Source organism: Leucoraja erinacea, unplaced genomic scaffold (genome assembly GCF_028641065.1).
Source record: "Leucoraja erinacea ecotype New England unplaced genomic scaffold, Leri_hhj_1 Leri_65S, whole genome shotgun sequence".
NCBI classification, from domain to species: Eukaryota; Metazoa; Chordata; class Chondrichthyes; order Rajiformes; family Rajidae; genus Leucoraja; species Leucoraja erinaceus.
This window is the reverse complement of record NW_026576575.1, coordinates 91454-155000: the sequence shown is the minus strand read 5'-3', so window position 1 is coordinate 155000 and position 63547 is coordinate 91454. Positions and strand designations below refer to the sequence as shown.

Here is a 63547-nt window from a genome sequence, read left to right as displayed (position 1 = left end):
CCCTTGGCGATGGTGTCGATATTTTGCAGGTTTTGAAGTCTATGGTCACCATTGCAACTGCACACCACATCTATGCAGGTCCAGAGGATATTCATCCCAGGTATCATCATATATATCAGGTCAGGCAGCACACAGATGTTTCAGCTCATGATGTCGATGTCTAGGCGCTGGTCCCATTTACAGGCAGCTTGGTCAGCTTGCACCCTAGCGGTGTGGAAACTCACAGTGAGGGCCCAGCGTAGATTGGGGGACCAGCTGCTAATATTTAGCTTGGTCAGCTTGCACCCCAGCGGTATGAAATCCTCCAACCTCACTTGCTGTATTCGCTGTTCCCGTTTGTTCACCAATTGTAACTCCCCTTCCCATTCCCACACTGACCTTTCTGTCCTGGGCCTCCTCCATTGTGAGTGAGGCCACACGCAAGGTTCAGGAACATCACCTCATATTCTGCTTGGGTAGCTGACAAGCCAACGGTATGAACATTGAATTCTCCAATTTTAGATCCCCTCCTCTTTAGCCCCTCTCTGGGGTAGGAGATTGCAACCTTCATGTGGTCCGCCCTGTTTCGACGAATGCAATCAACCTGGCGTGCACAATCAAATAAGATCAAATAGAACAAGTTGGCAGCACCATCAGCTCAAAAAGGCTGGCAGTATCATCAAAGACCCACACCATCCTGGCCACACACTCATCTCACTGCTACCTTCAGGTAGAAGGTACAGGAGCCTGAAGACTGCAACAACCAGGTTCAAGAATAGCTACTTCCCCACAGCCATCAGGTTATTAAACTCGGCTCGGACAAAACTCTGATTATCAATAACCCATTTTCTGTTATTTGCACTTTATCAGTTTATTTATTCATGTGTGTATATATTTATATTATGTTATATGGACACACTGATCTGTTTTGTAGTAAATGCCTACTATGTTCTGTGTGCTGAAGCAAAGCAAGAATTTAATTGTCCTATACAGGGACACATGACAATAAACTCTCTTGAACTTGAACTTCTACAACTTTAGGCTGTGCACGCCACACAAGTCCCTCTCTCTTCCCTGTCCCCATCCACCTATAACCCTTCCTCTGACTTTACACTTATCCCCTTATCTGACACCACTCTTTTCTCTCGCCTTTGCCCACTCATCGGTCAAAAACCCCATCACCTGTATCCACCTATCACTTGCCAGCTTTGTCCCACCCCCACGTTTTCCCAGCTTCATTTCCCCTACGACAATCCGTCTGAAGGAGGACCCCGACCCGAATCCCCATCTGTCCATTCCCTCCACAGGTGTTGCCTGACCCGCTGATGTTCCTCCAGCACTTTGTGTTCATTCCCCCAATATAAACGAATTAGCCCAATAACTTGCCCTTGCAGGTACACAAAAAAGCTGGAGAAACTCGGCGGGTGCAGCAGCATCTATGGAGCGAAGGAAATAGGCAACGTTTCGGGCCGAAACCCTTCTTCAGACTGATCGTGGTGGAGGGGGACAAGAAAGGAAAAAGGAGGAGGAGCCCGAGGGCTGGGTGACGGGAGGAGACAGCCCGAGGGCTGAGGAAGGGGAGGAGACAGCAAGGGCTAACAAAATTGGGAGAATTCAATGTTCATGCCCACAGGATGCAGACTCGTCAAGCAGAATATGAGGTGCTGTTCCTCCAATTTCCGGTGTTGCACACTCTGGCCGTGGAGGAGGCCCAGGACAGAGAGGTCGGAGACGAAGTGGGAGGGGGAGTTGAAGTGCTGAGGCACCGGGAGATCAGTTTGGTTATTGCGGACCAAGCGGAGGTGTTCGGAGAAACGATCGCCCGGCCTCCGCTTGGTCTCACCAATATAGATCTGCTGACATCTAGAGCAGCGGATGCAATAGATGAGGTTGGAGGAGATGCAGGTGAACCTCTGTCGCACCTGGAACGACTGCTTGGGTCCTTGAACGGAGTCGAGGGGGGAGGTAAAGCGACAAGTGTAGCATCTCTTGCGGTTGCAAAGGAAAGTGCCCGGGGAGGGGGTGGTATGAGAGGGAAGGGAAGAATTGACAAGGGAGTTGCGGGGGGTGCGGTCTTTGCGGAAGGCAGATATGGGGGGAGATGGGAAGATGTGGCGAGTGGTGGGGTCACGTTGGAGGTGGCGAAACTGACGGAGGATTACTTTTTGTATGTGACGGCTGGTGGGGTGAAAGGTGAGGACTAGGGGGACTCGGCCCTTGTTGCGAGTGGGGGGGTGGGGAGAGAGAACAGTGTTGCGGGGTATGGAAGAGACCCTGGTGCGAGCCTCATCTATGGTGGAGGAGGGGAACCCCCGTTGCGAGTGGGGGGATGGGGAGAGAGAGTGCGAGTGGGGGGATAGGGAGAGAGAGAGACTTGTCCTTGCTGTGCCGTTTTCCACCTGCAGGTGGAGGTGGCATGCAGGAAGGAACTACAGATGCTGGTCTCTACACCGAGAATGGACACAAAATGCTGGAGTAACTCAGCGGGACGGGCAGCATCTCTGGAGAGAAGGGATGGGTGACGTTTCGGGTCGAAACCCTTCTTCAGACTGAGTCAGAGGAGAGGGGAACGAGAGATATAGACTGGATACAGAGAGATATAGAACAGACATGAAAGATATGCAATTGAATATGCAATATTATACACTTTCTGTATAACTCGTTTTCACGTCGCCCACAGTTCGGAGTTACTCCAGCACTTTAAGGAGGTCTCGACATGAAACGTTGCCCATTCCTTCTCTCCAGGGATGCTGCCTGTCCCACTGAGTTACTCCAAATGTTTGTGTCTATAATCGCGGATTAAACCAGCATCTGCAGTTCCTTCCCATACAATTGTTAGCTGTGTGTTGGGTAAAAACGAGAAGCTGGTGCAACTTGGGTGGGGGAGGGATGGAGAGAGAGGGGGGGATGCCGGGGTTACTTGAAGTTGGAGAAGTCAAGATTCACACCACTGTAAGCTGCTCGAGCGAAATATGAGTTGTTGTTCCTCCAATTTACGTTTAGCCTCATGCTAGCAATGGAGGAGGCTCAGGACAAAGAGGTCTATGTGGGAATGGGATGGAGAATTAAAGTGTTTAACAACCGGGAGATCAGGTAGGTCCAGGCGGACTGAGAGAAGGTGTCCAGTGAAACGATTCTCCGTGTTCTCCAGAGATGGTGCCTGACCCGCTGAGTTACTCCAGCACGTTATGTCTTTTTTTTTGGTAAAGCAGCATCTTCGGTTCCTTGTGCCTCAATTTTCAGTAACCAGTGAAGAATTCCAGCGGATAAATGACATTTTCAGAGCTCCAATAACATTTCAAAAGCTTCTACCACCCACAAATCCCTTATGTTTTCGTTCACTTTAGAGATACAGCGCGGAAACAGGCCCTTCGGCCCACCGAGCCCGCACTGGCCAGCGATCCCCGCACACTAGCACTATCCTACACAAACCAGGGACAATTCACAATTTTACCAAAGCCAATTAACCTGCAAACCTGTAGGCCTTTGGAGTGTGGGAGGAAACCGAAGCACCCGGAGAAAACCCACACAGGTCGCGGGGAAAACGTGCAAACTCCGCACAGACAGCACCTGTGGCCAGGATCGAACCCGGGTCCCTGGCGCTGTGAGGCAGCAACGGTAATGTTCAAGATTTGTATGTTTGTGTATGTTAGGATGGGTACATTGGTTTAAGAAATGCATACGTCAACTATTGACCATAATCCTACATTATTCACTTTTCTTGTTTCCCCTCGCAATCCTTTCAGCTTTTGCCCCAAACTTTACCACTCGCTGCAATTTTACAACGGCCAATTAACCTACAAACCCGCACGTCTATGGGGTTTAGTGTAGAAATACAGCACGGAAACAGGCCCTTCGACCCACCGAGTCGGCGCCGACCAGCGATCCTGGCACACACTGGTGACAATATCCTACACTCCAGGGATCATTCACAATCTTTCTTTACCGAAGCCAATCAACATATTTGGATTGTGGGCGGAAACCGGACCACCCGGGGAAAACCCACACCGGTCACACGGAGAATGTACAAACTCTGTACAGACAGCAGCCGAGGTCTATCGCTGCGCCACAGTGCCGCTTGAATTCAAGTAAATACGGTGTTTTGTTTTAAAAGGTGCAAAGCAAGTGCTTTTTACAATAAATAATGTGTAAGATAATCTATTGAAATGAACACACACACAGATATCCTGATTGTTTTTCTATGTATTATGAATGAAATATACTATTGGGGAGAAAAATCACATCAATTTACGAGTGGATTAGAGGTGTTTACATTATGTCAGGAACCAGTCAAATTCTCCATTCAAAAGGGTCAGGCAACAAGGTCATTTTACAAAATTACACAACGTACAAGAAGGTTTTTGTTGACAAACAAACGAGGCAAGTGCTGTGTCCGACTTTAGCAGTTGTAACATCTCTCCAATGAGCATCTGATGGCTTGTTTGTAACAGGGTCTCTGGCAGAGTCATCGCGATGGTGATCGGGAAGGAACCTAAAGTCTACAGCGGGCGACATTGGACAAGTGGTAAGCACATTTGAAATGGGACCAGCTCAAATGTGAAACTTGGCAGTCAGTTCCAGGTAGAAATCACAAACGCTCAGAAAAGAGGCACTTTGAAACATAGACTAGCACGGGTTGTTTATGTGAAGGACGAGAGGGGGCGTGGGTTGAAGGTGAGAGCGACATGTTTGAGGGGGATGAGTGGGCCATGGTTTATTTTTTACCAAGGGTGTGGTGGGCAGCACGCGTTGAAAGGCAAGTTCTGTAACACTTTGGTTGGGGTTGCAATTGGAGTATTGCCGACAGCTCTGGGTCGCCCCCATTACAGGGTGTGGAGGCTTTGGAACAGGGTTACCAGAACGCTGCCTGCCTTAGGTGGTATTAGCCACATGCTAATACCACATTACAGAAATGTGCATTGGAATCCCGGAGATTGAGGGGAGAATTGATAGAGGTATATAAAATTATGAGAGGCATGGATAGGGTGGGCAGTCAGAGCTATTTTCCCCCAGAGTGGAAATGTCAAAGACTAGAGGGCATGTCTTTAAGGTGAGAGGGGTAACGTTTGAAGGAGATGTGTGGGGTAAGTTGTTTTTTACTGGGAGAGTGGTTGGTGCCTGGAACACGCTGCCAGGAGTGGTGGTGGATACAGATGTATTATTTTGTAGACACATCAATATGCAGGGATTGGAGGGATATGCATTACATGCAGGCAGAGGGCGTTTAGTTTAATTTAGAGATACAGCGTGGAAATAGGCACTTCAGCCCATCGAGTCTGCACCGACCAGCGATCACTACTAGCACTATCCGACACACTAAGAACAATCTTTTTTTTTTTAACCGGTCAATTAGCCTACAAACCCGCTGAACAGGTCTGGCAGAGATGTTTCAACTTGATAGCTCTCTGGAGGGTGATAATACTCTTAGAAAATATTTTTTTCCCCTTTTACATAGGTCATGGTGAGGCCGCATTTATGGTAGACAAAAATGTTGGAGAATCTCAGCGTGTAAGGCAGCATCTATGGAGCGAAGGAAATAGTCAACGTTTCGTGCCGAAACCCTTCTCCAGAGTGTTCAGGGTGTTGTGTTCAGTTCTGGGCATCTTGTTAGAGGAAAGATATTGTTAAGTTGGACCAGAATGCAGAGAAGAATTACAAGGATGTTACCAGGACTCGAGGGCCTGTGCTAGAGGGGGAGGTTGAGCAGGCTAGGACTCTATTCCCTGGAGCGCAGGAGGATGAGGGGTGATCTTATAGAGGTGTACAAAATCATGAGAGGAATAGACCGTGAAGACACACAGTCTCTTGCCCAGAGTAGGGGAACCGAGGACCAGAGGGCATGGGTGAAGGGGGAATGATTTAATAGGAATATCAGGGGTAACTTTTTCACAGAAAGGGTGATGGGTGTATGGGATGAGCTGCCGGAGGAGGTGGTCGAGGCAGGGACTATTGCAACGTTTCTGAAGCAATTAGACAGGTACATGGATGAGACAGGTTTAGAGGGATATGGGTCAAACGCAGGCAAGTTGGACTCGCGTAGACGGGACATGTTGGTCGGCGTGGGCAAGTTAAGCCTAAGGGTCTGTAACCAACAAATAAACACTGTTCTCTTGCCTCCACCTGATTTTGAACTTGGCAAAAGTTGCTTACTTAAGCTTGGAACACAAGTCCTAACACCTATGGGGTGATTCCAGTTATGATCCCTAGGAACATGCAACAACACTGAATGGAACTCACATTATGAACTCAGATTGAAGGTACCGGACCTGCAGAACAGGAGATGGGATGGAGTTTAATACTGGGGAAGGTCTTGGTACAACTAATGGTTGAGACCACAGCTGATACTGCGTCCACCTTTGGTCTCCTTGGCTACGAGGGATGTATCGGTATTTAGGCACTTCGGAGAAGGTTGCCAGGCTGAATCCTGGGGTGAAGAGGATGTCCTATGAGGAAAGATTCCCGGGATGATTGGGTTGACGGCACTGGGCTTGTACTCGCTGGAGTTGAGAAGAACGAGGGGGGGGGGTGAGCGGGACCTCATTGAAACTTACCGAAGAGTGAGAGGCCTGGATGGAGTGGATGCGGAGAGGATGTTTCCATTAGTGGGAGAGTCTAGGACCAGAGGGCACAGCCTCAGAATAAAATTACCTACCTTTAGAAAGGAGACAAGGAACAATTTCTTTCATCAGAGGGTGGTGAATCTGTGGAATTCATTGCTACAGACGGCGGTGGAGGTAAAGTCATTGGGTATTTTTAAAGCACAGATTAATAGATTTTTGGTTGGTAAGGATGTCAAGGGTTACGGCGAGGAGGCAGCAGAATCGGTTAGGGTTGAAAGGGCAAGGTAGATGTGCCACGATTGAATGGCAGAGATGGGCCGAATGGCCCAATTCTGCCCCGATGACTCACGAACTTATGAAAGATTCAGAGGACGGGTGTTTAGAAAAACGAGGTGCTCTCGGTGAAATGTGTCAACTTCAAAAGATGTCTCAACATGGGTAGATGCTTTTTGAAGAATTCACCTGCCAAGGGAATCAAGAACCTGGGGAATTGTAGAGTTGTGTCAGTTCCTGCTGATTCCTCTGCTGACCACTTGAGGGCGAGATAGTCGGCGTTTTCCATTTGTTCATGATATTTAAATATTTTCATCAGTGTATCATAGTGTTACTGATTGAGTTCCCCATTTAATTCTCAATCTCAATCCCCATCTCAATCTCAATCTGGCGCAGCAGTAGAGTTGCTGCCTCACAGCACCAGAGACCCAGGTTCCATCCTGACCACGGGTGCTGTCTGTACGGGCTTTGTACCTTCTCCCTGTGACCCGTGTGGGTTTTCTCCAGGTGCTCCGGTTTCCTGCCACACTCCAAAGGGCGTGCCGGTTTGTAGGTTAATTGGCTTTGGTAATTTGGCCTGGGGGCAGTTATCGTGACCATGATTCTAGTAAAACCCTTTGGAGATTTAAATTACTCCTGATTTCTGTGTCCTCTCCGCACTTGGCTCCACTCTGCTGTTGATACTGTTACAGCATTTTAAACACAATGAACGCAAGGGTGTCAGGGGTTATGGGGAGAACGCAGGAGAATGGAGTTAGGAGGGAAAGATAGATCAGCCAGGATTGAATGCGGAGTGGACTTGATGGGCCAAATGGCCTAATTCTGCTCCTATCACTTAGGAATTTATGAAAACACTGATAATGCTGCCCTCAAATGGTCAGCTGAGGAACTGGCAGGCACCGAGACAAGATGTGTTCTGTTTAAGGCACAGACAAGGAGGAATATCTCCTTGGAGAGATGGGAATCTTTAGAATTCCCCAACACAAAACGCTGCAAACACTCAACAGGTCAAGCAGCATCTGTGGAGAGAGAAACATGGTTTATGTGTTGGAAGAAACTGTGGATGCTGGATTAAACCGAAGATAGACACAAAGAACTGGAGAAACTCAGCCAGTTAAGTTGCATCTCTGGAGAAAAGGAATAGGTGAGTCACCGATTCCTTTTCCCCAGAGAAGCCGCCTGACCCGCTGAGTTACCCCAGCTTCTTGTGTCTAACATCGTTAATGTATCAGGTGGGTGGGAGATTGCAACCTTCACGTGGTCCACCCTGTATCGACAAATGCAATTAACCTGGCATGCACAAACAGAAGATCAAACAAGTTGTCTTACAACTTTAGGCTGTGCACGCCATACTCAAGAAGAAGAATGTTTCTGTTCAAAGGTCCTTTGTTTACATAGAAAAACATAGAACATAGGTGCAGGAGTAGGCCGTTCGGACCTTCGAGTCTACACCGCCATTCAATACGATCATGGCTGAATGGTGTATAACTCATGACTATGATTGTTAGAACGGGAAAATAGAAAAACAAGTTAAATGTTTACCCGATCTCTCAATCTTGATTCTCTACAGATGCTGACTGACCTGTTAGTCTCATTATTTCCGATTTCCAGCATGCACTCTTGGCTTCTTCTCGATTCTCATTGGCATTCTCTACCCTGCAAGGCTGAATGGTTACGCAAACCTCCGGTGGAGGCAGAGTTTTGGAGTCAAGAGGTGACTGGGATACTTGCAGTCGCTGTACCTCGGTACACGTGACAATAAAATGAACTGGAGTTGGAACAGGATTTCAAGGGGTGAGTTCGGCTCAAATGGAGTTAGCTGGAAAGGTCGACTCTGATTCCTATATCTTAAGTGGGACTACTCTACAGGTAGGTTTCTTTCCTTCAAAGTGTTGACTAAGTGATTACAGGGTTACAGTGCCACATGGGAAGACATGCAGACTAAACAGTGGCACAAGGGGGTTTATACGCGTGGATGGGAGCCGCTGGTAATCGCACGCACAGCCGCTGCGCTCACGTTCCCGTTAGTTCCATCCTCGCCGCCGTCTCCATCTTACGACATCCGGCCCGGTCTCATGGATCCCTGTGCATGGAAAAAGAGCGGGGTGGGAGAACGGGAGGAATTTCAATGGCAGCATTTTACCACAGAGACGCAGCGGGAAGGGGTAGTGTGTGGCACATTGATACGTCCAATCCCAGAGGGTAAGGGATAGTGTGTGGCACATTGACGCGTCCAATCCCAGAGGGTAAGGGATAGTGTGTGGCACATTGACACGTCCAATCCCAGAGGGTAAGGGATAGTGTGTGGCACATTGACACGTCCAATCCCAGAGGGGGAAGGGATAGTGTGTGGCACATTGACGCGTCCAATCCCAGAGGGGGAAGGGATAGTGTGTGGCACATTGACACGTCCAATCCCAGAGGGGGAAGGGATAGTGTGTGGCACATTGACACGTCCAATCCCAGAGGGGTAAGGGGTAGTGTGTGACACAGACTCACCCAGTCACAGAGGGGGAAGGGATAGTGTGTGACACATTGACGCGTCCAATCCCAGAGGGGGAAGGGATAGTGTGTGACACATTGACGCGTCCAATCCCAGAGGGGGAAGTGATAGTGTGTGACACAGACTCACCCAATCCCAGAGGGGGAAAGGACAGTATGTGACACACTGACTCACCCATTCACCGAGGGAGACCCGACGTGGGGGAGACCAGAGAACTACAATGGAATGTGCTAGAAACGGATTGTGTTAAAATGGGATACTTGTAACTCTGTCAGCGGGCGCCCTTCATGTGGAGACTCTTTGCATACCTTGTGTATGAAAACAAAGCATCTCACTGCGACTTGTGAGCTATGACAATAAAGGATCATTCATAGTCATCATGAGGCAGCGTGGAGAGGCCATTTGGCCCAACATGTCCCATCTACACTAGTCCCACCTGCCCGCGTTTGGTCCATATCCCATCCAAACCTGTCCTATCCGGTGGGCGGCGCGACTCTTGTCAGCAGCGGCCTCTGCAGCCCGTCCGCGTTTTATTATTTTCTGTCTATGTTTTTATGTAGTTTTTGTTATTTTTTGTTGGGGTGTGTGCGTGGGGGGGGGTTGGGGTGGGGTGGGAGGGGGAGGGGGAAACCCAGTGGAGAACCCGCCCCCAAAGGGGTGTTAAATCTCCCCTGCACGGGAGACCCGACCTTTTCTCGTCGGGTCTACGTTATCGTTGGGGCTGCAATGAGGAGCGGCCTCCAACAGGAAGAGACCGGGGACTCTGGTGCCGACGACTCACCGTCGCGGAGCTGGCCGAGTCCGGAGCGCGTGGAGCGGTGGAGGAGCGCTGCTGCTGCTGCTGCTGCGGCCCGACCGGAGAGTCGGAGGCTTCAACTGCAGGTCTGCGGACGGCGGCACCGGGAGCCCGCGGGTCCCTGGAAGGAGACCGCTTTTCAGGGCTCTCGCAACGGCGACTTCTCCCACCCGAGTTGCGGGGTCGAAGAGCTCCTGGAGCGGGGCCTGACATCACCGCCCCGCGCGGCTTGGAATGGCCGCGGGACTCTGCGAGCGCACGCCGGGGGCTCTAACACCAAGACCCGGTGTGCGACCTCGCACCACCCGGCGTGGCTTTAATGGCCGCGGGACAATTGCCATCGCCAGCCCGGGGGGGGTAAGTATGTGACATGGTGCTGGGTGGGGTGAAGGTGAGGGCTCAGGGGGGAGGTATGCGGTTGCTTCGTTGGATGCGGGAAGGGACTTTGACTTTGACTCTGGGGGGTGACCGTCCATATGGAGAGTGCAGTGGAGAGATAAGTTTTTTTGCCTTCCATCACACTGATGTGATGGATGTTTATGTAAATTATGTTGTGTCTTGGGTCTATTTGTTTGTAATGTATGGCTGCAGAAACGGCATTTCGTTTGGACCTCAAGGGGTCCAAATGACAATTAAATGTATCTTGTATCTATCCATAGAAACATAGAAAATAGGCGCAGAAGTAGGCCATTCGGCCCTTTGAGCCTGCACCGCCATTCAATATGATCATGGCTGATAATCTAACTCTTTTTTTGTGTTGTTTTTTTCGTTTTGTGTAGTTATGTTTTTGGTTTTTAGGCTGTGTTTATGTGGGGAGGGGGGTGGGGGGTGAAACGGGGGCTGCTGTCACTCCCTTCGGGGGAATACGACCTTTTGTCGTGTCCCCCTTCTTTGCCTCCGTCTACGCTGAGGCCTAGCGGAGCCGGCGACCTCGGGACTCTGGAGGCAGCTGACAGGACTCGTTCTGGGCTCGCTCCCGGCCCAGCCCGGGATGGAACAGTGCTCCCGTGAGAGCGGCATGGTGAGGGGCTGGGGTGGCCCAGCCCGAGGGAGGAATGGCACTCCCGCTGGAGTGGCCCAGCCCGAGGGAGGAACGGCACTCCCGTCGGAGTGGCCCAGCCCGAGGGAGGAACGGCACTCCCGCTGGAGTGGCCCAGCCCAAGGGAGGAACGGCACTCCCGCTGGAGTGGCCCAGCCCGAGGGAGGAATGGCACTCCCGTCGGAGTGGCCCAGCCTGAGGGTGGAACGGTACTCACGTGAGGGCGATCTGGTCCGGGGGCTGGGACGGTGCTCCGGTGGCTGGGACGAGTCCTGGGTTCAGCCGCGGGCCGGCGGCTGCGTGTGCTGGACTGGAGGTGCGGCGGCTTCGACCACCCCGGCCGCAGTGTTTGAACCGGCCCGTTCGCGGGGTTCGGTGAGCTGCGGGACTGTTTATACCATCGCCCGGTGGGGGAATTGCCTCAGCGCAGAGGGAGAAGAGGGAGAGACTGCAACCCTAAGATTTTTGCCTCCACCACAGTGAGGAGGTGTTTGGAGGACTCACTGTGGTGGAAGTTAATTTGTGTTTATTGTTGTTATTATTGTATCATTGTATGTATGACTGCAGGCACAAAAATTTCGTTCAGACCGTAAGGTCTGAATGACAATAAAGGAAATTCAATTCAATTCAATTCAATTCAGTATCCTGTACCTGCCTTCTCTCCATGCCCCCTGATCCCTTTAGCCACAAGGTCCACATCTAACTCCCTCTTAAATATAGCCAATGAACTGGCCTCAACTACCTTCTGTGGCAGAGAGTTCCAGAGACTCACCACTCTCTGTGTGAAAAATGTTTTTCTCATTTCGGCCCTAAATGTTGCCTGGGTTTCAGCAACTAAGTTACAGAGAAAGGTTGAACAAGTTAGGGCTTTATTCTTTGGAGCGCAGAAGGTTAAGGGGGGACTTGATAGAGGTCTTTAAAATGATGAGAGGGATAGACAGAGTTGACGTGGATAAGCTTTTCCCACTGAGAGTAGGGAAGATTCAAACAAGAGGACATGACTTGAGAATTATGGGACAGAAGTTTAGGGGTAACATGAGGGGGAACTTCTTTACTCAGAGAGTGGTGGCTGTGTGGAATGAGCTTACAGTGAAGGTGGTGGAGGCAGGTTCGTTTTTATCATTTAAAAATAAATTGGATAGTTATATGGACGGGAAAGGTATGGAGGGTTATGGTCTGAGCGCAGGTGTATGGGACATGGGGAGAATACGTGTTCGGCACGGACTAGAAGGGCCGAGATGGCCTGTTTCCGTGCTGTAATTGTTATATGGTTATATGGTTAAAGGATTTCCCCCTTATCCTTAAACTGTGACCCCTTGTTCTGGACTTCCCCAACATCGGGAACAATCTTCCTGCATCTAGCCTGTCCAACACCTTAAGACTGTCCATATACCTGTATAACTGTTTCATAAATGTTGGGATAGTCCCAGCCACAACAATCTCATCTGGCAGCTTTGCTCCATACACCCACCACACATTGTGTGAAAAAGTTACCCCTCAGATTATTTTTTAATTTTCCTCCTTCACCTTAAGGTCCTCTGGTCCTCAATTGACCTGCACTGGACAAGAAACTCTGTGCATCTATTCCATTCATTGAATCATTGATTGATTGAGTGATAGATTGGCACAAGACCCTGGCCAACAGCAGTCAGGTTCCCGACCTCCCCTGGGCTTCTCACTCACCTGCGAGATGTTAACTCCAGTCAGTCTCTCAATGGTGTCGGGCAGCCTGGTCATGATGTCGAGGATCTCACCGCTCATCTTGGCGGCTCCCACCTCGCCAGTCCCGCTGCTCACCATGGTGATCTTCTTCACCTTGGAGAAGGGCTGGCTAATCTCCGCGGCCACCTGGAAAGGCACGGATGAATCACTATCATCATCACACTTTATCAGCCAAGTATGTTTGGCAACATACGAGCAATTTCATTTGCCTTACAGCCATACCAATAAAAAGGCAACAGGACCCACAAAATACATTTTAACATGAACATCCACCACAGTGACTCCTCCACATTCTTCACTGTGATGGAAGGCGAGAAAAAAAGTTCGCTTTTTGAAGGGTTCCGACCCGAAAACGTTGCCTATTTCCTTCGTTAAAGAAGGGTTTCGGCCCGAAACGTTGCCTATTTCCTTCGTAAAAAGTCTGAAGAAGGGTTTCTGCCCGAAATGTTGCCTATTTCCTTCGTAAGGAGTCTGAAGAAGGGTTTCGGCCCGAAACGTTGCTTATTTCCTTCGTAAAAAGTCTGAAGAAGGGTTTCTGCCCGAAATGTTGCCTATTTCATTCGTAAGGAGTCTGAAGAAGGTTTTCGGCCCGAAACGTTGCCTATTTCCTTCGGAGCCTGAAGAAGGGTTTCTGCCCGAAACGTTGCCTATTTCCTTCGCTCCATAGATGCTGTTGCACCCGCTGAGTTTCTCCAGCATTTTTGTGTACCTTCGATTTTCCAGCATCTGCAGTTTCTTCTCAAACAAAAAAGTTTAATCTCTTCCCTTCTTTGTTCTCCCACAGTCGGGGGAATGTGTTCTCCCACAGTCGGGGGCCTCGAGCCTTCCATTGACGGGACGATCTTGGCTCCCGTAGCCGGTGGCTGGCCTCCTCGTCGGGGCGATCAAGCTCCTGCATCGGGGGGAATCTCAGCTCCCCAGCACCGGGCGATTTGACCCCTGGTCGAAACCTCGTGCGTCGTTTGGAGCTTCCCGACGTCGGTCTCTACCCGACACTGCGAGCTCCTCGATGGTGGAATCCGCAGGTTGGAGCGTCGATCCCAGACGAGGGATCGGCTCCGATGGTAAGTCCACGGCCCCGCGGTGGGGCTCAAAGTCAGTCCTGAGCAAGGCCTCTAGATCCACGATGTTAGGCTGCAGAGCGACCGGAGATACGATCCGGAAAACAATCGCATCCCCGGCAAGGTAAGAGACTGAAAAAAGTTTCCCCTTCTTCCCACATAAAACAAACCAAAGAACATTAACACAAACTTTTAAAACAGACTAAAAATAATGAAAAATACAAACAGACAGACAGACCGTTGGCGAGGCGGCCATTACTGACGGCGCCACCTGGTGGAAGTGTTTACGTTTAGGAAGGAACTGCAGATGCTACAGATATGGGCACCATATCCGAGGAAGGATGTTCTGGCTCTGTAGAGGTTTACAAGAATGATTCCAGGAATAAGTAGGTTAACCTATGTTGAGTGTTTGTTGACACTCGCTGGATTTTCGAAGAATGAGGAGGGGGGGGCTCATCAAAACCATGCAGAATAGTGAAAGGCTTGGATAGGGTGAATGTGGAGAGGATGTTTCCACTAGTGGGAGAGTCTAGGACTACAGGTCATGGCCTCAGAATTAAAAGATGTTCTTTTAGGAAGGAGATGAGGAGAAATGTCTTTAGTCAGAGGGTGGTGAATCTGTGGGATTCTTTGCCAACGAAGGCTGTGGAGGCCACAAGTCAGTGGATATTTTTAAGGCAGAGATAGATTCTTCAATAGTACGGGTGACAGAGGGTATGGGGAGAAGGCAGGAGAATGGTGTTAGGAGGGAGAGATAGATCCGCTATTATTGAATGGTGGGGTAGACTAGATGGGCCGAATGCTCCTATCACCTAACACCTTATGAGATATTGGTTGACACCGAAGATGGACACCAAATGCCGGGGTAACTGTGTTAACTGTAATTGTATCATGCATTGTCTTTCTGCTGACTGGTTAGCATGCAACAGAAGCGATTTACTGTACCTTGGTACACGTGACAATAAACTAAACTGAACTAACTCAGCGGCTCAGGCAGCATGTCTGGAGAAAAGGAATAGGTGACGTTTTGGGTGGAGACCCTTCTTCAGACTGAGAGGGGGACGGGGACGTGTGGGGGAGAAGGGGATGGGGAGAGGGGAGGAGTACACCTCCAGTCTCCCCCTCCCTGACCCTCAGTCTGAAGAAGGGTCTCCACCCAAAACTACGCTTATTCCTGCACTCGAGTGAAGAGTTTAGTTTACTTTAGAGATAAGGCGCGGAAACAGGCCCTTCGGCCCATCAAGTCCACGCCGACCAGCGATCCCCGCACACCATCCTACGCACACCAGGGACAATTTACAATTTATATTTGTTTAGAGAAGCCATCTAACCCACAAAACTGCACGTGTTTGGGAGTGTGGGGGGGGAAAACCCACGCAGTCACGTGGAGAACGTGCAAACTCCGTACCGACAGCACCCAGAGTCAGGATCGAACCTGGGCCTCTGGGGCTGTGAGACAGCAACTCTGCAGCTGCACAGGCCACATGTCAGGGGCAGGGGGGCAGGGGGCCAGAGAGCACAGGTCAGGCCCAGCTTACACTCGGGGGGGGCGCTCCCTCTGGGTAAGGGTCAGAGGGCAGGTTAGGGTCGGAAGTACTCACTTCAGGCAGCTTGGCCAGGATCATGTCCACCATGGCAGCATCCTTGTACTCCTTGAAAGCCTCCGCCTTCTTGATCATCTGCTCAGCCTCAGCGATGGCCTTGGCTTGAATGGCAAAGGCTTCGGCATCACCCTTCACCTGGGGCAAGAAACAACAGCGTGAGCATGAAGCGCCCACTGCAGCCGTGCTCTCCTCTTCCCCACTCCTCACCCTCTCCCCCCACCTACTCCTCCCCCCACTATTCCCCTTCCCCCCACTATCCCCCCTCCCCCCACTATTCCCCCTCCCCCCACTATTTCCCCCCTCCCCCCACTATTCCCCCTCCCACCACTATTCCCCCTCCCCCCCACTATCCCCCTCCCCCCCACTATTCCCCCTCCTCCCCCACTATTCCCCCCTCCCCCCCTATCCCCTCCCCCCCCCCTCCCCCCCCCCCCCACTATTCCCCCTCCCCCCCACTATTCCCCCTCCCCCACTATTCCCCCCTCCCACTATTCCCCCTCTCCCACTATTCCCCCTCCACCACTATTCCCCCTCTCCCCACTATTCCCCCTCCCCCACTATTCCCCTCTCCCCCACTATTCCCCCCCCCCCCACTATTCCCCCTCTCCCACTATTCCCCCTCCACCACTATTCCCCCTCCCCCACCCACTCCCCCCCTCCCCCCCCCACTATCCCCCCTCCCCCACTATTCCCCCTCCACCACTATTCCCCCCTCCCCCCACTATCCCCCCCTCCCCCCACTATCCCCTCCCCCACTATTCCCCCCCCCTATCCCCCCTCCCCACTATTCCCCCCCCCCCACTACCCCCCCTCCCCCACTATCCCCCCCCCCCCCACTATCCCCCCCTCCCCCACTATCCCCCCCCCCCCCCCCCCTCTATATCCCCCTCCCCCACTATCCCCCCCCCCCCACTATCCCCCCCCCCCCACTATCCCCCCCCACTATCCCCCCTATCCCCCCTCCCCCACTATCCCCCCCTCCCCCACTATCCCCCCCCCCCCCATTCCCCCCCCCCCCCCACTATTCCCCCCCTCCCCCCCACTATCCCCCCCTCCCCCCACTCTCCCCCCCCCTCCCCCCACTATTCCCCCCTCCCCCCCCACTATCCCCCCCCCCACTATTCCCCCCCCCCCCCCCCACTATTCCCCTTCCTCCCACTATTCCTCCCCCCCACTATTCCCCCCCCCCCCCCCCTATCCCCCCTCCCCCACTATTCCTTCTCCCCCACTATCCCCCCTCCCCCCACAATTCCCCTTCCCCCCCCCACTAGGGGGGAGCGTGTCGCCCTGCGGCACGACGCTTACTCGTATGGACTCAGCCTGCGCTTCCGCCTCCATGATCAGCTTCAACCTGGGATAAGTGGAAGCACAACGGGAAGGAGCAAGTCAGGAAAGGAACCTTACACCCCACTGCCAGTCCCCACCCCACTCATCCCCATCGAACCGCGGCGAGTTTGCACGTCCTCCCCGTCACCGCCTGGTTCCACCCCCTCCCACCCCGACTTCCCCATGTCCCAAAGACGCACAGGTGGATGTGGAGTGGATGTATCCACCAGTGGGAGAGTCTAGGACCAGAGGGCACAGCCTCAGATTTAAAGATCGTTCTTTTAGAAAGGAGATGAGGAGGAATTTCTTTAGTCAGAGGGTGGTGAATCTGTGGGATTCTTTGCCACAGAAGGCCGTGGAGGCCACAAGTCAGTGGATATTTTTTAAGGCAGAGTTAGATAGATTCTTGATTAGTACGGGTGTCAGGGGTTATGGGGAGAAGGCAGGAGAATGGGGTTAGGAAGGAGAGATAGATCAGCCAGGATTGGATGGCAGAGTAGACTTGATGGGCCGAATGGCCTAATTCTGCTCCTATCGCTAAGGACATCCTTTTATTCTGAGGCTATGGCCTCTGGTCCTGTCACGTTTGACCTTATGGTCTGCTTCTGTGGCGAGCACGCTATAGACGCCTGGGTTGGCCGCCATCTTGGACGCGTTACCAGGGAGATTGGGGGAGGACGCGGGCAGGGGGGGGAATGTTACCTCTCAGCCTCGGCCAGCTTCTCCAGGCGGAATCTCTCGGCCTCCGCCGGCTTCTTCACCTGGGCCTCCAGCTCCTTCTCGCGACGGAGGATCTCTTGCTCCTGCAGTAGGATCTGCTGGGCCCGCTCCACCACCTGCACTTGCATCTTCTCTTCCTCAATCTGCTGCTTGGTCTTGGCTACCTGAGGGATGGGGGGGGGGGGGGGGGGGGAGAAGGGGTGGCAATGATTAGCGGATGGTCGTTTGGCTTCACTGGAGATGGTCTTGGAGGGGAAGATGCTCCCCAAACTGCGGAGCATCCCGGACAGGGTCCAAGGTGTCTCGACCCGAAAAGGTGCCCATTCCATAGAAACATAGAAAATAGGTGCAGGAGTAGAGGCCATTCTGCCCTTCGAGCCTGCACCGCCATTCAATATGATCATGGCTGATCATCCAACTCAGTATCTTGTACCTGCCTTCTCTCCAGACCCCTTTAGCCACAAGGGCCATATCTAACTCCCTCTTAAATATAGCCAATGAACTGTGTGTGGCCTCAACTACCTTCTGTGGCAGAGAATTCCACAGATTCACCACTCTCTGTGTGAAAAATGATTTCCTCATCTCAGTCCTAAAAGATTTCCCCCTTATCCTTAAACTGTGACCCCTTGTCCTGGTTCTTGTTCTCTCCAGAGACGCTGCCTGTCTCGCTGAGTTACTCCAGCATTTTGTGTCTATCTGTCAGCATCTTGGACAATACAGCTCACCCCCTCCGTGACACACTGGTCAACCTGAGGAGCACCTTCAGCAACAGACTGGGTTCCACAAAGATGCAGCACAGAACACCACAGGAGATCCTTCTTCCCTGTGGCTCTCAAGCTGTACAACTCCTCCCCCTACTGTCGTGGGGTAGACTGACTCCCCTTCCCCCTCCCAACCTCTCCCCTCTCCCATTCCCACACTGACCGTTCTGTCCTGGGCCTCCTCCACTGTCAAGAGTGAGGCCCAGCGCAAGTTGGAGGAACAGCACCTCATATTTCGTTTGGGCAACTTACACCCGAGCGGTATAAACATTCTCTTATCTAACTACAAGTAATCCTTGCTTTCCCTCTCTCTTCATCCCTCCCCCATCCTGGTTCTCTGACTAGTTTGACTGTCCTCCTGGTTAAATTTTACTGATCGTATGCACCTCGTTGCCAACTTCCACTCAGAGAGCATTTTCCTCTCTCTTTGTCCCCTTTGATCTCTCTTTACCCCACCTTACTCTCTTCCCCGCCCCCCCCTCCCCCCCCCCCCCCCACCCCCCCCTGACTCTCAGTCTGAAGAAGGGTCTCGAGCCAAACCGTCACCCACCCCTTCTCTCCAGAGATGCTGCCCGTCCCGCTGGGTTACTCCAGCATTGTGTGTGTGTGTGTCTATCTTCAGTGGAAGGTCACCTCTGCCTGACCACAATGGCCAGGGATTGACCCAGGCGACCCACATAAACGGGACTGAGGTGGAGCGCATCTCCAACTACAAATTCCCCGGGTACACATCTCAGAGGATCGGTCCTGGTCCCTCAATACCACCAACATGATCAAAAAGGCCTCTACTTTCTGAGGAGGCTTAAGAAAGCTCACCTGTCCCCCCAGATCCTGTCCAACGTCTACCGCTGTACCATCGAAAGCATCCTGACCACCTGCTTCACGGTATGGTACAGCAGCTGCACCACAGCTGACAGGAAGGCACTGCAACGGGTGGTGAAAACCGCCCATCACATCATCGGTGCCCCGCTCCCTGCCATGGATGCCCTCCACCGCACACGGTGCCTGAGACGGGCCGGGAAAATCATCAAGGACCCCTCTCACCCTAACCATGGACTATTTGCCCTCTTCCCATCAGGGAGGTGGTACAGGAGTCTCAGGTCTCGTACAAGCAGGCTGAGGAACAGCTTCTTCCAAAATACCATTACCCTGCTGAACTCACAGGCCCAACGCCAGCTATCTTTTATACTCTTTTATCTGTATATATTTATTTGTCTATGTACTAATAATAAATAATAATACATTTTATTTATGGGCGCCTTTCAAGAGTCTCAAGGACACCTTACAAAAATTTAGCAGGTAGAGGAAAAACATGTAAGCGGAATGAAATAAATAGTAGAGACATGACTAGTACACAAAGTAAAGACAGAATTCAATTCAAAACACAGTACGAGGCAATTAATGCACAGATGAAAAGGGACGGCACGTGAGGCTAGGGATAGGCAGAGGTGAAGAGATGGGTCTTGAGGCGGGACTGGAAGATGGTGAGGGACACGGAATTGTGGATCAGTTGGGGGAGGGAGTTCCAGAGCCTGGGAGCTGCTCTGGAGAAGGCTCTGTCCCCAAAACTGCGGAGGTTGGACTTGTGGATGGAGAGGAGACCGGCTGATATGGATCTGAGGGACTGTGAGGGTTGGTAGGGGGAGAGGAGGTCAGTGAGATATGTGGCGGCCAGATGGTGGAGGGCTTTGTAGGTGAGGACCAGGATTTTGTAGGTGATCCGGTGGGAGATGGGAAGCCAGTGAAGTTGTTCGAAGACTGGAGGGATGTGATGCCAGGATTTGGTGTGGGTGATGAGTCGGGCGGCTGCGTTCTGGACCAGTTGGAGTCGGTTGATGTAGGTGGAGCTGATGCCAAGGAGAAGTGAGTTGCAATAGTCCAGTCGGGAGGAGATGAAGGCATGGATGAGTCTTTCAGCAGCGGGAGGTGTGAGAGAGAGGGTCTGAGTTTGGCGATGTTGCGGAGGTGAAAGAAGGAGGTTTTAATGACATGGTGGATGTGAGGCTCAAGGTACTAGTTTAATTCATCCACATTGTACATATTGTCTTAACCAGTATTTTTACTACTTTGCACTCTGATTAGAGGCTAAACTGCATTCCGTTGCACCTGTACTGGTATTTGTGCAATGACAATAAAGTTGAATCAAATCTCATCTAATCTAATCTATGTGGGCCACCCTGTCCCTGTGTACACACCTGCAGCTGGTAGGCCAGGTCGGACTGAGCCTTCCTGGTGTTCACCTCCGTGTCGTAGGTGGCTTTCTTCACCTCAAAGTCACGTTGGGCCTTGGCCACCTCAATCTCGTTCACGTACTGTGCCGAGACCTTCTGCTGCTGAGCTCTTGCCTCCTGTCGAGGGGGGATTGGGGGGGAAGAGCGGTTAGTCTGCGATTAAGGAAGCTTTGCACCATTGAAAGTAAAAGTGGGGGGGAAAAAAAGGCATTTTGTGCTCATCAAGTCTGACCCGAAACATCACCTATCCACCTATTCTCCCAATTTTGTTAGTCTCTGTCCATCCCTGTCTCCTCCCCTTCCTCAGCCCTCCTGCTGTCTCCTCCCATCCCCCAGACTTCGGGCTCCTCCTCCTTTTTCCTTTCTTCTCACCCCCCCATCAGTCTGAAGAAGGGTTTTGGCCCGAAACGTTGTCTATTTCCTTCGCTCCATAGATGCTGCTGCACCCGCATTTTCTCCAGCATTTTTGTGTACCTATGATTTTCCAGCATCTGCAGTTCCTTCTTAAACACATAGAAAATAGGTGCAGGAGTAGGGCATTCAGCCCTTCGAGCCTGCACCGCCATTCGATATGATCATGGCTGATCATCCAACTCAGTATTCCATCCCTGCCTTCTCTCCATACCCCCTGATCCCTTTAGCCACAAGGGCCACATCTAACTCCCTCTTAAATATAGCCAATGAACTGTGGCCTCAATTACCTTCTGTGGCAGAGAATTCCACAGATTCACCACTCTCTGTGTAAAAAATGATTTTCTCATCTCGGTCCTAAAAGACTTCCCCCTTATCCTTAAGTTGTGACCCCTTGTCCTGGACTTCCCCAACATCGGGAACAATCTTCCTGCATCTAGCCTGTCCAACCCCTTAAGAATTTTGTAAGTTTCTATAAGATCCCCTCTCAATCTCCTAAATTCTAGAGAGTATAAACCAAGTCTATCCAGTCTTTCTTCATAAGACAGTCCTGACATCCCAGGAATCAGTCTGGTGAACCTTCTCTGCACTCCCTCTATGGCAATAATGTCCTTCCTCAGATTTGGAGACCAAAACTGTACGCAATACTCCAGGTGTGGTCTCACCAAGACCCTGTACAACTGCAGTAGAACCTCCCTGCTCCTATACTCAAATCTTTTTGCTATGAAAGCCAACATACCATTCGCTTTCTTTACTGCCTGCTGCACCTGCATGCCTACCTTCAATGACTGGTGTACCATGACACCCAGGTCTCGCTGCATCTCCCCCTTTCCCAATCGGCCACCATTTAGATAATAGTCTGCTTTCCCGTTTTTGCCACCAAAATTGAAACCTCACATTTATCCACATTATACTGCATCTGCCAAACATTTGCCCACTCACCCAGCCTATCCAAGTCACCTTGCAGTCTCCTAGCATCCTCCTCACAGCTAACACTGCCCCCCAGCTTAGTGTCATCCGCAAACTTGGAGATATTGCCTTCAATTCCCTCATCCAGATCATTAATATATATTGTAAATAGCTGGGGTCCCAGCACTGAGCCTTGCGGTACCCCACTAGTCACTGCCTGCCATTGTGAAAAGGACCCGTTTACTCCTACTCTTTTCTTCCTGTTTGCCAGCCAGTTCTCTATCCACATCAATACTGAACCCCCAATGCCGTGTACTTTAAGTTTGTATATTAATCTCTTATGTGGGACCTTGTCGAAAGCCTTCTGAAAGTCCAGATACACCACATCCACTGGTTCTCCCCTATCCACGCTACTAGTTACATCCTCAAAAAATTCTATAAGATTCGTCAGACATGATTTACCTTTCGTAAATCCATGCTGACTTTGTCCAATGATTTCACCACTTTCCAAATGTGCTGCTATCCCATCTTTAATAACTGACTCTAGCAGTTTCCCCACTACCGATGTTAGACTAACTGGTCTGTAATTCCCCGTTTTCTCTCTCCCTCCCTTCTTAAAAAACCATTTGGACCATTGAAAGTAAAAGTGGGGGGGAAAAAAAGGCATTTTGTGCCCATCAAGTCTGACCCGAAACATCACCTATCCACCTATTCTCCCAATTTTGTTAGTCCTTGCTGTCTCCTCCCCTTCCTCAGCCCTCCTGCTGTCTCCTCCCATCCCCCAGCCTTCGGGCTCCTCCTCCTTTTTCCTTTCTTCTCCCTCCCCCCCCCCCATCAGTCAGAAGAAGGGTTTCCGCCTGAAATGTTGCCTATTTCCTTCGCTCCATAGATGCTGCTGCACCCGCTGAGTTTCTCCAGCTTTTTTGTGTACCTTTGATTTTCCAGCATCTGCAGTTCCTTCTTAAACACATAGAAACATAGAAAATAGGTGCAGGAGTAGGCCATTCGGCCCTTCGAGCCTGCACCGCCATTCGATATGATCATGGCTGATCATCCAACTCAGTATCCCATCCCTGCCTTCTCCCCATACCCCCTGATCCCTTTAGCCACATCTAACTCCCTCTTAAATATAGCCAATTAACTGGCCTCAACTACCTTCTGTGGCAGAGAATTCCACAGATTCACCACTCTCTGTGTAAAAAATGATTTTCTCATCTCGGTCCTAAAAGACTTCCCTCTTATCCTTAAACTGTGACCCCCTAGTTCTGGACTTCCCCAACATCGGGAATAATCTTCCTGCATCTAGCCTGTGCAACCCCTTAAGAATTTTGTAAGTTTCTATAAGATCCCCCCTCAATCTTCTAAATTCTAGCGAGTACAAGCCGAGTCTATCCAGTCTTTCTTCATATGAAAGTCCTGCCATCCCAGGAATCAGTCTGGTGAACCTCCTCTGTACTCCCTCTATGGCAAGAATGTCTTTCCTCAGATTAGGCGACGAAAACTGTACATCACCTATCCACGTTCTCCAGAAATGCTGCCTGACCCGCTGAGTTACTCCAGCCGTTCTGTGTCTATCTGCTGGAGTAACTCAGGAGATCAGGCAGCATCTCTGGAGAGCATGGGAAAGTGATGTTTCAGATTGGGATCATTGTTCCACGAGTAGTAGCTCTACTCAACAGCCAAAAGTCTGCAGCTTCCTTTTGCTCTGGTATTTTATTTCATTCTTCACATGTTTAAATTATAATGTTTTATTTGTAATTGTCTACTGTATGTCGTGTTGTTACTTGCGTGAGGAGCACCAAAGCAAATTTCTTGTATGTGTTCATACTTGGCTAATAAAAATGTCTTCAATTCAATTCAATTCTAGCCACCTCTTGGCTTCTCCACCTCCCCAATTAGTCCTGTCAGTACCCCTCCACAACACCCCATCGCCATCGTACCCTCTTCCTTCACCTCCCTACCTCCATCCCGGCTCCAGTCTCAATAGACAGTAGGTGCAGGAGTAGGACATTCGGCCCTTTGAGCCAACACCGCCATTCAATGTGATCATGGCAGAACATCCCCACTCCGTACCCCGTTCCTGCCTTCTCCCCATATCCCCTGATTCCGCTATCTTTCAGAGCCCTATCTATAGGTATGTTGCAAAGCCTACCTGAAGTGTCGCTGAAAATCTCTCCCAGCCCGTGTGCGCGATTTTGGCGCCGTTTAGAGGGGGGCGGGTTTAAAACGCGATTTCCCCTAGGCTGTTCAAATCGAGGTTTTTCAGCCTAGTTAATTATTAACGAAAAATCGCTGGAAGATTCCATAGCTGGAGCTATTTTTAGTTTTAAGGACTTTCTATACTTGTTATAGTAGGTTAAAAATTAACCTCTAAACCCCCGACCGTCAGCAACGGGTCGGATCTCATACAGGGGAAAACGGAAGGTAGGCTGTTTATTTTTACGTTAAAAAGGGCTTCTTAAAATCCCTTTAAACAAAGTTTAATGTTGTGAGTAGCTAATTTTGGGCCCATTATATCCCGCAGTATTTTTCTGGGCATTTGAGGGCACAAATCTAGCGCAATGTGAACGTTCTAAACCAGCGCGTTCACAGGAACCCAGTAGAATGATTTAAATGGACTTTAATTTACAGCAATTAACACTAAATTCCTTCCATTTGGCCTATAAATTAATGTAAATGAGACTTAAAAATCTTGTTTTATTGTGAATTATTTGTGAATATTATTTGGACACTTAGGCTATTTAAAAATGTTAATCATTTATTAAGAAATGGATAGATGTTTAGATCTAGTAATTGAAATCTGAAATTAGCTACAATTGGGTAACTAACTAATTATATGCTTTAATTTCATGTCATCCAAGTAAGATCATTTTATATTTGTTTCAGAATGCTTCAATCTATGATAACTGAAAATTTCATTCAGTTCTCTTAATTTTTAAGAAAGTTATGGGCTTTTGACTGTCCAAGAATCACAGCTTTTTTGTTATGTCCATAGAAAATCAATAGGGAACAAGATGCTAATTTCCGAGTATGAAAATTGCCATAACTTTTTAAATACTTGAGATATGAAAGTGAATTAGGTATCAAATTAAATTTCTTTTTATGCTTTATCTGATGGGATAAATTGCAGACTTGATTTTTAAAATCTCAAAATGTTGTAACATTGCTACTATCTTACTCTCTCTTGAAAGTATCCAGAGAATCGACCTCCACTGCCTTCTGAGGCAGAGAATTCCACAGACTCACAACTCTCTGGGTGAAAACGTTTTTCTTTGTCTCCGTTCTAAACGACTTACCCCTTATTCTTAAACTGTGTGATCTCTGGTTTTGGACTCCCCCAACATCGGGAATATGTTTCCTGCCTTTAGTGTGTCCAAACCCTTAATAATCTTATATGTTTCACTAAGATATCCTCTCATCCTTCTAAACTCCAGAGTGTACAAGCCCAGCCGCTCCATTCTATCAACATATGACAGTCCCGCCATCCCGGGAATTAACCTTGTAAACCTACGCTGCACTCCCTCAATAGCGAGAATGTCCTTCCTCAAATTAGGGGACCAAAACTGCACACAATACTCCAGGTGTGGTCTCACTAGGACCCAGTACAACTGCAGAAAGACCTCTTTGCTCCTATACTCAACTCCTCTTGTTATGAAGGCCAACAAGCCACTAGCATCTCCTTCTCCAAGTTCCCACTTCACCTCCCCACATATCACCGTCAGCATCACCTTCCCAATGCCCTATCCCATCTTCCCCGTCAACCCCGACCCCAAACTCTACCTTCCTCTCATTTCCACTCGGAGCATCCCAAGCCAACAATCCCCATTGCCCGCTGACATCTCTCTCTCTGTCCCTCCCTCCTCCTTCAGACGACCGTGTCTTCCCTCTCCTCCAAAGGCCTCCCATCTCGCACCTTGGCCGCACCCCCGCCCCCGATTATTCCTGCCGGCAGCACACCACCCACCGCGGCGGCATTCCTTTTTCGAGTTCAGGAGAGGTCTCACCTTGATGCCGGAATCCCGTTTGGCCTCGGCCTCTCCGATCCGGGCGTCCCGCTGCACCTGTGCCGTGCGGGATTTTCCCAACGAGTGCAGGTAACCCTGTGGAGACATGGATCAATGTCGGAACGCCACATCTATCACCGTGGGGGAAGGACAAGGGCGGGACCGGCACACAGGAAGCGCAACATCCAACAGGGTTGGAATAAGGTGGCACAGTGGTGCAGCGGTAGAGTTGCTGCCGCACAGCGCTGGTGACCCAGGTTCCATCCTAACCTCGGGTGGAGTTTGTTCGTTTCATAAGTGATAGGAGCAGAATTAGGCCATTCGGCCCATCAAGTCTGCTCCGCCATTCAATCCTTTTGTATAGACACATAGACAATAGGTGCAGGAAATATAGAAACATAGACAATAGGTGCAGGAGTAGAGGCCATTCGGCCCTTCGAGCCTGCACCGCCATTCAATATGATCATGGCTGATCATCCAACTCAGTATCCTGTACCTGCCTTCTCTCCATACCCCCTGATCCCTTTAGCCACAAGCGCCACATCTAACTCCCTCTTAAATATAGCCAATGAACTGTGGCCTCAACTACCTTCTGTGGCAGAGAATTCCACAGATTCACCACTCTCTCTGATTTTCTCATCTCGGTCCTAAAAGACTTCCCTCTTATCCTTAAACTGTGACCCCTAGTTCTGGACTTCACCAACATCGGGAATAATCTTCCTGCATCTAGCCTGTCCAACCCCTTAAGAATTTTGTAAGTTTCTATAAGATCCCCCCCTCAATCTTCTGAATTCTAGCATGTACAAGCCGAGTCTATCCAGTCTTTCTTCATATGAAAGTCCTGCCATCCCAGGAATCAGTCTGGTGAACCTTCTCTGTACTCCCTCTATGGCAAGAATGTCTTTCCTCAGATTAGGAGACCAAAACTGTACGCAATACTCCAGGTGTGGTCTCACCAAGACCCCGTACAACTGCAGTAGAACCTCCCTGCTCCTATACTCAAATCCTTTTGCTATGAATGCTAACATACCATTTGCTTTCTTCACTGCCTGCTGCACCTGCATTCCTACTTTCAATGACTGGTGTACCATGACACCCAGGTCTCGTTGCATCTCCCCTTTTCCTAATCGGCCACAGGAGGAGGCCATTCGGCCCTTCAAGCCAGCAATGCTATTCAATGTGATCATGGCTGATGATCCACAATCAGTACCGCGTTTCTGCATTGTCCCCATATACCTTGATTATGCTAGCCCTAAGAGCTCTCACTCTCACTCTCTTTGGACTGCATCCAGTGATTCGGCCTCCACTGCCTTCGGAGGCAGAGAATTCCACAGATTCACAACTGTGTGTGTGAAAAAGGACCCTACTACACCAGCCTACCTGGTCATCATGGATGTCCTTCAGTGTGTAGCTGACCACGCCAATGCCCATGTTGACCAGGTCAGAGGAAGCCACTTTGAACACCTGCTCCGAAAACTTCTTACGGTCTTTGTAGATCTCCTGGAGGGGGAGAAAACCCAAAGACAGCAATGAGACATAACCCAGGCAGTTGCCTAATTGGATAGTGTAGGAAGGAACTGCAGATGCCAGTTTACACCGAACATAGACACAAAATGCTGGAGTAACTCAGCGGGACTGGCTGCATCTCTGGATAGAAGGAATGGGTGACGTTTCGGGTTGAGACCCTTCTTCAGTCGAGAGTGAGGAAGAGAATTAAAGATGAGGAGGAATTTCTTTCGTCAGAGGGTGTGCATTCAACTGACGCTCATTCAGAAGAAGGGTCTCGACCCGAAACCTCACCTATGTCTTTTCTCTGGAGATGTTGGCTGACCCGCTGGGTTACTCCAGCTTTTTGTGTCTATCTTCAGTTTAAAGCAGCACCTGCAGTTCCTTCCTACATGGCCAGGTGGTTAGTGCTGGGATGGATCGTGGAGGGGGGGGGGGGGGGGGGGGGGGGGGGGGGGGGGGGGGGTGGGGGGAGGGTTAAAACCTACCTCCACGGTCATGTGAGCCATGATGGCCCTCTGGTGGCCCTCCAGCGTCTCCAAGGCGATCTGCGCGATCTCAGTCTCGGACTTCCCCAGGAACATCTGGCAGGCGGCAGCCAGCATCTCCTTATTCTGCCCCTGGATCTTCACCTGCAGGGAAGAGGTCCACGAGGAGTACGTCCCGCCAGGGGAGAAACACAGGAAACGTTTAGTTTAGTTCAGAGAGTTCTGTTCACAGCGTGGAAACCGGCAGCATCGACCAGCCATCCCCGCACACCAACATTACACTGGGGACATTTTACACTTATACCCAGTCACGCTGGCCATGCAAGCAGGGCCAGATTTAGTTGAAGAGAGGCCCAAAGCTGTTCCACTTGTAAGCCCCCCCCCCCCCCCACGTTGGTTTTCAGCGCTGGCGGCGAGGCAGCGACCGGACAGCAATGGCTGCCAAATCTCCCACAATTCAAAGCGAGGGAGAAAGTGCCCAGCGCCGACCAGTTGCCGTTGCAGTGCGCATGCGCAGGGCGGCTGATGATGTGCTGGCCGTGGTTGTGCGCATGTGCAGGGGGGGGGGAAGGACGTGCAGGCTGCAGCAATGCGCATTTGCAGGCCGCAGCAATGCGCATGTGCATGGCGGCCTGCTGTGCGAGCGGAGCCCGGACACGGATAGCGGGGGGGAGATGGAGAGAGAGAGAGATAGAGAGGGGGGCCGCCCAGAGTTGAACGGTCAGTGTCCTGCCTTGGCCGGAGGTCCCCTAGATTTCGAGGCCCTAGGCTTCAGCCTATGAAGCCTAGTGGTAAATCCGGCTCTGCGAGGCCCCTCTACACCTCGAGGCCCTAAGCTTAAGCTTGTCTGCCTTATAGGTAAATCTGGCCCTGGCTGCAATGGCTGCAAGGCAGCAACTCTACCACTGCACTTAAGGGATTGGACAGGCTAGATGCAGGAAAAGCACTCCTGATGTTGGGGGGAGTCCAGAACCAAGGGGTCACACAGTTTAAGAACAAGGGATAGGCCATTTAGGACAGAGATGAGGAAAAACTTTTTTCACCCAGAGAGTTGTGAATCTGTGGCATTCTCTGCCACACAAGGCAATGGAGACCAGTTCACTGGATGTTTTCAAGAATAGATTTAGCTCTTAAGGCTAACGGAATCAAGGGATATGGGGAAAAAGCTGGAACGGGGTACTGATTGTGGATGATCAGCCCATGATCATATTGAATGGCGGTGCTGGCTTGAAGGGCCGAATGGCCTCTACTCCTGCTCCTATTGTCTATGTTTCTATGTGGTTCATTGATCCAAGGCTCACTCACGTGGGCATAACTTGTGATGGAAATGTTTAATGTACGTGCAGTAGGCTGGCAAGGAGTGATCGCTGTATAAACTGGAGCCAAACATTGATTCATGTATCGGCAAGTCTCGATGCATAGGCCTTAATTCAATCTTTGATATTGTTAGAAGCTGCCACTATCAGAGAATGCGGTCCATTAGTGCAAAGACTTCACTAAGGAGGTAGTTAGCATCCCAGGTTGAAAACGTCCAAACAGGATTTAGTTATGATTCATAGATGACCACACAAAGCTGGAGTGACTCAGCGGGTCAGGCAGCATCTCTGGACAAAAGGAATAGGTGATGTTTCGGGTCGAGATCCTTCTTCAGTCAGAAACGAGAGATATAGACTGGAGTTTAGAAGGATGAGGGGCGAATCTTATAGAAACATATAAAACTATAAAAGGATTGGACTAGCTAGATACAGGAAAAATGTTCCCAATGTTGGGGCGAGTCCAGAACCAGGGGCCACAGTCTTAGAATACAGGGGAGGCCATTTAAGACTGAGGTGAGAAAAAACCGTTGTCACCCAGAGAGTTGAATAGCGCTCATCCTTCTAAATTCCAGTGAATACAAGGCCAGTCTTTCCAATCTTTCCTCATATGATAATCCCGCCATCCCGGGGATTAACCTGGTGAACCTACGCTGCACTGCCTCAATAGTAAGGAGTCCATTTGTGTGAACCGGCAACTGCTTTTCTTTTTTAGGTCAGTTTAGTTTTGTTTAGAGATTCAGCACGGAAACAGGCCCTTCGGCCCACCGGGTCCACACTGACCACGATCCCCGCACACTAACACCATCCTACACCCACTAGGGACAATTTACATTTACACCAAGCCAATTAACCTACAAACCTGCACGCCTTTGGAGTGCGGGAGGAAGCCGAAGATCTCGGAGAAAACCGCACACTAGTCATGGGGAGAACGTGCAAACTCCGTACAGGCAGCACCCGTAGTTGGTATTGAACCAGGTCCCCAGCGCTGTAAGGCAGCAACTCTACCGATGCACCACCGTGCCGTTTTGTTTCTGGAGCTTCTGCAAATCCAAGCTTGAAAAGAAGGTTGTTGTTTAAGAAGGAACTGCAGATGCTGGAAAATCGAAGGTACACAAAAATGCTGGAGAAACTCAGCGGGTGCAGTAGCATCTAAAGGTTACTGAATTGGATGAGCAGCCATGATCATATTGAATGGCGGTGCAGGCTCGAAGGGCCGAATGGCCTCTACTCCTGCACCTAATTTCTATGTTTCTATTCCTATTTCATCTTTTCCCCTTCACCTTAAACCCATGTCCTTTGGTGCTGCATTCACGTACTCTGGGCAAGAGACTGTGTACATCTACCCAATCTATTCCTCTTATGCACCTCAGCCCAACATGCCCACACCAGCCAACATGTCCCAGCTACACTTGTCCCACCTGCCTGCGCTTGGCCCATATCCCTCCAAACCTGTCCTATCCATGTACCTGTTTAACTGTTTCTTAAACATTGGGATAGTCCCAGCCTCAACTACCTCCTCTGGCAGCTTGTTCCATACACCCACCACCCTCTGTGTGAAAAAGTTACCCCTCAGGTTCCTATTTCATCTTTTCCCCTTCACCTTGAACCTGTGTCCTCTGGTCCTCGATTCCCCTACTCTGGGCAAGAGACTCTGTGTATCTCCCCGATCTATTCCTCTCATGATTTATCCACCTCTATAAGATCTCCCCTCATCCTCCTGCCCTCCAGGGAGTAGAGTCCCAGCCTACTCAACTTCTCCCTGTAGTTCACACCCTCTAGTCCTGGCAACATCCTCGTAAATCCAAGGATCTTCTCTGAACCCTTTCAAGCTTAACATAGAAACATAGAAATTAGGTGCAGGAGTAGGCCATTCGGCCCTTCGAGCCTGCACCGCCATTCAATATGATAATGGCTGATCATCCAACTCAGTATCCCGTACCTGCCTTCTCTCCATACCCTCTGATCCCCTTAGCCACAAGGGCCACATCTAACTCCCTCCTAAATATAGCCAATGAACTGGCCTCGACTACCCTCTGCGGCAGAGAGTTCCAGAGATTCACTACTCTCTGTGTGAAAAAAGTACTTTTCATCTCGGTTTTAAAGGATTTCCCCCTTATCCTTAAGCTGTGACCCCTTGTCCTGGACTTCCCCAACATCAGGAACAATCTTCCTGCATCTAGCCTGTCCAACCCCTTAAGAATTTTGTAAGTTTCTATAAGATCCCCTCTCAATCTCCTAAATTCTAGAGAGTATAAAGCAAGTCTATCCAGTCTTTCTTCATAAGACAGTCCTGACATCCCAGGAATCAGTCTGGTGAACCTTCTCTGCACTCCCTCTATGGCAATAATGTCCTTCCTCAGATTTGGAGACCAAAACTGTACGCAATACTCTGCTTGACAATATCTTTCCTATAACACGGTGCCCAGAACTGAGCACAATATTCTAAATGCGGTCTCACCAACGTCTTATACAACTGCAACATGACCTCCTGAATTCTATACTCAAGAAGGGTTTCGGCCCGAAACGTTGCCTATTTCCTTCGCTCCATAGATGCTGCTGCACCCGCTGAGTTTCTCCAACATTTTCGTGTACCTTTGAAAGGAAGGCTGCCTGGGGACCATACCTGTGCGATTCCTGTGACTGAAATCGGAACGCCATGGCGGGTGTACACCTTTTCACTCTTCACGTTCAGCGTCAGGGTGCTCAGGGAAATCCTATCGGGAAGAGGAGCGGGGGGAGTTTGTTAGTAACCCTCATAATCCATAAGTGAGAGGAGGAGGAGGAGGAGAGGAGGAGGAGGAGGAGGAGGAGTAGATGGGGTGGATGCTGCCATTCACCAGATATTACCTCTCGATCTGTTGGATGCAGGGCAGGACGAACACTCGGCCTCCAGCGATCATCACCGGTGGGGAACGGCAGAAGCCTGAAACAGATGGGAGAGATGAGATGGGGGTGGGAGGGAAGGGGCACTGGTGGTCTCTCCACAACATGCTCCAGTATCCAGACAACCCTCTGTTGTGTCTGAAGAAGGGTCTCGACCTGAAACATAGAAAATAGGTGCAGGAGGAGGCCATTCGGCCCTTCACCGCCATTCAATATGATCATGGCTGATCATCCAACTCAGTATCCCATCCCTGCCTTCTCTCCATACCCCCTGATCCCTTTAGCCACAAGGGCCACATCTAACTCCCTCTTAAATATAGCGAATGAACTGTGGCCTCAACTACCTTCTATGGCAGAGAATTCCACAGATTCACCACTCTCTGTGTGAAAATGTCACCCATTCCTTCTGTCCCGCTGAATTACTCCAGCCTTTTATGTCTATCCTCTGTTGTCTGTTGGAATAAGGGAACTCAGCGACGAGGCAGGGACATTGATATATCTCTGAGGAAGGATGGCCTGCAACAAATGTGTAGGAAGGAACTGTAGATGCTGGTTTAAACTGAAGATAAGACTCAAAAAGCTGGAGTCTGAAGAAGGGTTTCGGCCCGAAACGTTGCCTATTTCCTTCGCTCCATAGGTGCTGCTGCACCCACTGAGTTTCTCCAGCACTTTTGTCCACCTTCAATTTTCCAGCATCTGCAGCTCCTTCTTAAAAGCTGGAGTAACTCAGCGGGACAGGCAGCATCTCTGGAGGGAAGGAATGGGTGACATTTTCGGGTCGAGACCCTTCGTCAGATTGAGAGTCGGGGAGAGGGAGATACATAGATAAGGAAGTGTGCGGTGTGAAAACAGGACAAAGGAGATGGAGATCAAGGAATATGTAGAATAGATCATTGTTAGCTTGGAGAAGGTCACAACAAAGCAAACAGAGATAAAATGTAGTCGGAGACAGTCAGACTGGTCAGAGAACTGGGAAGGAAGGAGGGAAAGCAAGGGTTACTTGAAGTTAGAGAAGTCAATGTTCATACCGCTGGAGTGTAAGCTGCCCAAGCCAAATATGAGGTGCTGTTCCTCCAATTTGTGCTGGGCCACACTCTGACAATGGCAGACCCCAGGACAGAAAAGTCAGATTGGGAATGGGAGGGGGAGTTAAAGTGTTGAGCAACCGGGAGTTCAGGTAGGTTTAGACGGACTGAGCAGAGGTTTTCAGCGTAACGATCGCCGAGGCTGTGCTAGCATGGAACAAAAGTGGCGAGATAGGGAAGGATGTTGCCCAACTCCTCTGGACATTTATGGCATTCCCCCCTTTTAATTTTGGATTTAATTTCACATTTGTACAAAATCTGTTTGGGATTTGGAACAGTATAAAATCATGTGAGGTGTATAGATCGGGTAGACGCACAGTTTTGTGCCCAGAGTAGGGGAATCGAGAACCAGAGGACATGGGTTTAAGGTGAAGGGGGAAAGATTTAATAGGAAGTTTTAAGATTTAAGATAAAGATTTAGGACGGCATGGTGGCGCAGCGGTAGAGTTGCTGCCTTACAGCCAATGCAGCGCCGGAGACACAGGTTCAATCCCGTCTACGGGTGCTGTCTGTACGGAGTTTGTATGTTCTCCGCGTGACCTGCCTGGGTTTTCTCCAAGATCTTCAGTTTCCGCCCACACTCCAAAGACGTACAGGTTTGTAGGTTAATTGGCTTGGTAAATGTTAAAAAAAATATTGTCTCCAGTGGGTGTAGGATAGTGTTAGTGTGCGGGGATCGCTGGTCGGCGGGGACCCAGTGGGCCGAAGGGCCTGTTTCCGTGCTGTACCTCTAAACTAGACTAAACTAGGAACCTGAGGGGTAACTGAGAGATGAGGCAGGGGCTATCGCAACATTTAAGAAACATGATACATGGATAGGACAGGGTTAGAGGGAAATGGGCCAAATGGACGCAAGTGGGACGTGTAGATGGGACATGTTGGCCGGTGAGGGTAAGCTGGGCCGAAGACTCAGACATCTCAGACTCCAGGACTCCAGCATTGAGATAATTTGGCTTCTAACGAATTTGGCTCAAAAACGCCTTCAGGATATCCTGGCATTGTGAAAGGCATGAATGCAGGCTCTTCATACTATGTTAATTGGCATTACAAAAAACCGCAAGGCCAAGGGGAAGGATTTCAGTAACACTGCCAGCTTAACAATGACACATCATTCCATGTGCTTCAAGATGGTTGCTCCACCAAGCCTCAAAAAGAACTGCCCCAAACATATGGCTGTACTGTAGATTGACACAAAATGCTGGAGTAACTCGGCGGGACAGGCAGCATCCCTGGAGAGAAGTATGAAGAAGGGTTGCGACCTGAAACATCACCCGTTCCTTCTCTACAGAGATGCTGCCGAGTCACACCAGCATTTTGTGTCTGTCTTCAATTTAAACCAGCATCATTAAACCAGTTCTTTCCTACACATGTGGCTGCACCAAGTGAGTCCTGCTGTCCCGACTCTCTCTCAAATACACATACAAATAAACACACCACTTGGTTGTAAATCTCACAGCCCTTCACAGGAATTACAAAACCAGCGTCGGAGACCCGGGTTCGATCCCGACTACCAATGCTGTCTGTACGGAGTTTGCACGTTCTCCCCGTGACCTGCGTGGGTTTTCTCCGAGATCTTCGGTTTCCTCCCGCATGCCAAAGACATTGAGGTTTGTAAGTCAATTGGCTTGGTATAAATTGTAAATTATCCCTAGTGTGTGCAGGATAGTGTTGGTGTGGGGGGGATTGCTGGTCGGTGCAGATTCGGTGGGCCGAAGGGCCTGTGTTTCCGTGCTTTATCTCTAAAGTAAACTAAATATGAACTGCACAAGAAGATAATGAAAGAGCTAAATACAGGTGCACAACCTTTTATCCGAAGATCCAAATAACGAAAACCTCCGAATAGCGACATTTTTTCGGTCCTTGAAGAAAGGTCCTTGAAAACGTTCACCGAGGGCGGCCCGTAGAGGTGACAGCGGAACCTCCGGTCGGTCCTCGAAGAAAGGGGAACTAAATCCCCATTCATAAAAGAGAAGGTGAGGGTATATTGCGCGGGAGGGTTAATAATTGACAATATGCTGCTACCTGCCCGCTGAGTTAAAAAGTTCCCACGGTAGACACGATACACAGTGTATCGTGAGTCTTGCGTGGGAACTTTTTAACTCAGCGTGCAGGCAGCAGCAGATTGTCGCTCCCTTCAGTTTCACCCCACCTATACCCCTCTGCTTCCCGGCCATGTGTGTGACCCCTTCCCTCCCCACTCCAGCTCCCCGCTCATTGCACCGGCGCGGGGGCTTTGAACTGTCTTCACGTCGGCGATGGCAGCAGGCCAGTGCAGTCACCGGAGACGTCAGGACCAATTGGACGTCGACCACCAGGCCCACGGAGAACCCAGAGACCCACAGCCAACAGCAGCCCAGCCCAGCTCCAACTACAGAGGAACCTGGGTTGCGGATGACGGGGCGCAGCTCGGGGCGTCGTAGGGGCCCATCGGGGAGCGGGTTCCTGTTGGTCCTGACGTCTCCGGCCACCTGCCATCCTCCGGGAACTGTACCGCCCTTGCAGGAGAGTGGGGTTGTTTGCAGTTGCAGAGGGAGGGGGCAAGGGCGGTACAGTTCCCAGTCTCAGCTCCAGTCCAGGGGGGTGGCCGGAGACGTCAGGACCAACGGGACAGCGACCCCCAGGCCCACTGCAAGCATGGAGATCCCAGAGACCCACAGCCAGCAGCAACTCCAGCCCAGCCCCGCTCCAACTCCAGAGGAACACGTAGGGGCAGAAGCTGATGGTGTGCAAGGTGTTCTTGGGGTTGGGGTGGCGCAGCTCGGGCTGTGGGCAAACTGCCACTTGTCGCCGTAGCGGCCCATCGGGGAGCGGATTCCTCTGGAGTTGGAGGGGGAGGGGGGTATTGTGCTGTTTGATCGCCCCCTACTATCCCAGGGACAGGGAGACACAGCGGCTTTTTAGACTGGTGGGCAATCACTTCCAAAGTTCTGCCCACACAGTCAGTACACCTCTCCTACACGGCATTTCATACAAACATTTATTCTGCAAGAAAAAACGACATTGAAGACTCAAACTCGCGACCAAGTAACTGCCGGGATCAAGGCGCAAACTTGCGACCTTGCGGATATGAGCCGAGCACTCTACCACTGAGCCAGCCATTAAAATCTACGCTAAAAAATTTCCATTCCGAAGACCGACAAATTCTGAATTACGAAAAGTGTCTGGTCCCAAGGCTTTCGGATAAAAGGTTGTGCACCTGTACAACTAGTAGTGTTGGCAGGGAGGCTCAGTGAATGGACTTTAGACGGTAAGAGTTTAGAGATACAGCGTGGAAATGGGCAGCTTTGGCCCACTGCCTGCGCCGACCTGTACACGAGCACTATCCTAAACACGAGGGACAATTTACAATTTACAAAAACAAACCTGCACGTCCTTATAGTGTGGGAGGAACCTGGAGCACCCGGAGAAAACCCACACAGTCACGGGGGAGAACGTGCAAACTCCGCACAGACAGCACCCGCAGTCAGGATCGAACCCGGGTCTCTGGCGCTGTGAGGCGGTAACTCTACCGCTACGCTACCGTGCCGCCCATTGCTGAAGAGAATGGTGATATGTTTGCAAGCGAGGATGGTGCCTGACTTTGTTTATATTTGTGTGTGTTTCTCCAAGTCGATGTGTCTGTGATGCTATCGCAAGGAAGATTTTTCATTAGACCTGTATCTCGCCGAACTTGTGCATATGAGAGACGACTTGACTTGATTTGCCACGGGCAATGGGGAGGCAGGCATAAGCAGACACATGCACGCGCAATCATTACTAAACCAAAGCCAGGGAGTCTTGAGTGTTTTATAGAGACAGAGTTCCCGAGGGAATGGGAAAGAGAATTTTAAAATCAATGTTCTGCCTCAATCAAGAGCCAAGGGAAGGCTGTGTCACAGATTAACTGTCAAACACAGTGTCAATTTGTAAGCAGCGCTTTTAGACTTCAGAGATACAGCATGGAAACAGGCCCGTCTGCTCACCAAGTCCACACCGACCCCGTACACTAACACTATCCTACCCACTAGGGGCAACTTACATTTTACAGATGTCAGTTAACCTACACATGTGCATGTCTTTGGAGTATGGGAAAAAACTCACCCGGAGAAAACTCACGCTGTCACGGGGAGAAGTACGAACTCCGTACGGACAGCACCCGTGGTCGGGATCGAACCCGCGTCTCTGGCGCTGTGAGGCAGCGAGTCTACCGCCGCGCCATGGTGAGACGTGGTGCACCGACAGCAGGGGACAAGGGCGGGCGGGCGGGCAGGAAGCTCAGGTGCGTAGAGTGATGCCCCTGTCCCACTTGGGAAACCTGAACGGAAACCACTGGAGACTTTGCGCCCCACCCAAGGTTTCCGTGCGGTTCCCGGAGGTTGCAGGTAGTTGCCGGAGGTTGCAAGTAGTGGAAGCAGGTAGGGAGACTGACAAAAACCTCCAGGAGCCGCACGGAAACCTTGGGTGGGGCACAAAGTCTCCAGAGGTTTCCGTTCAGGTTTCCTAAGTGGGACAGGGGCATAATAGGCCACCGGCTCTCAGGTGGAGGACAAGTAGGGCAGTTGCCAGCGCAATAACCTCCTCCCGTTCCACGAAATGCAGGAGACTCGGATCACAACTGGAATTGCTCCACAACCACATTATTGGATAATAATTCAATAAAACTTTTCCTCTCCTAAAGCAATCGGAACCCAGGGGCGGCACAGTGGCGCAGCGGTAGAGATGCTGCCTCACAGCGCCAGAGACCCGGGTTCGATCCTAACTACGGGTGCTGTCTGTACGGAGTTTGTACGTTCTCCCTGTGGGTTTTCTCCGGGTGCTCCAGTTTCCTCCCACACTCCAAAGACATACAGGTTTGCAGGTTCACTGGCTTGGTGAAACTGCAACTTGTCCCTAGTGAGTGTCAGATAGTGCCAGTGTGTGGCGATCACTAGTCGGGGTGGACCCAGTGGGCCAAAGGGCCTGTTTCTGCATCCTATCACCAAACTAACACTAAACAATCACTCTCTCAGTCTGCTTTGCTTGCTGTTCAGCCAGAAACGAGGACTCAACTATCACCCCAAGCTCACAATGCGGAGGAGAAGCAGATAGTAGGGGTGATGAGGAAAGAGAGAAATGACCACGAACTTGTGATCGCTGACTGGTGATTGCCGCATAGAGTGATACAGTGTGGAGACAGGCCCTTCAGCCCAACTTGCCCACACCAGCCAACAATGTCCCAGCTACACTAGTCCCACCTGCCTGAGTTTGGCCTATAACCCTCTAAACATGTCCTGACCATGTACCTGTCCAATTGCTTCTTAAACGTTGTGATAGTCCCTGCCTCAACTACCTCCTCCCGGCAGCTCGTTCCATACACCCACCACTCAAAGTCACCCCTCAGATTCCTATCAATCTATCTGGGCTGAGCTGGAAGTGGTGAGACTGGGCTAATTTGTGAAATAGGTCAAATAGCTCAAGTATTAACTGAGAGCAGAAGTAGGAACACTGTACCTGAAACCACCATGGCCTCGTTGGGTCCACATGTTTGGAACGACATGGCAGAACGTCAATTACGAGATCCTAAAGAAAGAAAAAGTACATAAGTTACATACAGCCACAACTCACATTTATATTGAGCATAGACAAAAATGCTGGAGAAACTCAGCTGGTGAGGCAGCATCTATGGAGCGATGGAAATAGACAACGTTTCGGCTCGAGACCCTTCTTCAGACTGATGTGGGGATGGGAGGCGGGAAGAAGAAAGGAAAGAGGTGGAGACAGTGGGCTGTGGGAGAGCTGGGAAGGGGAGGGGAAGGCGGGAGAAAGCAGGGACTACCTGAAATTGGCGAAGTCAATGTTCATACCGCTGGGGTGTAAACTACCCAAGCGAAATATGAGGTGCTGTTCCTCCAATTTGTGGTGGGACTCACTCTGGCCATGGAGGAGGCCCATGACAGAAAGGTGGGATTGGGAATGGGAGGGGGAGTTGAAGTGCTGAGCCACCGGGAGATCAGGTTGGTTATTGCGAACCGAGCGGAGGTGTTGGGTGAAGCGATCGCCCAGCCTACACTTGGTCTCACTGATGTAGAGCAGCTGACACCTAGAGCAGTGGATGCAATAGATGAGGTTGGAGGAGATACAGGTGAACCTCTGCCGCACCTGGAAAGACTGCTTGGGTCCTTGAATGGAGTCGAGGGGGGAGGTAAAGCAACAAGTGTAGCATTTGCAATTGAGCATCTTCAGTGTAGTTTAGAGATACAGCGTGGAAACAGGCCCTTCGGCCCGCCGAGTCCGCACCGACCTGCGATCCCTGCACACTAACACCATCCTACACACACTGGAGACAATTTACAATTAAACCAAGCCAACTAACCTACAAACCGGCACGTCTTTGGAGTGTGGTAGGAAGCCGGAGCTCCTGGATAAAAACCCACGCGGTCACAGGGAGAACGTACAAACACCGTGCAGAGATGCACCTGAGGTCAGGATCGAACCCAGGTCCCTGGCGCTGTGAGGCAGCAACTCTACTGCTGCACCACCGTGCCGCACCTACTACATGGGGCAGAGAATTCCACAGATTCACAACTCTCTGGGTGAAAAAGTCTTTCCTCATCTCCGTTCTAAATGGCTTACCCCTTATTCTTAAACAGTGACCCCCGGGTCTGGACTCCCCCAACATCGGGAACATGTTTCCTGTCTCTAGCGTGTCAAATCCCTTAATAATCCTATATGTTTCAATAAGATCCTCTCATGACTATCTCTCCCTCCTAACTCCATTGTCCTGCCTTCTCCCCATAACCCATAACACCCGCACTAATCACGAATCTATCTATCTCTGCTGTAAAAAATATCCATTGACTTGGCCTCCACAGCCTTCTGCGGTAAAGAATTCCACAGATTCACCATGTGTTTGGGTGATCTATGGTCAGCATGAACTCGGTGGGCCGAAGGATCTGTTTCCCTGCTGTACCTCTAATCTAAACTAAACACTAAACTAAAGCAGTATATTGTTTAAGGGGGAAATAGGAGTGACGGTTCCCGGTTGCCAAACACTTTAACTCTCCTTCCCATTGCCACACTGATCTATCTGTCCTGGGCCTCCTCCATTGTCAGAGTGAAGCCAAACGCAAATTGGAGGAACAGCATCTAATATTTCGCTTGGTCAGCTTACAGCCTAGCGGCATGAATATTGATTGCGGTAGGCATATTGATTTCTCTAACATCAATTAAATCCTTGCATTCCCTCTCTCCGTCCCTCCAGCACCCAAGTGATTGCACTAACTTCAACGTTGTCTTGTTGAGTTTCATTGTCTGCAACCCGTTTTCACCCAACCCACAGCTAACAATGCCCTGTTTCCTTTATCATTGTTACTTTTTTGCATATCTTTCATTCTTATGTTCTATATCTCTCTTGTTCACCGTCTATATCTCTCGTTTCCCTCTCCCCTAACTCTGAGGAAGGGTCTCAACCTGAAACGTCACCTATTCTTTTTCTCCAGAGATGCTGGGGTAACTCAGCCGCTGAGTTACTCCAGCATTTTGTGTCTATCTTCAGTTTAAACCAGCATCTGTAGTGGACAGGCATATGGTCTGTAGTTCCTTCCTGCACAATAGGAGCAAACAGTGGTGCATTGTAAAATGAAATCTATTGAATTGACGGCACAATAAACGTCAAGAAAGACATGTACTGATTGCATTGCACTTCCAGTATATATAGTCTATGAATAAAGTATTTTGCAAAATGTCTGTTGCAATCACATAAGTGCTTTCTGAAGTGCAGTGATTCATTTAATGTTGGCATGATGCCAATTAGCTAAGACATACCAGGGCAGCACACAGTTGGATAAGGCTTGGATAGACACAAAATGCTGGAGTAACTCAACGGGACAGGCAGCATCTCAGGAGAGAAGGAATGGGTGACGTTTTGGGTCGAGACCCTTCTTCAGACAGGAAAGGAGGAATGGGTGACGTTTCGTGCCTTGACTGAAGAGGAGTCCCAATCCGAAACGTCACCCATTCCTTCTCTCCTCCCCCTTCTGTCGTGGGGGTAGACTGAGACTGAGACTGAGACTGACTTGGTTCTTGGTTTCTTGGTCCTCCAAAATATTCCAACTGGAATTTAAACTGGAGGTGGTGAAGGGAGGGCTTAAGCCAGAGAGGGTTATTGGGAAGAAAGAGCTACTTTAAATGTAGTTGCATCTGGTTGGGTAACTATAGTTGGGTGGAGATTATTCCATGCTTTAATTGTGCGGGGGAAAGAACGAATTGCTGTACACATCTGTCTTTGTAGCTGGGATCACAAATTGGATCGAATGCCCTCGTCTGCTCCTAATTGGTTTGGGTTTGGTGTAGGTCTTGTAGAGTATGTTGAGCTGACCATTTAACATTTTGTAAAAACAGGTCAAACGTTGAGCAGCGGATGCAATAGATGAGGTTGGAGGAGATACAGGTGAACTTCTGTCGCACCTGGAACGACTGCTTGGGTCCTTGAATGGAGTCAAGGGGGGGAGGTAAAGCGACAAATGTAGCATTTGCAATTGAGCATCTTCAGTTTAGTTTAGAGATACAGCGTGGAAACAGGCCCTTCGGCCCGCCGAGTCCGCACCGACCTGCGATCCCTGCACACTAACACCATCCTACACACACTGGAGACAATTTACAATTATACCAAGCCAACTAACCTACAAACCGGCACGTCTTTGGAGTGCGGTAGGAAGCCGGAGCTCCTGGATAAAACCTAATTGGTTTGGGTTTGGTGTAGGTCTTGTAGTCTTTGTCGAGCTGACCATTTAACATTTTGTAAAAACAGGTCAAACGGTGAGTTTCACGTCTGTCTGTCTTGGAGAGGGTTCCTTCCACCCCGACCAGAGAATTCAGAAGTTTGGTGACACTCGCTTCTCTCTCATAGGTGTTAGTAACAAATCGAGCTGCCTGTCTTTGGACACGTTCGATGGAAGACTCCCCTCCTCCCCCCAGTTGCACATCCCCAATCCTATCCACTGGTCACTTTAATTTCATGTTTTATGCATTTTGTATTTTTAATGACTGTTGGCAGATCAATCTCCCTCGTGGGATAAATAACGTTTTATAGTATCGTAGAAACGACACAGGCCATTGTTAGCTATGAAGGGAGACAAAACTGCTGGAGAAACTCAGCGGGTGAGGCAGCATCTATGGAGCTAAGGAAATGGGCGACGTTTCGGGCCAAAACCCTTCTTCGCTCCACAGATGCTGCCTCACCCGCTGAGTTTCTCCAGCATTTTTGTCTACCTTCGATTTTCCAGCATCTGCAGTTCCTTCTTAAACATTGTTAGCTATGAACTAGGTGAAAACGAGTTACCATGAAACTCACCCAGAGCGTAAGAAGATTTGAAAAATGTACATATTTCCCCCTGCTGTCGTGGGGTAGACTGACCCCACGACAGATGCTGGTTAAACAAAAGAAAAGGGGACCAATTGCTGGAGTAACTCAGCAGGTCAGGCAGCATCTCTGTGAAACATCGATAGGTGAAGTTTCAGGTCATAGAAACATAGAAACATAGAAAATAGCTGCAGGAGTAGGCCATTTGGCCCTTCGAGCCTGCACCGCCATTCGATATGATTGTAAGTTATTGGGGCAAATCCTCCAAAATCATGGAAGAACTCGGATAAGGACATGGACATTTAAAAAACAGACAAATTTGCTGGCTGCAACGGAAAAAAACCCCAATCCACAAACCTGTCTGGCCTGTGGACTTTGGCATCAAACAACTGTGCGAATTGGGGTGGACAGGAAAGGCTGAGACGGAGATAACGAGATTATCTTGGATACACAAAGGAAGGAACCAAGTCTCAGCAGACGGTGGTAAACAGGCCAGCAGCAAGCTCAATCAAGGAGGGTCTGAAGAAGGGTTTCGGCCCGAAACGTTGCCTATTTCCTTCGCTCCATAGATGCTGCTGCACCCGCTGAGTTTCTCCAGCTTTTTTGTGTAACCTTCGATTCTCCAGCATCTGCAGTTCCCTCTTAAACAGCAAGCTCAATCACCATCTTGGATGACCCATCCATCGAGACAATAGGAGCCCGTCCAGGCGATGGGATAACGATCAGGCTGAGGGATCATGACATCAGCAAACCCCTTATCATCGGAAGCCTATTGTTCATGCCAGATCGAAACTGGGAATCATCAAAAGAACCCTTTTCATCCAGAGGACCACCTGGGGGTTTCAAAGTAAGCTCAGGTATAAAACAGGAGTCAAGCCAGAACTCACTCTCTTTTTCCTGCCCTGCTGGACAGCTCGTGAACCCAACTGTAACTCTCTCTTTCTGCTCTGCTGGACAGCTCGTGAGCCCAAACTGTAAGTACCCCAGTGACCTGGTGAAATTCCCGAAATAGTATAGAGGTTAAGAAGATAAAGGGGGGTAAAATTGTGTAAAGTAAGTTTTACGACGTGCCCGATAGTTTTCCGTCCATAGTCTTAGTTTAAAGCATAAGTTTAGCCACGTATTATGTAGTGTTGGTGAGATTCGATTTCTCATTGTTTAATAAAGCCTGTAAATTTTAGACTTGCTTTGAGTCCATCTTGGTTTCTGTTTTCCCTCATCAGCACACTCTGGTCAATTCAACCTTTTATCATATCCCACCATAATTCCGAGGTCTAGAACCTAGGGGAATCCCTTTTGTTGTATTCTCTCTCTTGGAAACCGCTCGAGTGGAGTGGTGGCCGTTTGACCCTCCGACAAGGGAGAGAATAACTCGGGCAGTTGGGCCCGAAGGGAAATAAAGGGAAACGCAAAACCCCTACAGAATGGCGACCATGGCAGGACCTCGGTGGTTTGGGATATGTGATTTGCCAGAGGGGGTGAGAGAACGTAGCAAGATGGAGGAGAGAATCTCCTCTTATCTGTTTAAAAAAATCAATCTCACCAAACAATGGGTGATAGCATTGTTGACAGCACAGCAGCCTGCAGTAGCTGCTGCTCAATGGACGGAAAGCAAGGCGTATAATAAAGGGCAGGAAAAGGCAGTTTGGCTAGCGTGCCTATCACAGCAGGTAGCAAAAATGCAGAGACAGGTAGATAGACTGGAAGAGCAATTGAGAGAAGCTAGGGCCACGCTGAAGAAAGCGCTAGAGAAGGGGAAGGGCTATCTGAGGAATGCAGTAAAGCCAGGCAGTGTATCTTGCAGGCGAGGGAGTCCCACAGAAATGCCCAGGAATTCCTCCAATGCCAGGTGGTAGAGGCAAAGGAGAGGGAACGGAACGCCCAGGAACTCCTGGCTCAGAGTACACAGAAGTGCAGGGAGCTGGAGGGAAAGTTCCAAGATATCCAAGCAGCATACAGGGTGGCCCGTAGCGAGCTAGGGGATAGTGATCACGGGCCTTGCCAGGCGAGGATAGCGCAGCTGGAGGAGACTCTGTCCAAGACTAGGGGACGGGTTCACCTGGTAGGACCAGGGGGGTCCCCCGGGGGCAGAGGGCTTCCCTCAGCAGATGATTCCCCAGGGGCAAAGGGGAATAGACCGCCTCCTGAGGTGCCGGGGATAGGTCCGGGTCGGCAGGTGGGGTTCGGGTTGTCCGGGGAGGGACAGGCCCAAGGAGGGGCGGGAGAGCACCCTCAGTTAGCGGCTTCCGCGCCATGTGTAGCACACCACGAGGTGGTGGGGTTACCGATCATGGTGGGAAAGCCGGGGGTAAATGGGCAACAGCCCCGGGTAGGGCAGATGTGCCCGGTACGGCAAAGGAAATATGGTCCCCCTGTAGGGCAGGCAGATAGGGGGCCCATAGAGAGTGATATCATCATTCCCCATGGGGCACATGTGCTGAGGGCGATGGTGGCTCACTTTCCCAGGTTAACCAGGGCGGGAGACCCGTCATTGCATTTTATGGAGGTGCAGCAGGCAGCCGACATAAACGATTGCGATGAGGTAGAACGGGTAAAGCTGCTACTGATGACCCTAGATTCATACCTATGCAAGGCGGTGACCTCCAGGGTAGGGGGAAGACCTGAAACATGGGTAGCGGCACAGACAGCGGTTCTGGAGGCCATGGGGTTGAATCAGGGTAGTCCTTTCACCAGGGTGGGGGAGACGAAGCAGCAGGTAGCTGAGTCCCCGGACATGTTCGCAGACAGGCTGTGGGCAGTGTATGAGGGAGCGTGTGGGATGCCTTTAGATAGGCAGAATTTAGATGAGAGAACAGCTCACTGGCTGAAGACTCTGGTGGCGAATTGCCTCCCGCGAGTTAGGGCAAAGGGCCGAGCACTGGTTCGACCCAGCTGACCCAAACCTTAACGAGGCGGAGGTGATCAGGAAGCTCACCCTTGCGTATCGCAATGGGGAGAGAAGTGAGGAGGAGCCCTTTAAGGGCAAGGTGCACAAAATAGTACCGGCACCCCCCAAAAGGAGGCAGTGGAAACAGGAAGGCAGCCGGACCTCTTCCGAGATGAGGCCAGTGTGCTACGGGTGTGGGAAGCCCGGGCACTACAAGAGGGAGTGCAGAAACCCAAGTAGAGCAGTGGGGGATAGGACCCCGGTAACAATAGATATAAAAGATCTAATTACCTATTTGCAGTCCAAGGCGGGAGGGTCTGGACAGGTAGCCATGGCAACAGGCCAGGGCGCACCCGTATCCGCACCCCCGGCACCTTTATGACTGCCAGCGAAACAGCCCACATTCCTATGCCCGTTAGAGTATGGCCCATGTGGGAGACCCTGGGTCAAGATGGAGGTCCAGGATGTGGTCGGGAGTTATCTGCTGGACACTGGTGCTTCCAGTAGCATTGTCCACACGGACAATCCCCGTACATCCCCTCTATCTAGTGGGGCTCCCTATAGTCCACGGGGCGAGGGGAATCAGAGGGTGGATCGCTTGGCCAGGGAAGGAGCCAGGAGTGGGAAAGCATGGGATCCCCATGAGGAAGGACAGGTAGCTGCAGCCAGGGAGCAGCCTCGAGAAAAGGAGAGTGCGGGAGTGGTTTTGGCTCCGGACCAGACCACGATCCAGGCACAAGACCCTATTTTAAAGGCTGCCTCAGCAGCCATTTGCAGGCAGGGGAAGATAGAGGGACCGTATGGGGGTAAAGATCAGGAACAGACCCGGGTTGATGTGGAAACCGTAGGGGAGCCAGGCGAGTCCACAGGTAGTCAGCCTGAAGTAGCCGGCTGTGTTCCAGGGCGAGGACTGGAAGCAGCGGAGAAGGAGGCTGACTCCAGCCCTCCGCAGGCAGGTACCGTAGACTGCCTAAGAGAGGCAGAACTAGCAGAAACAGAGGAGATGGAGGTATCACCTCTGGTGTGGGAACCCCCGGTCAGACGTAGGAGTGACAGGGTCACTAAACCCCCAGTAAGGTGGTCCCCATCCCTAATTAAACCTAGAGCTAGGGCCGGCCACAGGAGGGCCGGGAAGGAGAGTGGCCGAAACAGGGCACTTCGGAGTGCAGCTGGAGGGAGCCCAGTCTCCACAGGGAACGTAGGGGTATCTCAAAACCCCGTAGTGAAAAGGGAGGTGAGGGGCAGTCAGGCCCCTCGACAGGAGGAGTTCTGGCCTGCACGGGTGGGCCCACCAGAGGGGTGGCCCCAGCGTGACGGGGACCAGTTATGAGTTGGCCACCCGGAGACGGGTGGCGTTGTATATAGCATTGGTTTGTCTGTGGTTTGTGTAGTTAGCGTTTGGTAATTAGATATAGGGTTTTGTATAGTTACAGGGGAGTACAGGGACAGACAGTATGGGATCGAAGGGATGTGCTGTGGAAAAGTAAACCACAACAGAAAAAAATCAAAACCCCAAATGCCATTTTAGGCGGATAGCTTTGTGGAGGCAAGGAGGTGTTTTGCTTTGTTTTCCAGATAAGTTGCCCCGCCGTATGGATGATGGTAACGATGTGCCTCCGGATGTGCGTGGCGCCTCGTGGGGTCACGGAGGAGTCCATCGGATTTGACTGAAAGTGCGGTTACCCGCATGGTGCCCCCGCGAGAAGGAATTATTATATCAGGCCCTGCTAAAAGACATGTTCCAGAAATTCCACAACCTGGATTTTGGGGACATAGACATAGAAGAGATGTACCGCGGGGGAGGGGATTTCACTTTGGGGTCCGGTAGGCAAAGACGAGGGGTGGTTATTGACGGGTTTACAGCATTTAACACGGGGACATCTATTATTAATAGCATGGACAACGTAGAACTGGCCTTGCAGATCAATCAGTTGAAGGGCCAGTTACGAAAGGTTCTGGGGGAGGAAAATGCGGTGGTAGGATCGGGACTGCACGAAGAGGTGGCAAGGACTCTACATCTAAAAGAAATCATAGCACAATTGGAGACACATGCAAAAACGATAAACGCTTTGATTAAAGAGGACCGGAATGCGTCCGATCAGGCTGCACAGAATGAGGTGTGTGGGCTGTATGGTGCGTGGTTGTTGGGGGAGGGGAGAAGCAACCTGGAAGACCTGAGGCAAGGTCGGGTCCCCTCCTGGATAAGCAACCAGCACCTAGCAGCGCTACACCCTTATAACAGCACTTTGAGTCCTTGTCAGCTTCGTGTGGCCTCCGAGGCCTACCCGGTACCGGTGGATTGCGGAAAATCCAATCACACCATAATGGGAGTGGTCGTAAGAATCCCGGTGATGGGAACCTCGGCACGACCAGCTCCTCTGTACCGAGTGGAGAACGTGGGAGTTGTTCGTGGGGGGGGTGCATATTCGCTACGGGAAGGTCCCGCCCTATGTCATAGTGAGGGAGCAAGCTGTGACAGGCATTGACCTTTTGGGTTGTCGGAGCCGGGGAGCACAGGTAATCCTGTGTCCCCAGCACATGGGCGCTGAGGCTAGGCCTCAGTGTGGGTTCAGGGCTGTTGGGGCACAGCCTATAAACTGCACCATGGAGGCGATGGCGGCAGACCATGTCCCTCCACAGGTGGCGTATATAGGCAGTGGGACGTACTGTGTCACCACAAGTGCCCAGCGGTATCAGCACGGATCACAGCTGTGGTGCCCGATACCGCACAGCAGCTTCTGCTTTAAACCCAGGGCAGAAGTCCATGTGGCACAGCAGCGAATATTACCCATCCCGGAACCTTCTTCGGTTCACCTCTCGGTACGAGAAAATGTAACTGACTTATTTAACTATGTTGCCCATTTTGGGTATGATATTCCCCCAGTGAATGAAAAATTAAAAGAGTTGCTGGTGGCGGTCGAGTTGTCGCACAAACACTTCTTCTCCCTGGAACAAAAGACTCTGGATATCGCCAGGGAGATCGAAGAGATCAAGTCTCCAAGTTGGTGGGACCTGGAGTCCTGGATCATAGTTCCAGCATGGGTCCGCATCGTGTCCCATGTTCTGATCATCTGCCAGATGATAATTGTGCTGTATTTGCTATGCATTAATTGCAAATTTAAAAGGCGGAGGAGGATGGCCAAATTACAACAGCTGGTAAATCGAGCCGCCCGACGTCACCATAACGACACCCCATCACTGTAAAATGTCTGTACTCTAGTGCAATAGTTTTTGTACATATGTTGTAATCCCTGCATTTTCAGGGAATGGTCGTGAGGGTACTGTATGGTTTGTGGGATTGATGTAAAGTAAAAGGTGTATAGTGTAAGTTAATGTGCTTCGAGGGTCTAGTTTAGCAATTAAGGGGGCTTTCGGGGTACATAATTTCACCTTCTCACCAGGAGTGTTTACAGCTCTTGAGGCTGGAGGATTGCCCACTAACTTTGTCAATCGATACGGTCCGTGCAAGCCTGGACGTATCGTAGGGGCATGTAAGTTATTGGGGCAAATCCTCCAAAATCATGGAAGAACTCGGATAAGGACATGGACATTTTAAAAAAAGACAAATTTGCTGGCTGCAACGAAAATAAACCCCAATCCACAAACCTGTCTGGCCTGTGGACTTTGGCATCAAACAACTGTGCGAATTGGGGTGGACAGGAAAGGCTGAGACGGAGATAACGAGATTATCTTGGATACACAAAGGAAGGAACCAAGCCTCAGCAGACGGTGGTAAACAGGCCAGCCCAAGCTCAATCACCATCTTGGATGACCCATCCATCGAGACAATAGGAGCCCGTCCAGGCGATGGGATAACGATCAGGCTGATCGATCATGACATCAGCAAACCCCTTATCATCGGAAGCCTATTGTTCATGCCAGATCGAAACTGGGAATCATCAAAAGAACCCTTTTCATCCAGAGGACCACCTGGGGGTTTCAAAGTAAGCTCAGGTATAAAACAGGAGTCAAGCCAGAACTCACTCTCCTTTTCCTGCCCTGCTGGACAGCTCGTGAGCCCAACTTTAACTCTCTCTTTCTGCTCTGCTGGACAGCTCGTGAGCCCAAACTGTAAGTACCCCAGTGACCTGGTGAAATTCCCGAAATAGTATAGAGGTTAAGAAGATAAAGGGGGGTAAGGTTGTGTAAAGTAAGTTTTACGACGTGCCCGATAGTTTTCCGTCCATAGTCTTAGTTTAAAGCATAAGTTTAGCCACGTATTATGTAGTGTTGGTGAGATTCGATTTCTCATTGTTCAATAAAGCCTGTAAATTTTAGACTTGCTTTGAGTCCATCTTGGTTTCTGTTTTCTCTCATCGGCACACTCTGGTCAATTCAACCTTTTATCATATCCCACCATAATTCCGAGGTCTAGAACCTAGGGGAATCCCTTTTGTTGTATTCTCTCTCTTGGTAACCGCTCGAGTGGAGTGGTGGCCGTTTGACCCTCCGACAAAGGAGAGAATAACTCGGGCAGTTGGGCCCGAAGGGAAATAAAGGGAAACGCAAAACCCCTACATGATCATGGCTGATCATCCAACTCAGTATCCTGTACCTGCCTTCTCTCCATACCCCCTGATCCCTTTAGCCACAAGGGCCACATCTAACTCCCGCTTAAATATAGCCAATGAACTGTGGCCTCAACTACCTTCTGTGGCAGAGAATTCCACAGATTCACCACTCTCTGTGTAAAAAATGATTTCCTCATCTCGGTCCTAAAAGACTTCCCTCTTATCCTTAAACTGTGAGCCCTAGTTCTGGACTTCCCCAACATCAGGAATAATCTTCCTGTATCTAGCCTGTCCAACCCCTTAAGAATTTTGTAAGTTTCTATAAGATCCCCCCTCAATCTTCTGAATTCCAGCGTGTACAAGCCGAGTCTATCTAGTCTTTCTTCATATGGAAGTCCTGCCATCCCAGGAATCAGTCTGGTGAACCTTCTCTGTACTCCCTCTATGGCAAGAATGTCTTTCCAAGAAGGTCGGGACCCTTCGTCGGAACCGGGTTCGATCCTGACCTCGGGTGCTGTCTGTGAGGAGTTTGCACGTTCACCCCGTGACCGTGTGGGTTTTCCCAGGTGCTCCAGTTCCCACCCACCTCCCACAAGAAGTGTAGGTTTGTAGGTTAATTGGCCTCTGTAAATTGCCCCCTAGTGCATGCAGGGAGTGGGTGAGAAAGTTGGGTGAGTTAGAACTCGTTTAAACGGGTGATCGATGGCTGGCAAGGACTCGGTGGGACAAAGGGCCTGTTTCCAGGGATACAACCAGTTTCCCCAGCTGTATCTCCAAACTAAACTTTAAGCAAGTTTTCCTGAAGATAAAAACTTGGTTGACTTAGGGTGACACGGTGGCGCAGCGGTAGAGTTGCTGCCTTACAGCGCCAGAGACCCGGGTTCAATCCTGACCATGAGTGCTGTCTATACGGATGTTTGCACTATTTCCCACGGGAGGTTTTCCCCGGGTGCACCGGTTTCCTCCCACATCCCAAAGATGTACAGGTTTGTAGGCTAATTAGCTTGGTAAAGTTGTAAATTGTCCCTAGTTAGAAAAAAATGCTTGAGTAACTCAGCGGGACAGGCAGCATCTCTGAAGAGAAGGAAAGGGCGACGTTTCGGCCCGAGACCATTCTTCAGACTCCTCCTCTCTCCGACGATCAGTCTGAAGAAAGGTCTCGACCTGAAACGTCACCCATTACTTCTCTCGAGACTCGGTAGGCCGAAGGGCCCGTTTCCGCGGTGTATCTGAAAGACCTAATAGTCAGATCTAATAGTTAAGTCTAAAATGTTGTTCTTCTACAAAAGCATGGACTAGTAGAACAAAAGAATGGCTCGGTGCCAAGTCTGAATTACTTTGTAAATTACGTGGAACACAATATGCAGGACAGGTTGTCTTTTTAATAAAGACATTAAAGATGGAATCCTGCAGTAATAACATGTGCTTCTTCAAGGCCATAAGAAGGCAAGATTGAAAAAAAAATAGCTGACGCTGCAGAGATGATGAGCTCAATTTGGACCCAGATATTGTGAAAGGACATCTTTCAGTCATGCCATATTGGATGAGTGTGTTACTCAACAATTTAATTGGAAACCGCAGTTCTGTTGGAAGCCTATAGCAAACGTTGTGAAAGGGTCTACTGCTTTTTAAGAAACAAGCTTTCACATATCTCTGAACTAAACTGGAGTGTCTATCTTTCCCAGAGAAACCGAGTTATGTAAGAATGTAAGAATGCCATATTCCATCAAAACTGATCACCAGGAGTGGGTTCGATCCCTCCCTCTGCTGGATACTGGACTTTCTAACCAACATAAGAGTTCAGGTTAGACAAGTATCTCAATTCACCCTGAACACCGCAAACTGAGCCCCCTCCTCTACTCCCTTTGTGGTACTCTGTGATACAACGGTGATTGGCCTCATCAGCCTACGGGAGGAGGTCCAGCACTTAGCAAGCACTGAGCAACGTTTGTGCTCATTGTAATCTCGCCACTTCCGTCTGATGAATCAATTAAGATTGCCATGGTCTACCTTCAACGTTTGTTGCCATCTGCTTTTTAAGAAACAAGCTTTCACATATCTCTGTCTCCGACTAAACTGGAGGGTGGTCTATCATTATCTTCTGTCCCCAGAGAAAAGGACTGCATGGACATACTGTCGGGTTTCCGGCCGAACCAGCAAGGGAACAGCTTCTTTCCGGCGGCTGTCACTCTACTGTTGTACCTCGGTGACTGCCAATCACCACTAAAGGACACTTATTATTTTTTTATTAAATCATCTTGCTATGTCCAGAAGATGCTGAATGCATTTTTCTGTACTGTACACTGACAATTTAAAATTGAATCTGAATCAATCTGATCTGGGTGCCATACTGTGAATCAAGGAGGAATGTTGTGGAACTAACTGGTCTTTCATGGAGACGCTGACAATTTTCCCTTCTTTCACAGCAATCAAAGCATTGGTCTTTCTGGAGACATTGTTGACATTAGGCAATACAAGGGGTTGAAGTCACAGCCTCAACCAAGTCAGCAGCCCGAACATGTAACAAATGGCTCTTTACATTGGGAAATAAAAACAGCCGGATTTTCCAGAACAGTCACGCGATACTTTCACAACCGTTTGTTTCCCACTTCCTCAATGAATTGACCTATAAAACTCACACATTTCTTTGCATTCCTGAAGTTGGGTTACTCTACGGTTATGCAGCAATGCAATAACCACACAGGAATTAAAAAAATTACAAGGCTATTTCAACAGTCATTCGCAGCTTGGCATTTATCCAGCCTCTCCAACAGAACAAATCCCAAACAGCACTTTGCAGAAACCAGCTTCCATGTTGAGGCGAAGAAGAGAACACAAGAGTGGGGAAGTTTAGTTTCAGAGATACAGCGCGGAAATATAGTCCCCCCTATTTCAGGGCACCATAATGTTTGGGACACATGGCTTCACAGACATTTGTGATTGCTCAGGTGTGTTTAAATATCTCCTTAATGCAGGTATAAGAGAGCTCTCAGCACCTAGTCTTTCCTCCAGTCTTTCCATCACCTTTGGAAACTTTTATTGCTGTTTATCAACATGAGGACCAAAGTTGTGCCAATGAAAGTCAAAGAAGCCATTATGAGACTGAGAAACAAGAATAAAACTGTTAGAGACATCAGCCAAACCTTTGGCTTAGCAAAATCAACTGTTTGGAACATCATTAAGAAGAAAGAGAGCACTGGTGAGTTTACCAATCGCAAAGGGACTGGCAGGCCAAGGAAGACCTCCACAGCTGATGACAGAAGAATTCTCTCTATAGTAAAGAAAAATCCCCAAACAGCTGCCCGACAGATCAGAAACACTCTTCAGGAGTCAGGTGTGGATTTGTCAATGACCACTGTCCGTAGAAGACTTCATGAACAGAAATACAGAGGCTACACTGCAAGATGCAAAACACTGGTTAGCCGCAAAAATCAGTTTGCCAAGAAGTACTTAAAAGAGCAACCACAGTTCTGGAAAAAGGTCTTGTGAACAGATGAGATGAAGATTAACTTCTATCGGAGTGATGGCAAGAGCAAAGTATGGAGGAGAGAAGGAACTGCCCAAGATCCAAAGCATACCACCTCATCTGTGAAACACGGTGGTGGGGGTGTTATGGCCTGGGCATGTATGGCTGCTGAAGGTACTGGCTCACTTATCTTCATTGATGAAACAACTACTGAAGGAAGTAGCATGATGAATTCTGAAGTGTATACACACATCCTATCTGCTCAAGTTCAAACAAATGCCTCAAAATTCATTGGCCGGGGGTTCATTCTACAACAAGACAATGATCCTAAACATACTGCTAAAGCAACAAAGGAGTTTTTCAAAGCTAAAAAATGGTCAATTCTTCAGTAGCCAAGTCAATCACCCGATCTGAACCCAATTGAGCAATGCCTTTTATATGCTGAAGAGAAAACTGAAGGGGACTAGTCCCCAAAACAAGCATAAGCTAAAGATGGCTGCAATACAGGCCTGGCAGAGCATCACCAGAGAAGACACCCAGCAACTGGTGATGTCCATGAATCACAGACCTCAAACAGTGGTTGCATGCAAAGGATATGCAACAAAATACTAAACATGACTACTTTATTTACATGACATTGCTGTGTCCCAAACATTATGGTGCCCTGAAATGGGGGGCTATGTATAAACACAGCTGTAATTTCTACATGGTGAAACCAAAATGTATAAACATTTTAACCACACTTTAACCACATGTGCACTTTAACCACATGTGATTTTTTTTCTTTTACAAATCTCAAATTGTGGAGTACAGAGGCGAATAAATAAATGATGGGTCTTTGTCCCAAACATTATGGAGGCCACTGTAATACACTGAGAGATTGGGAAGTGTTATGTTCTCAGGGACCTGGGTATCCTTGAAATTATAGATGGCAAATGATATGACACAGAGTGCTGGTGTAACTCAGCGGCTCAGACAGCATCTCTGGAGAACATGGATAGGTGACGTTCAGGTCGGGATCCTTCTTCAGATTATCAGAGCCTATCATAGAAACAGAAAAACAGGTGCGGGAGTAGGCCATTCGGCCCTTTCAGCCAGCACCGCCATTCAACATGATCATGGCTGATCATCTAAAATCAGTACCCCGTTCCTGCTTTTCCCCCCATATCCCTCGATTCCTTTAGCCCCAAGAGCTAAATCTAACTCTCTCTTGATCCATGTTCTTCTGACCCTTGACAGACACAAAAAGCTGGAGCAACTCAGCAAGACAGGCAGCATCTCTGGAGAGAAGGAATGGGTGACGTTTCGGGTCGAGACCCTTCCTCAGCAGTCTGAGTTACTCCAGCTTTTTGTATCTATCTGCGGTTTAAACCAGCATCTGCGGTTCCTTCCTACACATTTCTCAAGCTGTTTAAACCTGAATCGCACCCTCCTGAAGGAGGCTAAACCATGAACCCACCTCAACCTATTTACTCCCTCATCTCTCTCCTCACATTTAAACCCTGATCTCTCTCAACATATTTAAACCCCGATTTCACCCTCCACAGATTAATTAAACCCACCTCCTCAAGCTGTTTAAACCTGAATCACACCCTCAAGGGGGCTAAACCATTTACACCCTGATCTCCCTCTCTCTTCTCACATTTAAACTCTGATCTCTCTCCTCAACATATTTAAACCCTGATTTCATGCTCCACAGATTAATTAAACCCTGACCTCCCTCTCTCTCCTCACATTTAAACCCTGATCTCCCTCTCTCTCCTCACATTTAAACCCTGGTCTCTCTCCTCAACATATTTAAACCCCGATTTCACCCTCCACAGTTTAATTAAACCCAAGGTACACAAAAATGCTGGAGAAACTCAGCGGGTGCAGCAGCATCTATGGAGCGAAGGAAATAGGCGACGTTTCGGGCCGAAACCCTTCTTCAGACTGATGGGGGGTGGGGGAGGGAGAAGGAAGGAAAAAGGGAGGACGAGGAGCCCGAGGACAGGGGGATGGGAGGAGACAGCTCGAGGGTTAAGGAAGGGGAGGAGACAGCAAGGGCTAGCAAAATTGGGAGAATTCAATGTTCATGCCATCCGGACGCAAGCAACCCAGGCGGAATATGAGGTGCTGTTCCTCCAATTTCCGGTGTTGCTCACTCTGGCAATGGAGGAGACCCAGGACAGAGAGGTCGGATTGGGAATGGGAGGGGGAGTTGAAGTGCTGAGCCACCGGGAGTTCAGGTAGGTTCTTGCGGACCGAGCGGAGGTGTTCGGCGAAACGATCGCCCAACCTCCGCTTAGTCTCCCCGATGTAAATCTAGAGCAGCGGATGAGGTTGGAGGAGATACAGGTGAACCTTTGTCGCACCTGGAACGACTGTTTGGGTACTTGAATGGAGTCGAGGGGGGAGGTAAAGGGACAGGTGTTGCATTTCTTGCGGTTGCAACGGAAAGTGCCCGGGGAGATGGTGGTGCGGGAGGGAAGGGAAGAATTGACAAGGGAGTTGCGGAGGGAGCGGTCTTTGCGGAAGGCAGACATGGGGGGAGATGGGAAGATGTGGCGAGTGGTGGGGTCACGTTGGAGGTGGCAGAAATGGCGGAGGATTATGTGTTGTATTTGCCGGCTGGTGGGGTGAAATGTGAGGACTAGGGGGACTCTGCCCTTGTTGCGAGTGCGGGGATGGGGAGAGAGAGCAGTGATGCGGGGTATGGATGAGACCCTGGTGCGAGCCTCATCTATGGTGGCGGAGGGGAATCCCCGTTCCCTGAAGAACGAGGACATTTCTGATGCCCTGGTGTGGAACGTCTCATCCTGGGAACAGATGCGGCGTAGGCTGAGGAATTGGGAGTAGGGGATGGAGTCTTTACAGGGGGCAGGGTGGGAAGACGTGTAGTCCAGATAGCCATGCGAGTCAGTTGGTTTGTAGTGTATGACGGTCAGAAGTCTGTCCCCTGCGGTGGAGATGGTGAGGTCAAGGAATGGTAGGGAAGTGTCAGAAATGGCACGATAATTAAACCCACCTCCTCAAGCTGTTTAACCTGAATCACACCCTCCTCAGGGAGGCTAAACCATGAACCCACCTCCTCAACCCATTTACTCCCTGATCTCCCTCTCCTCAACACATTTAAACCCTGATCTCCCTCTCCTCAACACATTTAAACCCTGATCTCCCTCTCCTCAACACATTTAAACCCTGATCTCCCTCTCCTCAACACATTTAAACCCTGATCTCCCTCTCCTCAACACATTTAAACCCCGATCTCCCTCTCCTCAACACATTTAAACCCTGATCTCCCTCTCCTCAACACATTTAAACCCTGATCTCCCTCTCCTCAACACATTTAAACCCTGATCTCCCTCTCCTCAACACATTTAAACCCCGATCTCCCTCTCCTCAACACATTTAAACCCCGATCTCCCTCTCCTCAACACATTTAAACCCTGATCTCCCTCTCAACACATTTAAACCCTGATCTCTCTCTCCTCAACACATTTAAACCCCGATCTCTCTCCACACATTTAAACCCCGATCTTTATCCTCACACATTTAAACCCTGATCTCTCTAACATTTAAACTCTGAGCTCTCTAACATTTAAACTCTGAGCTCTCTAACATTTAAACTCTGAGCTCTCTAACACCTCTGAGCTCTCTCCACAACCTATTTAATTCAATTCAATTCAATTCAACTTTAATGTCATTGCACAAATACGAGTATGGGTACAACAAAATGCAGTTTAGCGTCAGTCTGTAGTATAGCGCAAAATAGAAATATAAATAAAAATACAGAATAATCAAACAATAATCGAACAATGTGGACGGAGAGACTGGAGAAGTCTATCGGCGGGGCTTCGAGTTCAGCAATGTGATGGTATTATTGTAGAAGCTGTTCCTCATCCCACTGGTACGAGACCTGAGGCTCCTGTACCGCCTCCCTGATGGGAGGAGGGCAAACAGTCCATGGTTGGGGTGGGAGGGGTCTTTAATGATCTTCCCGATCTCCCTCTCCTCAACATATTTAAACCCTGATCTCTCTCAACATATTTAAACCCTGATCTTTATCCCCATAACATATTTAAACCCTGATCTCTCTCTCAACATATTTAAACCCTGATCTTTATCCCCATAACATATTTAAACCCTGATCTCCCTCTCCTCAACACATTTAAACCCTGATCTTTATCCCCATAACATATTTAAACCCTGATCTTTATCCCCATAACATATTTAAACCCTGATCTCCCTCTCCTCAACACATTTAAACCCTGATCTCTCTCTCCTCAACATATTTAAACCCCGATTTCACCCTCCACAGTTTAATTAAACCCACCTCCTCAAGCTGTTTAAACCTGAATCACACCTTCCTCAAGGGGGCTAAACCATGAACCCTGATCTCCCTCCTCAAACTATTTAAACCCTGATCTCTCTCTCCTCAACATATTTAAACTGTGATCTCTCTCCACAGATTGATTAAGGCCTGGTCTCACTCCCCTTCAAGGGGTTTAATCGGTGAATCCCAGCCTGGCGGCTGGGCCCCGGACCCTGGACCCCAACCCCCGACCCTCGACCCTCGCCCCGCTCGCTGCTCCATCTCCTGATCCATCTCCGGCTCCATCTCCATCTCCATCCCCGGGCCCGGCTCCCACTCATTCACCCACTCATCCACTCACCTGTCGCGGCCGCGTCGCTTCTCTCTGTCGGGGCCGCCTGTTTACTTCAGGCCGGAGACTCACGGACCCGCCCCGTCCGGACCCGCCCCACAGCGCCGCCCCATGGCCGGGAGGAGTAATTACACCCCCAGTGCACAGCGCCCCCACATGGCCGGGAGGAGTAACAACACCCCCCAGTCCACATCGCCGCCCCATGGCGGGAGGAGTAACAACACCCCCCAGTCCCACATCGCCGCCCCACATGGATGGGAGGAGTAATAACACCCCCAGTCCACAGCGCCCCCACATGGCAGGGAGGAGTAACAACACCCCCAGTCCACAGCGCCCCCACATGGATGGGAGGAGTAACAACACCCCCAGTCCACAGCGCCCCCACATGGATGGGAGGAGTAATAACACCCCAGTCCACAGCGCCGCCCTAAGACAAGGGAGGAGTAATAACAAGTGTTCAAGAAGGAACTGCAGATGCTGGAAAATCGAAGGTACACAAAAATGCTAGAGAAACTCAGCGGGTGCAGCAGCATCTATGGAGCGAAGGAAATAGGCAACGTTTCGGGCCGAAACGTTGAACGTCTGTAGAAGGGTTTCGGCCCGAAACGTTACCCATTTCCTTCGCTCCATAGATGCTGCTGCACCCGCTGAGTTTCTCCAGCATTTTTGTGTACCTAGGAGCAATAACACCCCCAGTCCACAGCGCCGAACACCCCGCCGGGAGGAGTAACAATACCCCAGTCCACTGCGCTACCCCATGCAAGGGGTAGCTATGCCATGACTCTCAGTCTGAAGAAGGGTCTCGACCCGAAAAACGTCACCCATTCCTTCTCTTCAGAGATGTTGCCTGTCCCGCTGAGTTACTCCAGCTTTTTGACCAAAATACGTTGGTCCTCACATTAAGATGCCTGTGGGGCTGTTTCCTCCTAATCTGAGGAAAGACATTCTTGCCATAGAGGGAGTACAGAGAAGGTTCACCAGACTGATTCCTGGGATGTCAGGACTTTCATATGAAGAAAGACTGGATAGACTCGGCTTGTACTCGCTTGAATTTAGAAGATTGAGGGGGGATCTTATAGAAACTTACAAAATTCTTAAGGGGTTGGACAGGCTAGATGCAGGAAGATTATTCCCGATGTTGGGGAAGTCCACAAACTAGGGGTCACAGTTTAAGGAAAAGGGGGAAATCTTTTAGGACCGAAATGAGAAAATCATTTTTTACACAGAGAGTAGTGAGTCTGTGGAATTCTCTGCCACAGAAGGTAGTTGAGGACAGTTCATTGGCTGGATTTAAGAGGGAGTTATATGTGGCCCTTGTGGCTAAAGGAATCAGGGGGTATGAAGAGAAGGCAGGTACAGGATACTGAGTTGGATGATCAGCCATGATCATATTGAATGGCTCGAAGGGCAGAATGGCCTACTCCTGCACCTATTTTCTATGTTTCTATGTTTCTATTTTCTGTGTTTCCTTTCCCGTGAGGTATGGTGGAACTTCTAAACAGGGTGCGTCTTGCATTTTGTGCTTAATGCGTTCCTGGATCCCCTTGAACTCATCAAACCAGTCCAGACGACTTTAGGTGTGGAAGCCAAATAGCCTCTTCACAGCTACTTCCAGCAGGAGGGTGGAAAATGTGTTTCCTGTTGTTTGGGCGTTGTCCGCTTGCCTGTTGGACGATGTCTGGGAAGGACTCTCTTAGTGGGACCCTTCAGAGTTGAACGCCTCTGCTCACTCCATCTAAACCGACCCGATCTCCCGGTTGCTAAACACTTCAACTCCCCCTCCCGTTCTCACACTGGCCATTCTGTCCTGGGCCTCCTCCATTGTCAGAGTGAGACCCAGCGCAAATTGGAGGAACAGCACCTGATATTTTGCTTGGGCAGCTTACACCCCAGCGATATGAACATTGATTTCTCTAACTCCAAGTAGCCCTTGCTTTCCCTCTGCCCATCCCTCCCCCACCCTAGTTCTGTACCAGTCTAACGTGATCAATGGTCGGCACGGACTCGTCGTCCCAAAGGTGTATCGCTGTGTCTTGAAACGAAACTAATTGTTAAAACAATATTGCAAAACCTTTGAACTTAAAATTATTAACGTTATCGAGAGGCTGTTAATAAAATTGCAAGGAGATTTATTTCCAAATTATCTTTTATTAAAGTCTGTTCACAGAACATACTGAGGTGTAGCTTAAGCTTCTTTAACGAGGTTACAAATAAGCGTTCAAAAGAGACCTGAACATTTTTGTTTTAACATTTATATTAAATTTCCATCAATAAAATCAAAAATTGCTTACACAGCAAGCAAATAAATAAGACAATAGATAGATAAATAGGAATAACATTTAAAATAACATTTGGACAGGTACATGGACAGGGTCTGGGTGAAAAGCGGGCAGGTGGGGACTAGTGTAGATGGGGCAGCTTGGTCTGCATGGGCAGGCTGGGCTGAAGGGCCTCTTTCCATGCTGAATGAGTCTAAGGAGCTGGGTTAGCATGGGCTTGTTGGGCCGAATGGCCTGTTTCCATGCTGTATTACTCTAAGTAAGAATAGTTGATTTAGAGCAGGGGTGGGAATTAATTTCTGCTGGGGGTGACGCTGAGGATGTAGACTGTTGACAGACACAGACGCAAGATGGTTGATATATATCAACGGTTTTCTCCATGCTCAAAGTCCTTGACAAAGTTCCCTCTGAATTTTATAGGCCCAGTGCCTCTCAAGTCCAGGAAGGGAAGCAATGGATACTCGAGAGACCAGTTCTATGTAGTCAGAGATATTGGCTCATCTTGGCCAGCAGGGGGGGAGTTTGAGTCAAACTTCAGAGTTCCCCTTCACCTCCTCACTGGACGGGAGAAGAGAATTTTGGGGCAGATCCACTCTTGATGTAAAAGGTGATGCGCAGTGGATTGGGAAGCTCCCTGGCAAAGTCCTGGTTGGGGGAAGATCCGTTCCCCTTGGATAGTTGGCCAGCGACCTCCACGATTGTCCACTGTTGGCTTCGGACAGTTGGGTAGCAGTTGTTTGCCCCGCTTGGCATCTGCAAGGCGGATCCATTGGTGGGCAACAATGGCATGGCACAGACTGGCACAGTTGGCAAGGCGAGAGACTTGTCCAAATCCTCGTTGTCCTCGGTGGCTTGGAGCACTTGGACAGCGACAATGGACAAGAGAATGAAGAGCATCCTCTTCACCCAGTCCTTCTTCTGAGGGGGAAGATACATGTGGACCTATAGATGGGCAAAGAACAGAGGATAGGTTAGCATTTCTGTTGCATTGTTCACAACTCAACAACATAAATGTGCATTTCTGTCGCATGGCTCAACAATGGGTCGTTTAGTTTAGTGCAGAGAAACAGCGTGGAAACAGGCCCTTCGGCCCGCCGAGCCCGCACTGACCAACAATCTCCGCACACTAACACTGTACAATTATTTAAAATATCGAACTAAGAGCGGTCACGGTGGCGCAGCGGTAGAGTTGCTGCCTCACAGTTCGGATCCCGACTACGGGTGCTGTCTGTACGGAGTTTGCACGATCTCTCCGTGACCACGCGGGGTTTTTTTCCCGAGATCTTCGGTTCCCTCCCGCCCTCCAAAGACGTGTTAATTGGTAAAATGTAAAAAATGTCCCTCGTGGGTGTAGGGTAGTCTTAATATGCGGGGATCGGCTCGGCGCGGACCTGGTGGGCCGAATGCGGCTAGGATACCCAAGGGAGCCTTTCCCACCTCGCAGGGTTTGCTACTAGTATCTGTACACCACGACCCAGGCAGACAGACAGGCAGGAACAAGGCTCGAAGATTCTCAATTACAAAGTGCTGGAGCTCAGGCAGCATCTCGAGAACACAGGCAGCTGATGTTTCAGGTTGGGACCTTTCTTCAGACGTGAAATGTCAACTATCCATGTTCTCCAGAGATGCTGCCTGATCCGCTGAGATACTTCAGCATGTTGTGTCTATCTTCTCCAGAGATGCTGCCTGATTCTCTGAGTTACTCCAGCATTTTAAACATAGAAACAAAGAAAATAGGTGCAGGAGTAGGCCATTCGGTCCTTCGAGCCTGCACCGCCATTCAATATGATCATGGCTGATCATCCAACTCAGTACCCTGTACCTGCCTTCTCTCCATACCCCCTGATCCCTTTAGCCACAAGGGCCACATCTAACTCCCTCTTAAATATAGCCAATTAACTGTGGCCTCAACCACCTTCTGTGGCAGAGAATTCCACAGATTCACCACTCTCTGTGTAAAAAATGTTTTTTCTCATTTCGGTCCTAAAAGATTTCCCCTTTATCCTTAAACTGTGACCCCTTGTTCTGGACTTCCCCAACATCAGGAACAATCTTCCTGCATCTAGCCTGTCCAACCCTTTAAGTATTTTGTAAGTTTCTATAAGAAACTTGTGTCTATCTTCCTCAGAGATTCGACCTGATTCTCTGAGTTACTCCAGCATTTTGAGTCTATCTTCCTCAGAGATGCTGCCTGATCCGCTGAGATATCCCAGCACTGAGTCTATCTTCTCCAGAGATGCTGCCTGATCTGCTGAGATATTCCAGCACTTTGAGTCTATCTTCCTCAGAGATGCTGCCTGATTCTCTGAGTTACTCCAGCATTTTGAGTCTATCTTCCTCAGAGATGCTGCCTGGTCTGCTGAGATATCCCAGCACTGAGTCTATCTTCTCCAGAGATGCTGCCTGATCTGCTGAGATACTCCAGCACTGAGTCTATCTTCTGCATATCTTGCCTGAGCAGGTGAAGGATGGACAGAACGGCCCTTTCCCTCCCCCCCCTCCCAAGAAAAGTGATGCTTTTTCTCTCACCTGCGCAGGGTAGAGGACTTTAACAGCCCGGCGGCGACCCGAGACACGAGCTATGGCCGGAGACGAGCGCTTGACCAGTGCCAACTTCACGCCGCTCCCCTGCTGGTCCGGCAACGGCCTGCCCTTGTCGTCCCGTCTTGGGACAACAGACACAAGGCGAAAGTGGCGACTGCAACCCTGACACATGGCTCTGCTGGATTGAGATAAGATAGACCAGGTGCTAACAACAGGAAGAGTTGAAGAATCATTCGTGTTCTGAGTTTATTCCTGGAGAAGAGGCGATATTAATACACCGCCCGGGACTCCGCCTCTCCAAACTCCGCCTCCCTCCTTGCATAGGCATCTTGAACCCAACTCCACCTCTGATGTGTTTCGTTTCTTGCGACAGATTAAAAAGCAAGTCTCCCGCAGTGTTGGGACACGTTCCAACAGGGCCACTTTAACAAAGAAAACTTTCCTGTTTATAAAGTCAATTGTCGACTTGACGAGACAAAAATGTTGCTGGCCCTCGCCCAATCTACAGACTCTTGATTCCAACATGTCTAAAGTTCTGTGAGCGCAAGTTTTTTTTTGCATTATTCTTGCTTTTTCTGCTGTTTTGGGAAACATTGCAGCAAACCTCGCCACCACCAGCCTCCGAAGTCGGCCAGCTCCCGATGGTAAAGGGCCTGTCCCACTTACGCGAGCGTTACAGGCGACTACCACCACCCGTGATAGGTCCCGCTGAGTTTTC

General features: G+C 49.8%; 1 protein-coding gene across 2 annotated transcripts; it reads right to left on the bottom strand.

Annotated features, from left to right (window-relative positions):
• Positions 1-4164: 4164 nt before the first annotated feature.
• Positions 4165-58103, bottom strand: LOC129694424 (flotillin-1-like). 2 transcript variants are annotated; one of them, XM_055631141.1, is made up of 14 exons: positions 58016-58103; positions 38647-38715; positions 32057-32132; positions 31833-31923; positions 27894-28037; positions 27280-27399; positions 25900-25995; positions 20540-20692; positions 17566-17747; positions 16843-16888; positions 15535-15672; positions 12834-12998; positions 8830-8895; positions 4165-4478 (listed from the first exon to the last, which is right to left on the bottom strand). In XM_055631141.1, the coding sequence occupies exons 2-13, from the start codon at positions 38690-38692 to the stop codon at positions 8866-8868; spliced, it is 1287 nt and encodes a 428-aa protein (XP_055487116.1). In that variant the 5' UTR covers positions 38693-38715; positions 58016-58103; the 3' UTR covers positions 4165-4478; positions 8830-8865. The 2 variants fall into 2 exon arrangements, with proteins under 2 accessions (XP_055487116.1, XP_055487115.1); XM_055631140.1 differs by having other exon boundaries at positions 4165-8895.
• Positions 58104-63547: the final 5444 nt, after the last annotated feature.

What these genes read in the sequence shown, in the direction of transcription:
- LOC129694424 (XM_055631140.1), bottom strand. Translation starts at nt 38,692, where the DNA reads ATGTCGTTCCAAACATGTGGACCCAACGAGGCCATGGTGGTTTCAG. An exon ending in CGCAGGCTGAGTCCATACGA is followed by an intron (nt 15,673 to 16,842) that starts GTAAGCGTCGTG and finishes TTCTTGCCCCAG; the next exon opens with GTGAAGGGTGATGCCGAAGC. An exon ending in CTGGAGTTAACATCTCGCAG is followed by an intron (nt 8,896 to 12,833) that starts GTGAGTGAGAAG and finishes TTCCATGCACAG; the next exon opens with GGATCCATGAGACCGGGCCG.